The sequence below is a fragment of the Camellia sinensis genome, chromosome 13, assembly GCF_055761805.1.
Source record: "Camellia sinensis isolate YWXY chromosome 13, ASM5576180v1, whole genome shotgun sequence".
Lineage (NCBI taxonomy): Eukaryota > Viridiplantae > Streptophyta > Magnoliopsida > Ericales > Theaceae > Camellia > Camellia sinensis.
In genome coordinates, this window is record NC_138973.1 from 62,324,974 (window position 1) to 62,397,062 (window position 72,089).

Sequence of the window (72,089 nt, forward strand, 5' to 3'; positions counted from 1 at the left end):
TTAGTAGCCAAATGTGTACTTTCAGCGACCAATTATTTAGTAGCTAAAAGTGATACCTTCCCCGACCACAACAAATTAGTAGCTAAATGTGTACTTTCGGCAACCAATTATTTAGTAGCTAAAAGTGATACCTTCCTCGACCACAAGAAGTTAGTAGCCAAATGTATACTTTCAGCGACTAATACTTTAGTGGCGGAAACATACCTTTTGTCGACTAAACTAAGATTAGTAGCCAAATGTGTACACTTTCAGCGACTAAACAAATTTTAGTCGCCAATACTATCGCCGACAGGGTAAAGGCGACGAGTTTAGCGACGAAAAATTTTGGTCGCTAAATCGTTTCGGCGACTAAATAAGTGACTTTTGGCTACTAATATTTTGGTAGTCATTTGTAGTGGTCACTCACAAAAACGCATAATTTGAACATAAATTCGATTAAACTAACTTATAAAAGTTTCCGAAACCAAAAAAGTATCATAAGTTCACCACGAAGTTGCGCAAGTCATCCCACAAAATCATGTATTTGTAATTTTATTTTCTTCAGTAATCATTGAGCCCATTTCTATTTTAGTCCTAGGCTTAAAGCATCACTTTTATATTGGTGTTTCACTATTAACTTAAAATGATAATTACTCACATTTGGTATGTGTAAATATGCCAATGTCCAAGTAATTGCTTGTATGTATCTATTGTAAAACGGTAAACAAAAGAAACTTATGAATCATGTTGTTAATAATACTCATGCATAAAATTGACATTTGGAAGGAAAAGAAAAGAGTAATGCTAGAGACCCCAAATATTCTACCAAAAGTTTTACCAAATGTCTCACATGGGTGTGGGACCCACATGGATCCCACACCCATGTGAGACATTTGGTAAAACTTTTGATAGAATTTTTGAGGCCTCTAGCATTTTTGAAAAGAAAAACTATAATTAAGCTGGAATTTTTTCTTCTTTTACAAACTTCAGAATGTGGTTGGATTGGATCACTTAAAAGGGGAATGATATGGGTATTATAGTTAATTAATGCAGAATGCTACCCTAGTACCCCACTTACCCTTGAAGCAGCTAGGTGGTTGCCTTGATGAGTGGATCATATGAGGATTTCATGATAAGATTTGCATCTTGTGCAAGTTTTTTTTTTTATACATTACAGGCTTAATATTTGAATTCAAGGTATAAGAGACTTAGTCAATCCAATTACTTTGTACAATCATTCAGTATTAGGATAATATAATTAAATTAATACCAAGATCCGTGGTATTGTGGTTCCTAAACCGAGAAATATTGTTAAAGATGGGCTGTTTGGTTTTCAGAAACTATTTTAAATTTTTTTTTTCTAAAAAATTAAATATTAATTTGGTTAAAAAAAATGAAAAAATAAAAACACTAAGATAGTGTTTGGTAACGTTTACTTTTTTGGTCTATGTTTACAAAAATTTTATAAACTAGTTTTTGTTTATTTTTAGAAAAATATAAACTATAAACGCGTTTGGTTTAAACAAAATGTTCGAAAAATTTTAAAAACATAAACTAAAAAATATGTTTGTTTAGGCCTAAAATATTTATATTTATTTTTTATTATTTATGACAATGGGATCATACACATTATAATTGAAAAAAAAATTAATTGGAAAAAATTAATTGAAAAAAAATTGATAATCAAATTTTTAAATTCCTATTTAAAAATCAACGTAAACTCATTTTTTGAGTTCACGTTTTTTTCTCAAATTTACAAGCTGAGACAACCATTTATAAACAAAAAAAATTATCAAATAAGTTTTTATGACAATTTTTAAATTTTTATAAATATAAATTGAAAACGAAATGGTTACCAAACAAGCCTATTTTTATGTAGTTTTATCTTTTTAGGATGACAGAAATAATTTTTAAAATTTCAAAGTATATATTTTTTATGTTTGTTTTTGTCAAGCTAATTTTTATTTTTTCAAAAAAAAAAAAAAAAACAGAAATTAGTTTTAGAAAATCAAACCAAATATGGTCACATGATTTTTAAAGGTGATCTTTCTTTATTTTTGTTATAGGGAGAGGGAGAGGCTATTGTGATGATGGGAATAAGAACTTCAATGACTTGAGTAACGAGTCTTAGACTGAATAACAAGGTAAACATGAGATAGACAAAAAAATTAACTGAGACTTCAATTTATCAAAACCCTGTCATTTTGATATAGAATCAAGCTTAGTCTTGTTATAAGCAAGACTTCTAACAAGACTTCTCTTTTAGAAGCTTAGCAATTGCTACAAGTATTCTTGTCCTTTAGGCATTTTTATCACTTTTTCGGGCATAAATTATTATAATATTTTAATAGTTATTTTAAAGTGTGTGGTAAGTTTGATTCTTAGAAAACTTGTTAAGTATTTCTTGAAAACAATTCCTCTTTTCTTTGTTCACAAGTAAGGAATTATAATAAGAGAACCATGCATAGTTCTCTAATTTGTATATTCTTTTAGATATTTAAAAAAAAAAAACATATTATACATTCTTTTATAATATGTAACTGAACTTATTTTTGCTTGTGAGGTGCTTGAACTTCACTAAATTCAAGCCCGCCTAATTTCTCCTTGACCATCAAGTGTAAAATCTTTACCCGTCTTGTCAAATGTAAGTCCAATGCTATGTCTAGCAGGAACAACTTCCACAAGGACGTTTTGGCTTACATGTCACAAGTAGCCTAAATGTCTGTAAGTGCATCCTGCACGGTTCACATCGCTTGGCACCAAACTTGCCATTGAGCAAGGGGCTCACCCAACCGAGGTCCATGTCAATCAAGGTGTTCCTGTGTCAATGTCATAAGGCCTCATGCGCACGACCATTAGTGGTGCACATAATCTTGACTTGGCGAGTCGGCCAAAGATTGTGTGAATAAATAGTACATAATTATTAATTGGTGAAAAAGTGGGATCTATACTTTTAAGTGGGATCAATATAGTTTTTGAATATGAGGCGTATAGTTTTGGACCAATTAAAATGTGTATGTGTGTGTGTGTGTGTTTTTTTTTTTGGTTGAAGATAGCGATTAACATAAGATAACGTCCCTCTATAGACTTCATGATATTATGCATGGATCAGATATATCATAACGAATTCTTCAGAAAAAAAATGGTATCTTCCATAATGGAATTTGATAAGCGAGATTTCAATTAAGTGTTTATATAATCTTCTTCTGTTGAAGAAATTATTCATCAAAAAAATGAATCACCATCGACACATCTAAGATTGCCAAATTTTCAGGAGTTCCTCTATTCAATCATCTTCCTTCGTCTTGTTGCTCGATGTCTTGCGTGTACACATCTTCTCTTTGTTTCCCAAGCCTCTAGTGAGTTACAAACAGAGTTCGAAAAGGTCAAATCTTTGATGATTTCACTATCTATGAAACTTTTGGATAAGTATCCTACATTTGAACCGAATTCTTTCTAGTTAAAGAATCTCTTTTTAGTTGCTCTAGAACAATTAGGAAATTCTCTAGAAGAAATACGAAGTTCTGCTTCTAACGACAACATGCTATTAAGTGATGATCCCTCTTCTGGGGTCAAATCAATACACTCTCTTTGGCACCTAAATGCCCTCCATGACCCCCCTAAATTCGTTTTCATGAACATGGAATAAGTTTTTTTACAAACAAATAAATTGTTGATTCGAGCATCAAAGTTGATCAGTGGGTCACAAATCTCTTAAAATTATGTCTGTAATCCCTCCATTGACCTAGCTATGGAATTAGTCGGAGAACTATAATTTAATGATTCTTATCCCTTCGATTCCTCACAAGCAAAAAAGTTACTAATTCTTATCCCTAAAGAGACGCTATAGGATTCGATTCCTCACACGCAAAAGTAAAGCAACTCACTATATCCTTTCTACTCTTTAATACTTCATTTTGTGGATTTTATTATGGACTTACCATGATAATTCAAATTATTTGCAGTGAAAATTATGTGTGTAAATTGCAAAATTAATTTCATAAATAGATGAAAAAAATTGCATTTTGTGTTTATAAAATAGACAATTTAAGTTTAAAGTTGCCATTGTTCATATGTCTAATGATATTTGATAAAACTTATTTTTTGCACAACTTATCTTTACTGTATTGGGCTATGAGATGGATTGTTTGAAATATTGTTATAGGCTCAATATGGAGCCAACAAAATAAAATGAGTAATGATACATTCTCTAATTTTGAAGCTCTAATGATGTGGTAGAAAAGAAAAAAAAAAAAAAAGTCAAAACATCATATCAATAGATGGGACTCACCTCCTAAAACTCCTTTAGAGCTCTTATTTTAGAGCTTTCAAATATTTTTAAAATAAAATATGATGGGATATGAATGATAGTGGTATGGAAGAGAGTCATTCCCATTTTGTTAGACTTATCTATGTTAGTTTTTCTTCATAAGTGTAGTACAAACTATACTCAATGGATTTGACAATTGTTTTTTTAAAAGAATTTTTGTTGACTTTCTTTTGTATTTAGTGAATTTTTTACAAAAAAAAAAAAAATTAAAATTAGACATACTTACAAAATAAAAAATAAATATTGAAAAAAAAAGTCTACTAAAGATTTGAAAAGAAAAACCTTTATCATTAGATCTCTTTATTATACAAGTAACAGTTGGACTAGGATACATAGCACACTTCCAAATAATTAGAATACACGGATAACATGCCATATATGTGTAATTTAAATAATTAATAATAAAAATAAATAATAAAGAATTTAATATTATAGTATGTGTATTGTATAAGTGATAAATATCTTTTTAATGAAATTTAAGATTTTTGGTTTAAAATTTACTTATGCTGTGTATAATAATTTTTTTTATTTTAACATATATAAAATTGTCACGTAACATGAGAAGAAGAAAGGTTTACTAAATCAATTTAGGCTTTTATTTAATAATAGTATAAATAAATAGATGGTGTGTATCAAAAAAAATATAAAATTATCACGTGATATAAAGAGAGAAAAATTTTACAAAATTAATTTAAACCTTCACTTAATAATAATATAGATATAGATAGATAGATAACGTGTATCAAAAAAGAATTACTAAAAGGATATTTAAATAAAGCATCTGGAACAAATGTCTTGTAACAATAGTCAATGTTTGACATCACCATCTATGACTGTGGATCAGAGGAGCTCAACTCAAAGCCCACGTGACCTCCCAATCTAAAAATAAAGGACAAATTACATATATCTTGAGATTTGACTAAATTACAAATATTCTCATGAGATTTGAGAAATTATAAATTTTTTTCTGAATGTTATATTTACATAAGAAATTAGGAGGTAATTTATTATGAAATATAAATTTTAGGGGACAAATTGTTATGAAAATACAAACCTCAAGGGACGGGATGTAATTTCAAAAACTTCAGAGAGGTATCTGTAAAGCTAAATTTCAAGAGAGGTATATGTAATTTGCCCAAAAATTAAAAAATAAATAACCTCCCAACTCATTTCAGTTATACATTGGTTTAATCATAGGAAATCTTTTCTCTCCTCGTGGACCAATTTTTTTAGAGTAAATTACATTTTATCTTTTATGTTTGATCACTTTTTTATTTTTAATCTTAAGATTTTTTTTTTTTCCCTAACTTTGCTCTTCATATTTGAAGCTTTTCTCAATTTGTTCCTAAAACTATTTTTTGTTAAAAATTAGACAAAAAATAACACATTTACAGTTACGTAATATAAAAATATTTTATTATATATCATTCACATATCTAACATAAACTTAAATTTTAATATAATAATATATTTTTCATATTATGTGACAATTATTATGACATTTTCTGTATAATTTTAAATAAAAATTAGCTTTAAAAGTAAATTGATAAAAAAACTTAAAACATAAAACGTCAAAGTGAAAAATAAATAAATTTTAAGAGCTAAAATAAGAAAATGATCAACTATAAATAAATAAATAAAACAAAGGATAATTCATCTAATTTTTTATTACCCAATAACATTCTACTCTACATTTATCTCAACATGCTTTTCATCTAATCATTTATTAAATGTTGAATACGATTTTTTTTTTTTTTAACTTGAGTTTAATATTGAATTTGTAAATAAATTGATAAGATCTTAAATTATTAATTTCCAAAAAGTGTCTATATGAAAGGCAAACAGTTCAGATTGCACTTCAACTTGGAATCCAAACTAAAGAGGAGATCGTCCTTTTGTGTTTAATGATTTTTATCAATTGTGATCGATCAACTTTAATTAAAGTAGATTTATTATCCTACTTTTTTTTCCTTTTAGAAAAGGTGAATTCCAACCAATCAAACAAATTTATTTTGCTGAGTTAATCCGCTGTAATTGGTTTGATCATTAATAATATATTTGTACGGGGAGGAAATAATTCTCCTCGTATAATCCTGTTGACCAAGTCCACGCTCCTCCGCACGACGTCGCTTTATCACCTGAAAACACAAACGTGAGCTAGCCGGCGGGTGTGTGCTGGAAACCTCTCCGATGCCTAAGTCAGTAAGCTTGACAAATAGACAAAGTTTTATGTTCTCAGAAAGAATTGTGTTCAATTACCTCCTCCAAGGTGATGCTTGAAAGCTTTTATAGGTTTCGAATGACATAATCCTAGTAGGACTTGTATTTCTCCATGCAGAGTCCTCCTAGATCCATATTCCTAAGGATAATGCTTATCCCTTTACACCCTCCCCACTGCTTAAACCAAGTGGGATGGTTTTTACCATGGCCGAACTACTATATGACCGAAATAATACTGGCTATGCTGAGCCACAGAGTAGGCCGAACTATCCTTAGTTCGGTTTTCTCCCGTTTAACCATGGTATGCTAAGACCAAGCTTCTGAGTAGCAAGCTCCGACCGATCTAACCATAATACTCCGCGACCGGACTAACTTTGGCTATGAACGAACCGTAAGGCCGGACTAACTCCAAGTTACCTCCAGACCGGAGTAGCTTTACACCATCTTGGGCCGAAGCAATTACACCTCTCCTAACCAGAGTAACTATGCTTCTTCTGGGCCGGAATATTATTACGGCCTTTTACTGAGTCCTTCACACTTAGGGCCATAAAGTCCATCTTACAGCTCGGTCCAAATTTTCTCCAAAAATTACCCTCTCAATTGCCCCTTAATTCCATCTGCACAGCGTGATTGGGATTACCAGTCTACCAACCAAGCTGAAGTTTGTTAAGCCTTTCCAGCCGAGCTAAAAACCCTTTAGCCTTTCCAACCGAGCTAATTTTATATCGGGCTTCACTTTGTTCGGTCAAAACGTCTCTTCAATCACAGCGACTGTAACGCTTCCCTTTCCAATGACACGTGGCAGATTCTGATAGGCCGAGGACGGCTGTCACGCCGTCTTTCGTACTTCGTGAATTTTGAACAGTCCCGCCCAAATTTTGGGCTTTCTAAAAACAATCCCTGAGGCCAGGTCCCTTCACTTTTGCCATTTCTTCATCTCCTCTCTCTGTGTTCTTGTTGTTCATTCTATACCGCAACAGTTTTCATCTTCAGTCCCTTCTTCTTTAATCTGGTAAGCAAATCCACTTTCCCTTCATGTTTTTGCTTTTATATTCGTTTTATGCAGCTGTATATCTTTGTTTTGTATGTTTTTTGCAAACACTTTCTTCCATTTGTTGCTTTTGCTTCTGTATTTTTATGAAAAAACCAGTAGAACTTCATGTGTGTATGAACTATTATGTAGAAAAACCAGTCTTAGATTCAAAATCTCATAACAGCCGAACTAGGATACTGTTTGTCCAATATTGGTAGATCACTTCAGTTAATAGCCGAACTACAACTTGTAGAGACTCAAAGAGTCACCAACGCCTGATTCATTCTAGCCGAAATTAGATCACCGGGTTTCGAACATATCAAACTAGGAACCTTGGATTTCAACCGAACTAAATCTTTTGGGGCCAAGCCAGCTTTCTTAGTTTCTAAACCGAACTCAGAAAGCTGCCCCTAGAGGCTCAACCGAAGCAATTTTATTCATACTGCAACCGATTTAGGCCTTGGGGCTAAACCAGCTTTCTTAGTTTTTTAGACCGAACTCAGAAAGCTGCCCCTAGACGTTAAACCGGTCTACCGAGCAACCTGCCCAAACCGAGCTACCAAACCTTTTAATGAACCGAGATAGAACTAGTTTTTTGAGGCCGAAGTAGGGCTCTTATACCTTGCTTTTAAATTGTAGCACGGTCCAACGATCAGTGCTTTAACCCCCTCTGTTTTCTACTTTGCAGACTTAGGTTACCCAGGCACTCCTGCGTGCGCTCAACCGAGCTACTGAGCACGATTTTTGCACTGATATAAATTATAAGTAAATTATACATCAGATGGGTAAGTATAGGTATCTAGTTGAGACCCCTGGTGGTATGGCCGAATTTAGGAAAGATTACCATATTCCTGAAGACGTTCATCTGAGTTTGGCTGAAAAAGATGTTATTCCGTGGGAAAAAGAAGGCTTCGTCCCTTTTACCCTTCAATCCATAATAGAAACCGGACTACGGTTTCCTGTCCAAATATTGATCTGTGAATTTCTTAGGCAGACTAGGTTATGCCCCACCCAACTGTCCACCAATACATACCGCATTATTATGGGAATAGCCGCACTAAACCACCAAACCGGACTAAACCTTGGTCTGGCCGAAATTTTCCACCAATACTCCATCGGCTCAAAAGATGCTGGGTGGGTCTATTACCTTAGGATTCGCCGCCGCCGAGAGAAGATAGTTAAACACACACCGGACAAAGACCTTAATGACGATGATTTTTTCTGGGTCTCTGGGAACTTTGAGGATTTTCAAGCCCAAATTCCTGGTCGGCCTATAAATTGGAAAAAGGGGGAGCCCGGTAATATGACTTCGGTCTTCTTTCTTGTATTTTATTTCGGTTTTTTTAGTCAATTAACCGAACTAACAGTTCTCCTTTTGCAGATTTCGCCCACCTCCATTCCCTATATAGCTATCCCAACCTTGCGATTTTGCGAGCCGCACTACGGTGTCAAGAAAGGAGTTGGGCTAAGCTTCTAAACTTTGAGCCGACCTATCGGTATAGCGGTCGCCGAAAAGCAAGAGTAACCGATTTCCTTCTTGAGGAAGCACCAGAACCGGACCCAACCTTACCCGAAATACGACTTGTCCCATTAACTGCTGAAGAAGAGATGGCAAAGAAAAGTAGAGTTAGGGCCTTTCTGACCGCAACAACCAGGGCTGAAGTACCACCAACTATTGAGGCGCAGCCTGCCGTTGTGGCCCTCCCTTCTCAACGGCCTTTTTCATCTCGCCCTTCCAAACGCGCTCGATCTACATCGATCGAACAGCAACTTGTCGATGAGGTTGAATCCATCCCCCAAAGTCCTCAACCTATCCTCCAACCGGAGCAAACCGACCGAGCTGAATCTTCCCATTGGGCTCCGAAGCTAACCTTCAACGATCGAGACATCAAGGCTTCTGATTCGGTTGTTGCTGAAAAAGATCATCTATTGGCTTTTAATCTGGCCAAGAGTGTGTGCCTCCCAAAAGATATGGAGCACCACTTAAAGCAATTGAACACCGAAATGAAGTCAATTCGGTCTACATCCAAGTCCTTGATTTTGGTAAGTAACTCTGTCCGCTTCTTCTGCCTAAATTTTCCAACTTGTACTTCGGCTCAAAGGAAATCTTTGTTTTGCCAGGCCTTACAAAAGAACAATATTACTTATAAGAAAGTCCAAGAACTAAGAAAAACCACAAGGCAAGCAATGGCGGAAGCCGAGGCAAAGGCGGCCGAACTAGAGGAGGCCGAAAAGAAAATGACCGAGCTACAAGCAGAGAACGGTCGACTTGCCGATCTGGTTAGCTCGGCTGAAGCGGAGAGGCAGAAAGCGGCCATCGCTATGAAAGACAAATATTTGCGCGAGCTGGTAAAGCTTGAAAAGAGAAAAGGTACCGAAATAAGCCAACTAAAAAAGAGCGTGGAGGGAGCCGAAAAGCAGGGTTACAAGAAGGCAGAAGACGCCTATGTCAAACAGTGCGACGCTGCCAAGGAGCTGTTCTTCAAGTGTGGCTGGAGGGCGGCTGTTGAGAAGCTCGGTCATGATCAACAGACCGAGGTCTTCAACCCTCCAGACTACTTTATACCGAAGTCCCTTGCGGAGTATGCCGATACCCTGCAACAAGAGTTTCTGGAAGACTCAGATTCTGATGACTCCTCTGTTTCCGAAGATATTCCGGTTGTTAGTGCAGACCCATCACTTCGGTTGGAGCCCATGGTAGAGGACCCACCTATTGAACAACCATGTGACACCGTAGTTCCAACCGAAACCAACCCGGCGACCGAGCGTGATCTTCCCCTTGAAACCGGTTTTCAAGTTGATGGTGATGCGGCCTTTGACGCCGAAATACAAGAACTCTTTTCTTGACTTTGTACTTTTTCTTTTTCTTATTTCGTCTTTGTAACCGGGCTTTGGTCCTTACTTTGTACTTATTTTGATCTTTAATGAAATAGAAATTTGTTTGAACTCTAACTTCGGTTTTGATATGTATGTCTATACTTTGTAATGCCTTTTATTACTCCAACTTCTATTTCGGTTTTGGCTTTTTAAACTATGCTTACCAGCCAACCACTTCTTAGCCGATATAATCACTTCGGCTGAGGAGTACAGAGTGCTTAATCCAGTCAATCCAATTTCAGCCATACCCTTACTATGGCTAAAGGGTAACAGGTGTTGGTTTATTCCAGCCAACCACTCTTCAGCCTTGCACTGACTTCGGCTGAAGAGTAACAAGTGTTGGTTTATTCCAGCCAACCACTCTTCAGCCATGCACTTACTTCGGCTGAAGAGTAACGAGAGTTGGTTTAGTCCAGCCAACCACTCTTCAGCCTTGCACTTACTTCGGCTGAAGAGTAACCAGAGTTGGTTTATTCCAGCCAACCACTCTTCAGCCTCGCACTTACTTCAGCTGAAGAGTAACAGGTGTTGGTTTATTCCAGCCAACCACTCTTCAGCCTTGCACTTGCTTTGGCTGAAGAGTAACAAGAGTTGGTTTATTCCAGCCAACCACTCTTCAGCCTTGCACTTGCTTCGGCTGAAGAGTAACAGGTGTTGGTTTATTCCAACCAACCTCTCTTCAGCCTTGCACTTACTTCGGCTGAAGAGTAACAAGTGTTGGTTTATTCCAGCCAACCACTCTTCAGCCTTGCACTTACGTTGGCTAAAGAGTAACAAATGTTGGTTTATTCCAGCCAACCATCGAAGTTAGTTTTTCCAGCTAACTTATAGTATTTGGTTATTCCGACCAAATGTCCTGCAGCCTGGATCCTTATCCTGGGTTTAGGAAGGGTGTTGGTTTATTCCAGCCGACCCCTAAGTTAATTTTTCCGGCTAACTTAGAATAAAATGCTTGCAATGCGACTAATCTTTACTAAAGCTAACTTTTACAAGGAACAACTTCTGCTAAAAAGAATTTCTCATTTTATTGAAGGAAGAAAAAATTACATATGTTTGAAAAAGAAAAGCTAAAAGTAAAATAACTTGAGATTGGCCGTATTCCATGGCCTAGGGATTGCCTTGCCATCCTTGTCTTCTAGGTGGTATGCCCCTTTGCCTGCTAACCCAACCACCTTATAAGGACCTTCCCAATTTGGGCCTAACTTGCCATCTCCTGGGATCAAAGTGTTTCCCATTACTTTGCGTAGTACCCAATCCCCAATCTTGAATTGTCTTGGATGCACCTTTTTGCTGTATTTTCTGATTAACTCTCGTTGGTATGAGGCGATGTGGACTAGTGCTCTTTCTCTTCTTTCTTCTGCAAGGTCGAGTTCTAAGGCTATGGCTTCTCCATTTAAGTCTGGATCAAAATTTTCGCTTCGAAATATGGGGAGGCCAACTTCTAGTGGGATCACTGCTTCCATTCCATAGGCTAAGGAGAATGGTGTTTCTCCGGTTGATCGCCGAGGCGTGGTGCGGTAAGCCCATAAGACGTGAGGAAGTTCATCTGCCCACTTGCCTTTTGCTTGCTCTAGCCTTTTCTTTAGTCCATCCAAGACGACTTTATTTGATGCTTCAGCTTGCCCATTTGCTTGAGGATATGCCGGTGTAGAATTGTAAAACTCTATCTTGTACTCTTCACAAAAGCTTCTAAAGATTTTGCCGTCGAACTGAGTTCCATTGTCTGAGATCAATGCTTTTGGTATGCCAAATCGAGTGATGATATTCTGCCAAACAAACTTCTTCACATCTTTTTGTTTGATTGACGCCAATGCTTCTGCTTCTACCCACTTTGTGAAGTAGTCTGTTGCTGCGATAAAGAATTTTCTGCCCCCGGGCGCTGTTGGAAGTGGTCCTACTATGTCCAAGCCCCACATTGCGAAAGGCCATGGGCTAGTTAATGGTAGGAGTTCTCTTGCTGGTTGATGTATTTGGTGCGCGAATTTTTGGCATTTTTCACACTTCTTCACATATTTCTCTGAGTCTGTTTGCATATATGGCCACCAATATCCTTGCGAAATAGCCCTGTAAGCGAGCGACCTTCCCCCTTGATGACTTCCACACACCCCTTCGTGTATTTCGAACAGGAATGCTTCTACTTTGCTGGGATGAACGCACTTGAGGTAAGGCCCAGAGAACGAATTCTTGTATAATGCCAAAGATGGAGATAGCCAAAATCGCTGCGACTTTGCCCTTATTCTGTTGGCTTCTTTTTTCTCTTCTGGTAGGATGCCGTCTTTTAGGAACAGGATGATGGGATCCATCCAAGAAGGGCCTAATTCTGTGCAACATACTTCTTCTGCTTCGGGGTCTTCTATGCTTGGTCTTGGTAAGAAGTCGATGAGTAATGGATGAGGGATTGATGTATCTGCCATTGAGGCAAGGCCTGCTAGTTCGTCCGCTCGGCTGTTTTCCTCCCTGCCAATTTGTTCTATTCTTACTACATCAAATTTCTTGATCTCTGTTCTGACTAACTCTTGGTATTTGGCCATTCTGTCATCCTTTGCTTCGTATTCGCCAGAAATTTGGTTTACCACCAGCAGAGAGTCATTGTATACCATTAGTTCGGTTGCCTTCATGAAGTGTGCTGACTTGAGTCCTGCGAGAAGCGTCTCATACTCCGCTTCATTGTTGGATGCTGGGAAGCCAAGGTTGATTGCTTGCTCTATAACCAGGCCGTCTGGAGAGATGAGGACTATGCCAAGCCCTGCACCATGTCGGTTGGATGCTCCATCCACAAAGAGCTTCCACATCTCTCCAACGAATAGTTTCCAGCAAGTGGAAGGATCAGATGATGTCGTGAGGTCAAGAATGGTGTTTTCTTCAAGGTCCATGTTGGCTGTCTGCCCTTCGTCTTTTGCTTGAACTGCTGGTGAGCCTTTGTTTGTCTCCTTCTTGTTTTCCTTAGTATAGTCTGTCTTGGTGCTTGATTGACTACCTTCTACTAGGGGTTGCGCTATTCCGGCGTCAACTTCCGTCCCTAGTTCGGTTGTGTCAGTTAGGTCGACTGGGCAGATATGATGACTTCCAGGAGTAAACTCTGCGACGAAGTCTGCCAAAGATTGGGCTTTTATTGCGGTCTTGGGTTGGAACTTGATGTCAAATTGTCCTAACTCTACTGCCCACTTCAAAATTCGCCCACTAAAGTTTGCTCTTTCAAACAGAGCTTTTAGTGGAAAGGCTGTGAGGACGACTATGGTGTGGGCATGAAAGTAGTGTGCCAATTTCCTAGAGGTCATCATTAATGCTAATGCTAGTTTCTCCAAGGGCAAGTACCTTGTTTCGGCTCCCAACAATGTCTTGCTGACATAAAAGATGGGCAAGTGTTGTATTCCTTCTGCACGAACCAGCACTGCGCTAACTGCGTGCTGAGAGACTGCCAGGTACAAAAAGAGTTCTTCACCAAGTACTGGAGTAACAAGTAGTGGTGGGGAAGACATGTACTCCTTCAAGCTTTCCAGAGCTCGGTCGCATTCTTCATCCCACTCAAATTTGGCTTTTAAAGCTTGGAAGAACGGTCATAGTCTGTCTGATGACCTGCTTATGAACCAGTTGAGCGCAGCTGCCGTACCAGTGAGATGCTGTACTTCTTTGACTGAGTTTGGTCTCTCCAACTCCTGGATTGCTTTGATATGAGGGGGGGTCTGCTTCTATACCTCAGTTGGTCACCAGGAAGCCCAAGAATTTGCCAGATCTAACTCCGAATGCGCATTTGGACGCATTGAGGCGCAACTTGTGTTTCTTCAGGATCTGGAACATCTCGCCTAGATCTTTAAGATGGTCATTCTCATTCTTGCTTTTGACCACCATGTCGTCGATGTAAGCCTCCATTGTTTTTCCTAACAATGGTTCAAACATCTTGGTGACCATCCGTTGGAATGTCGCCCCTACGTTCTTTAGGCCAAAGGGCATGACCTTGTAGCAATATAATCCCCTTGGTGTTGTGAAGGATGTGACCTCCTGGTCTGGTTCATGCATGGCGATTTGGTGATAGCCTCTGTATGCATCCAGAAAGCTAAGTCGGTTATGCCCTGCCGTTAGATCCACCAGTTGATCAATCCTTGGTAGAGGAAAGCTATCTTTCGGGCAGGCCTTGTTGATAGTTTTGTAGTCAACGCAGACTCGCCATTTACCATTCTTTTTTGGCACTACGACTGTGTTGGAGATCCATCTTGGGTAGTGCACTTCCCTTATTGCTCCTGCCTCCAGCAGGTTGCCTACCTCTTCTGCCACTATTTCGGCGTGGTGGAGTGTCGATCTGCGTGTGCGTTGGATGACTGGTCTGGCGGATGGGTGGACATTGAGTTGGTGACTGATGAAGTTTGGGTCAATACCTGGCATGTCGTAGGGTGTCCAAGCAAACACTTCGATATTAGAGGTCAAGAATTCCAAGACCTCTAATCTCTCAGTGCTGGACAACGATGAGCCAAGTAAGAAAAACTTATCCGGGTTCTTCTCATCTATTTTTACCTCCACCAAGTCCTCCACCGCTTTCTGATCAGCCTCTTTGCCGACGTCCGCGAATAGTTCATTACTCTCTGGTTCTTCCACCGAATGAACGTATCCTTTGGCAGCTCGGCTTCCATTCGCTGTGGCGAAGCATTGTTTTGACATGATCGGATCGCCATAGACTTCTTCAATTATGCCGGTGTCATTGGGGAACCGCATTACCTGATGGTATGATGACGCTACCGAACGCATGGCATGCAGCCATGTTCTGCCCAAGATGATGTTGTATGTGGAGGGGACCTTCAATACCCAGAACTCCACTTGTTTTGTTACACTCCCTGCTCTGACTGGAAGAATTATTTTGCCGACAGGCCACTCTGGCATGGAGTTGAATCCAATCAGGGGAGAAACTGCAGGCGCCAAGTCTTTGTCTTGCAGCTTCAGTTGTTTAAATGTGTCGTAGTACATGATCTCACATGAACTACCCTGGTCAATCAGAATCCGCTTGACGTCAAAATCTTTGACTCGGAGAGTGACAACCAGAGCATCATTGTGAGGACAGTATATTCGATCCAGGTCCTTATCCGAAAAAGACATGACGTTTGTTGCCTCTGTTTTCCCCTTCTTGATGGCAGGTTGGGCACTTAATACTTCCCTAAAGTGCTCAGCCTTCTTGATTGATCCTCTGAGCTCGCATACACGCTCAGGTTCAAAGACTCCATGTATTACATTGATGATGCCTTGTGGTGGGGCGTCAATCGGCATCCCATTGGGATGGTTATTATGATCTTGGAGGGCTGGTTGCGTCCCTCCTTCAATATATTTGTCCAAGTGGCCTGCTGCCACCAACTCTTCCAAGTGTTGTCTTAACGGTGTGCAATTCTCAGTTCGGTGCCCCTTTTCTTTGTGGAAGGTGCAACGTGATCTGTCGTCGTAATCTTTCTGAGCTTCCCCTAGCTTGGCTAGCCACTTGACGAAAGGCTCATCTTTTATTTCGCTCAGAATCCGATATATTGGCTTTTTGAACACCGTTGTTATGGCAGTGCGGATTCTCAACCATCTTTTGTCTGGGTCTTCTCCGTTATCTCGTCTGCCACGCCCGTTTCTATTCTGCCAATCTACTGTATTGACCTTTGCTGAGGTCTTCTTTTCTGGTACTGCGGTTGCGCTAGATTTTGCTTTTGCACGTGCGCGATCCTCTTCTACCCTGATGTGCTGATGCACTCTTTCCATCAGGGCCTCCATGGTGAGGGGTGGCGTCATGGTAATCGAATCCCTTAGTCTGTTCCCTACTGGTAGGCCTCTTTTATATTGCGCAATGGCTAGATTGGTGGGGCAATCTCCAATCTGGTTGAATGTCTCCCAGTAGCGACTGTTGTAAGATCTGAGGGTCTCTTTTTCACCCATGTCGATGGAGAGTAACTGGTCTATCTCCACCGGTGCTTTAGTATTTGTTCGAAACCTCGTTACGAACGCTTCTGCCAATTGGGCCCAGGAGGCTATGCTGCCCTCTGGGAGCTTTTCGAACCAAGTCAAGCCTAGGTCGCCAAGACTTGACGGGAAGAGTATGCACATTAAGGCCTCGTTTCGCCTGTACACAGCCATGACTTGGTGAAAGTGGCTCAGGTGTGAATACGGGTCCGTCTTCCCTTCATATGTATTGAATTTCGGCTGAAGGAAGCCTGATGGTAGAGGCGCGTTTTCGATTGCTGGAACAAACGGCGAAGTCTGTAGTCTTGCCAATGCTTTGTCCGTTGGTTCGTAGGCCGGTCGCGGTATTGACATTCCAACCTCGACGCTTCCATGCGTCCGAGGAGCCAACCGTTGTAAGGCCGAGACTCGGTGTGGGTCCCTTGCCCTGGCATCCTCCTTGCATCGTGCTTTTTCTTCGAGCACGGTTCGTAAGTCGGATGACCTGGGCAGCTCTGTTTGTCTAGATCTGGTTTGGTGTGAATGTGAAGGCCAATACGTGCTTCCTTCAGTGTATGATCTTTCGGATCTCGTCTTCTCAGACCTGGAGTGACGAGTCCTGGAAGATAAGGAATGAGTGTCGCCTGTCCTGAGAGGCTTCTGCTCCTTCCTTGGGAGGGTGTAGTATTCCTACTATGATTATCTTGTGCTTGCGCCCCTCTCCTGTCGCCACATCTTTAGTTTTCATCTGGCGTTTCAAAGCCTCCATGTCCGCCGCCATCTTCCGAATTAGTTCATCTTGCTCCTTTACGCGATCTTCCAAGGCTTGAGGATCAATCCTCCTCATTTGCCTGTCAGGACTTTGAGAGTGACGAGGGCTGGTATTCCGCCTTCCCCTGCCACTCCTCCTGGAGTTATGTTGTTGGTTCTCCAGATCTACCATAGGAGGGACAGAGGGTAATCCTTCTCGCCTTGCGCCCCCGTCTGGAGTTAGCCCGTCGACGGCGGACTGCGGTAGTTCTTCAATGTGTGCCATTGATTGAGAAAAGGAGAAGCTTAGTTAAGAGGTTTTTGTTCTTGTCTGTTTGTTCCCACAGACGGCGCCAATTATACGGGGAGGAAATAATTCTCCTCGTATAATCCTGTTGACCAAGTCCACGCTCCTTCGCACGACGTCGCTTTATCACCTGAAAACACAAACGTGAGCTAGCTGGCGGGTGTGTGCCGGAAACCTCTCCGATGCCTAAGTCAGTAAGCTTGACAAATAGACAAAGTTTTATGTTCTCAGAAAGAATTGTGTTCAATTACCTCCTCCAAGGTGGTGCTTGTGAGCTTTTATAGGTTTCGAATGGCATAATCCTAGTAGGACTTGTATTTCTCCATGCAGAGTCCTCCTAGGATCCATATTCCTAAGGATAATGCTTATCCCTTTACACCCTCCCCCACTGCTTAAACCAAGTGGGATGGTTTTTACCACGGCCGAACTACTATATGACCGAAATAATAGGCTATGCTGAGCCACAGAGTAGGCCGAACTATCCTTAGTTCGGTTTTCTCCCGTTTAACCATGGTATGCTAAGACCAAGCTTCTGAGTAGCAAGCTCCGACCGATCTAACCATAATACTCCGCGACCGGACTAACTTTGGTTATGAACGAACCGTAAGGCCGGACTAACTCCAAGTTACCTCCAGACCGGAGTAGCTTTACACCATCTTGGGCCGAAGCAATTACACCTCTCCTAACCGGAGTAACTATGCTTCTTCTGGGCCGGAATATTATTACGGCCTTTTACTGAGTCCTTCACACTTAGGGTCATAAAGTCCATCTTACAGCTCGGTCCAAATTTTCTCCAAAAATTACCCTCTCAATATTAATCTCAAACTAAAAAATAATAATAATATAAAGGGTACTACTGTTTTGGTCTTGTCTTCGATTCCGAGATATGCCAAACATGGAATAGAGAATTTAAACGGTAATTAAGCAAAGATATCCTCTACTCGAATGAGACCCAACTTCAGATGGAGTTGGAGTCTGCTGTGCTTGCAGCTTGCACAACAATAATTGTTGTGCGATTTATGAAAATTATTTTAGATTTTATTTTCATTATTGAACCGTTAGGTTTTAAAAAATATCGAATAAAATATATTTATAAAAAATTAAATTAATCGGATATCGATACCCTTCATCAACATACATTTGTATTTAGTTTGATATTTATATATTTATTTTTTATATATACGAATTCAAGGGGATGAATGGTCTATTAATATTCAATCAATTTAATTTTTTACAAATATATTCTACTCAATATTTTTTAAAAATTAAATAATTCGAATGATAAAAATAAAATCCAAAATAATTTTTAGATACTGCACAACAATCACTACTGTCTAAGCCGCACAGCAGTCCTGATCCCACTTCGGATCCACGTTTAATGGGGTGGCCCCCAATATGGGTGCACGGTTTGCTGGCAATTATGTGGCGCTTTCAATGGCGTTTGGCTACGTGGATTGAGTGGAGTTGGGATTAAATTAGTTATTATAAAATAAAATAAATTAAAAATTATAAAAAATTATATTTAAATTATAATTATTTTATTTTATTTTTATGAAAATTAAAAAAATCAACTCAAACAAACCTTTTAATCCTAAATTAAAAAAATATCAACTCTAAAAAATTAATTAAATATTTTTTTTTTTTCACCAAATGACAACAAAATGATCCGTGTCCTTTCTTTATACCATCCTAGAATACAAGAACATAGAGTTGGTCTTCCATAAGGTCGGTCTTACAACTCTTCTCATAAGCTCTCCTTCTGATTGGTCCCTTGGTGTTCATAGTTATTTTCTTAGTAAATTTTTTATTATTTTTATTTTTATTTTTAGTGAATTTAAAAAAAAATTAAAAAGCTTTAGCTTCTTATTCTAGTCGACGAGATGATTCAAAAATTTTTTTAAAAAGTTTAGAAAAAACAAAACTAAATAAAATAGTGAATTTTTTTGTGTGCTTATTTTGGCTTATTTACTGTTTTTTGTATTTTTTTTTTTTACTTTTTAAATTTGTCTACATAAAATCGACCGACAAAGTAAATTTTGATGTAATTTAAAAAAAAAATCACTAAATATATATATATATATATATAAAAGATGACTTATTTAAATGTTCTCAAATATTGAAATTCATAAACATTACAGGGTAAAACCTCATGGTCTCCCATGAGCTTACAAATAGGAGTGTTTGGGGGAGATTATTTTAAGTTAAGAGTTGATAACTAGACAACAAAAGCTAAAAGTATTTCTCTCCCAACTTTTAAAAAAATTAATTTTTTTTTAACTTATTTAAGTTATTTCTGCTTAATAAGTTATAAGCAGAGCTGCATCAAACAGTCATGCACAAATTCTCAAATTAAAATAAATTATAACCTAATTGTATAATCTCCACCAAACACATTGTGTCTTTACTAAGAGTATCTTCAATTTAGCACTAGATGCTTATCACATTTGAAATTTGATGAAAAGCACCAAATGAGGCACTCCAATCCTTTCACCAAAATCAGGCAAAACTAAAACTTTCATTAAATGAAGATACCCTTTCTTCCTTCATCAGATTTAAATTTACCGTTGGGCTATACATCTTTCTAGATATTCACCCGGATGTTTATTCGGATGTCTACTAAGAGTAATTTTGACAGCTTTTTTGTTTATGTATGGACGACTTCCAAGACTTCTGCCCGGACATCCTCCCGGACAACTAGGGATATGCAAAAATCTGAATGAAAATTTTAGTTTTAACATTAGAGTGAACGGTATCAAATCAAATTTTTTCTTCAAAATTTTATTCAAATTTGTTGAAATTTTTTATTTACTGTTGGAGATGGTCTAACAGGTGTAGAAAATTTTTTTAAAATAAATAATATAATATATATATTTTATCTATTTTAATATATTTTTTATTGGTTTCAATTTAATTTTTTTATACTTATTTTTTAATATTTTATTATTATTTAAATCTTAATATTAAATAATGTCCTAAAACCTAGTTACTGTTTGTCATTTTTTAATTTTAAATTCGTGCACGTATATATATATATATATAATTTATACCCATGCCACACTTTTTTCATAATTAAATTATTCTACCGTTAATTATTGCAATTAGTACCCAAGAAATGAGTCTATCCGAGTCGATCCAACAGGCAGCTCAAGTAGGAAGCAATTGGGTCAAACTAAAAGCCATTAAAATGAATATAACATTTGACAATGTCATTTGATTTTGGGTAATGATTTTGGAGAAAATATAACAACTTTTATAATTTTAGAATAATTATATTTAAATTTCTTAAAATTTTAATTCACATAAAATATAGTCTTGTTTGAATCAATAATATGTTCGTTAGTCATAAAAAATGAAAAATAATATTATCATAACTTTTACACTGACTATTTTTTCTTCATCATTATATCTTCATACTATTTACATTAGTTTTGGTCTATTTAATTTTTTTTAAAAATATAATTTATATAATTATACTAAAATTATGAGACTACTTGTATTTTCTTTGATCTAACCACATGGAATGTGTTTCAATTGTATTATAGTGATATTTTTTCTAACGCATTTGTTTTATACCTTTTAAAAAGTCTGAAATAAGTTTAAAAACTAAGGGATGATTTGAGATATTCTAAATAAGTGTACTTTTTAACTTTTTATAAAAAAAAATATAAAAAAAGTAGAGAAAGTGGATAAAAAAAATAGAGAGGAAATATTGATTAATGTAATCTAAATAAATATATATATATATATATATATATGCAAAAAATATATACTTTTTTAGTGCATGTCAAAACACGTATTAATTTTCCTTTATACTTGGCATTGACATGCATTTTAAAGCTACAAATAAATTGTCAAACAACCTCCAAAGACTACTCATTACTAAAATAAGAAAGATAATTCAATATTAATTTTTAAACAAAATTCTCAGGAGAACTTAGGCCAAGTTTGACAAGTTAAAAAAATGGAGATTTACCAATAAATCTCAAAATTTGAACTTATGAACCAATTGGTCCCATTTTTATTCTATTAAACCGTTTAGTTCCATTCAAATGTGAGGGACGTAATTACCCTCATCTAACCGTTGCTGATGTAGCTGTCGGGCGAAAATTGGGTGAGGCACGTGTGTCGCTCACGTGCGTGATTAGTGAATGGATGTGTGGTGTGTTGCATGTGATACATTGGTAGGGTGTCACAGAATGGCAAAGCGCTGTAAGGGGTTTTTTATTGGGCTGGGTTGGTGTGTTTGGGGTTTAACACACACTCTGATACACACCAAACCCAGCTTTCTCTTCTCTCTCTAAGACACCCAGCGCATAACACACACACTGATACCCGCACACTACCACGTCCAGCAGTACCTTCCTCGCCAAACCCTTGTGGTTGTTCGCCGCAGAACTCCGCAACACCACCGCCGTTTCCGGCGCCGCCGTCTCCTCTTCCAGCAACTCATTCATTTCCTCTTCCTCTTCCTGCACCTTCACCTCCACCTCATCTTTTTCGGGTAACACCACCAGAGTAGAGTCATGTTCCGGCAAAACCACCACAAAACTATTTTCACTCTCCAGAAAATTAGTCTCTCTCTCCGCCGCCATAGTTTCCAAAACATTGGCCGGTGTTTCGATTCCTCGGCGACCCATTTTCTCTCTCTTCTTACCCTTGGTGTTCTTCTTCGACCGTTCTTCGCTCGCCAAGTGTTCTTCAAAGGCTTCAATGGCTTAGTGAATGAGTTCACGGTTAGGCGAAGAGTTCCACCTGAACCAGAAACTCGTGTAACAGTCGAAACACTCTCTCACATGGAGACCCAGCCACACACACATCTCCTCTCTCTAGCAGACATAAGACACCATGCACACATAACACCATTAACACACACACCCAGCAGCCACACTCATACACACCATACACACAACACACACACACACCAAACCTAGATTTCTCTTCTCTCTCTAAGACACACCCAGCGCATAACACACACACATTGATACACGTACACACACAGAGTGATACACACACACAGCACACACAACGCACACAGTACACACGGCACAGAGTGGGACATCAACACACATGCATCTACTGGCTCTCTCTCTCTCTCTCTCTCTCTGTCGGTGGATTTTGGGAGTGAAAAAGATCAACACAGACCTCTCTCTCTGTAGTTGGAAAACACACAAAATATATATCTCTCTCTCTCGTGAGGGATTAAAAAAAAGAGAGGGGATAGACACACACACAAGAAGGCAGCAGCGGCTCTCTCTCACACACAAACAGCACAGCAGACACCACTGCTGCCATTACCCATCACCACCACCCTCCTTCCGAATCTCTGAGGGTGTGCCATATAGCCGTCGGCAAGGAAGACACATTCAAATTCGAAAACCCTACCTCATATTTGGTGAAACGTATTTGAATGTATCACCAAAATTAGCCAAACCGGAATGAGCAACGTTTCCAAAAAAGGAACTGATCCAGCAAAACAGTACCACATTAAACTAAGGGCACTCTAGTCCACACAGTGAAACAAAAATGGAAAAAAAAACCAAAAAGGACCAAATCAACTCACCAGCAGGACTATTTGGTATAATAGAATAAAAGTGGGACTATTTGGTATAACAGTTTGTGAAGTATGATTTATTGGTAAATAATCCTTAAAAAAAAGTCAAAAAGCCAAAAAATTACTCAAAAAGTTAAAAAGTTATCACTATTCACCAAAAGTAAAAAATTACGACTGCACAACTCCCAATCCTAATTTTTCCCTACACACTAATTTATATAATTTTTTAATACACATTTTTTCATAAAAAAGTCAAAAAGTTAACCCAAACATCCATATATTTTTTCCTTAATTTTTTAGTCAAAAAAGACAAAAAATGCACTTATTTAGGATACCCCAAACAACCCCTTATATTTCCTTTCAGATCACACTATTTTTAATTATTATAATTGTTATTTTGTCCCTCAAATAAATTATTATTAAAGGTACAAACCCTACCTCCAAATCATCGTCGCCCCACTACCATGATCCTCATCTCTAGCCTCCTATCATTGTGATCCCTTAGATCTAGCCTAAAGAAAGATGATGAAAGTTGAGAGAGAGAGCAACAAAAGGGAAGTTGTTGGAGAAGAGGAGATATAAAGGGAGAGGTTAGAGAGGAAGAGACGGAAGATGGGGGACTAGAGAGAAGTGATGTGAAGGATAAGTGGTAGCGAAGGGAAGCAAGCTATGGAGGAGTTTAAGAAGAATGCAACAAGAATTGCGAGAGTGAGGCAAATGGGAAGAAAGAGACAATATGAGAGGGATTTGGGAAGAGGAGATGGAAGAGAAAGGAGTGATGGGAGGAAAAGAGAAAAGGGACTAGGGAAGGGGTGACAAAGGGAGAAGGGTTGGGAATTAACACCATTAGTGGTAGAAGTGGCAACAAACGATGGAGATAATGAGGGTGTTTGGGGTGATGGTTTTTTAGCCAACTTATAAATTTTAATTTTTGGAAAAATTATTTCGAACTGTTTAGTTTAATTTGTTTCAAACTGTTTCTAATTTTAGCAACTTATTTTAACTCAAAAAAATTGATTATGAGAAATTTTCTACCCATCGCTTCTGCCTGTATTAGCTTATTTATGATTATATCCTTAAATTTTTTATTTTTTTAAAATAAAAAAAGACCTAAATGGACTATGGACTAACTTTTTTTATTATTTGTTTTTTATGGGAAATGTGAACTAGTAGTTAATAGCAAAAAATAAAATTTAATTTAATTTACAACTGACAAAGGTTAATTCAATTTACAATTAACAAGGGTAAAAAAGACATTTATATATCAAAAAAACTATTTCATAATTTATTTACTGAACACTACTTAGCAACTTAAATTTACAATCTAATAACTGCATCAAACATATTAACAATTATTGATTAAAGTCATAATATATAATTTATAATTTATTTTAATAGTTACACCAAGTAAGCTCGATTCGAAAGTTGATGGAGGAATTAAGGCAATAAAATGGTGTGAAATGGTCGTACAATAAAAATTTTAAATTGTGCTTATAGTGATTGGAATGAACTTAGAAGCAGTAGAGAAATGTTTTTCTCCCCGAATGAGCCCCTCTCGAATGCCCCGAATCAGAGAGAAAGAGAGAGAGAGGGAGAAAGAGAGAAGAGGGAGAGAGAGAGAGAGAGGGGAAGGAGGATCGTCGCCGATTGTCGCCCGCCTTTCGCCTCGCAGCAGCTCACCTCGCAGCAGCGTCGCCTCGCAGCAGCTCCGCCTCCACCCCCTGCCTCTGCCTCCGCCTCCACCTCCAGCCCTAGTTTGTTGGCCCCCTCCCCTCCCCTTCTCCCCCCGCCTCCGCCTCCCCTCTCTTTCTTCTTCTCTTCTTCTTTCTTTCTGCTTCTTCTGATTTTCTGATTGAAAAAAAAAAAAAATTAAAACGACGAAACGACGTCGTTTCGTCATTTCAGGGCATTCGGGGGAGCTCAATTCGGGCTCTCAATCGGAACTGGAAGCAGTATGGTGTCCAAATAGAATGTCAAGTCTTAGAATGATGGGCACTTTAGATAAACAAGATACCTCCCCAAATGTTCCAACACAACATAATAAATTACACAAGTTTAGGTAATACTCGTTTAAAGTTTTAATTTATATAACACTTATTGTTTTTTTATCAATAATTTATTATTCATATTATCTTATTTATCTTTATATTTTCACAATATTAGTTTTAATTTTGTAATCTTACTAAAAAAGAAATTAATATAATTATGTTAAAACTATGATTGTTTGTTGGATTTTTAACAAAGTTCAAGGAGAATAGCGTAATTTACCATTTTTAAATGAGAATCACATTCACATATCATTTTAAGCAAGTTTTACTTTTTTATGAAGATTCTATCTGCAGCCCATTAAAATAAAAATAAAAATAAAAAAATTCTATCTGCAGATTAATTTTTAATTAATAAACAATACTGGTATTACTACTCTAATCCAACAACAGATTAAAATATCAAAATAAATATTAAAAAAAAATTTTTTTGATTAACAACGGGAGATGCATATTGAGTTGGTGAGCAATTATTTAGTGTAACATGCCATAAAATCATAAAAAACACAACTATCACTTAGGCCTGATTTGGAGTGTTTCAATAAAGTCAAAAAGTCAAAAAATTATAAAAAAAATAAAAAAAATTATCACTATTCACAAATTAAAAATATTAAAAAATTAATATATATAATATTTTAATCAAACAAAATTTACACAATTTTCGGAGTTGAATTGACCCTTTAGTACCGTGAGAGGAAAAAAAAAAGAAGAATTACATATATAAAATCACTAAGTTGGGCTGAAATGTTAGGCCAGTGGAGGCCCACCACGGGTCCCGTTTTGATAATCCGAACCATTTCAATATGTAGAACTCGTCCAGAACTATATGTTTATAAAAAATCACGTTGATCGAAAATCGGTAACTACATGATCAAATCAGTTTTGTATAAAAAATGAATGGTGTTATAGTTAACAGTTGACAAAAAAAAAACTAAAATGATTAGATAACTATTAATATCCAATCAACGTGATTTTTTATAAGCACATAGTACTCGACAAGTTGTACACATTGCACGGTTCTAATTAGCAAAACGGGACCCGCGGTGGCCCCCATGGGCCGAACAGCACCGTCTAATTTATGCCAAAAAGGAGAGAATCAATCTCCTACTCCTACCCTCTAAGCGCTACCCCTTACGCTTCCGACCGTATGGCCTATTCCATCACTAACTTCTCTTATACATTTTTTTATACAATTTTTTAATATACATTTTTTCATAAAAAGTCAAAAAATTAATCCAAATATCCATATTTTTTTTCTAAACTTTTTAATCTAAACAGACAAAAAGTGTAGTTATTTAGAACACCCCAAACAACCCCTTATTCTGCGTAAAAATTATTATTATTAGTTGATCTTGAGCGTCACTTAGTCATGTTCCACACCTAGTACAATTTAGCATGTTTTTTCATATTTTTTTAATTACTTAATACAAATTTGTAAAACCCTACCCCTCCACAAATTGCAACACCATTGGGACATCACGGGATCATGTTTTACACAAGTCATAATTTATTATGTTCTCTCATATTTTTTAATTATCTAACACAAATTCGTGCACTCTATCCCTTAACCAATTATAACACTATTAGACATCACGTGCTGGTATTTCAAAATTAACCAATAATTTCTCTATTTTGTGCCGTACAAATAGGTGTTTTGAAAAGTTAGTAAAAAATTAATTTTTTAACTTTTTTTATATTAAAAAATAGAAATAATATGACACAAAAAAATTAAAAAGTTGACTTTTCACCATGCAGCCAAAACGCCCCAAACCACGCAATAATTTTTGTGGATGGCGCCAAAGCTAACCAATTAAAAGCATGCCGCGCGTGTGTCCAATCTGGCGTTCAGTCTGGCCGTGGCACCCCCTCCTTTTTTTTTTTTTTTTTTTTTTTTTTTTTTTTTTTTTTTTTTTTTTTTCAGTGGTTGGGGCAATTAAGCAGCCCGTGGCGTTTTATATGAGTTGGTTTGGAAAGTGTATTAGTTTTTTAATTTTTTAGTTATTTTAATTTAGATTAAAAAGTCTTGTTTGAAAATGATTTTTAAAATTTTTTATTTGAAAAAAAATATAATGATTATGAATTAAATATGATGTTTTATCTTATTAAGATAAAAGTCTTATTTTTTCTTTTTATGGCTAAAATAATTCTAAACCCAACCGAATCCTTCTTCTTCCCAAACGAAACGTGTGTATTGTAAGTAAAAGAGTAGACCTTAGTTTAAAAGTTAAAAGTCATTAAAAAAAAAAATTATAAAGTCAACAATCTATTATAAAAAATTAAAGATTTTCTTTCTTTTATATTTTTTGCATATTTTTTTTGTAAAATATAAAAAGTCATTCCAAATATATTAAATTTTTTATATCATATTTTAATCAAAAAGTCAAAAAATTAATAAAAAAATCTATTTTCAAACGAGGCGTAAGATTTATAATTTTGTATTAAGTGATAAAAAGTTATATAAGATCATTTTGATATAATTAAAAGTTAATTTTTTGACTTTTTAATTTTTTTAAATTATATCAACTCTTTATTTTTTTTTATATTTTTTTAAAAAAAAATTAAAAATTTAACTTTTAACTAACTTCTTAAAATACTTAAAAAAAAAAAAACATGAAATTTATAATTAATTAAGACGTAGTCGCGTGATGTGTCATAAATTTTTTTTTTTCTCTCTAAAGTTTTCTCTCCCTACAGATTGTCCTATCCATCTGTCTGTAGATTTCTCTCTCCTCTAGAACGGCCTATGCATGCTCCTTCAGTCATATGAAATGATGACTCAAAATAGGCCATGACCGACAAAAAGCCTGAGATTATCCACCCTTTAGCCAACCGTTTATGCCCAAGAAAAACTAAACCCAAAAGTTAAAATACATTACACGTTGAAAAGTATTAAAAATCTCAAAATTTTAAAAAAAATTTTATCAAATATTTTCTCTATTTCTATATGAGTGTGAGGGTAAGTCCCACGTACATCCCACCCCGTTGTAGAAAGTCATCACCCTTACACACTAGCTTTTCTCTCTATCTCTCCATCCTGTGCTGCTTCCATCTCTTCTTCATCTCTCTCTGTCAATGTAAAAGCACCGAAAAGCTCAGAAAAATTGCTTCTTTCTCTTCAAAACATACCCTAAAAAGTCCAATCCATGGCTTCTCATAGTGTTGTCTTGCTCTTCTTTACCTACATTTCTTTGTTCACCAGCCTCTGTTTCGCTGACGATCCGTTTGTTAGCTACGAATTTGAGGTTTCTTACATTACTGCTTCACCTCTAGGTGTGCCGCAACAGGTTCGCTTTCATATCTTTTTCTTTCTCTCTCAACTCTCTCACTGTGCTTGCACTCGGTTACTCTGTAATCTTTCCATCTGGGTTGTCTGAATTTTCACAAACAGTTGATGGGTTAGTTTTATTTTGTCCAAAAATTGAGACTTTAGCCTTAGATCTGCAAAATGTGCTTCAAATTTTGTAATATCAGTAGTGAGCTTTGAGATAATATTGAAGAATTACTAGGGTTTAATGGTTTACCTTGAGCTGCATTGCTTTGAACTGCAGGTTATTGCCATTAATGGTAATTTTCCAGGGCCTACCATTAATGTAACTACTAACAACAATGTTGTCGTCAATGTACGGAACAAATTAGATGAGGACCTTCTCATGACTTGGTAGGATTTTTAGTATTTTTTTTTTTGTTTTTCATATTAAGTTGATTGGGATTATGGTTCTGTGAATGTGATTTAAGATTTACAATCAATGGTTGTAACAGGGCTGGTATTCATCAGAGGCGAAGTTCTTGGCAAGATGGGGTATTGGGCACGAATTGCCCGATTCCTTCCAAGTGGAATTGGACTTACCAATTCCAAGTTAAGGATCAGATTGGGAGTTTCTTTTACTTCCCGTCGACCAATTTTCAAAGGGCCTCTGGTGGTTATGGTGGATTTATCATTAATAATAGGCCTATAATTCCGATTCCTTTTGCGACCCCAGATGGAGATATCACGATTATGATTGGTGATTGGTTCACTCGAAACCACACGGTTAGTGTTTGATGAATTGCCAAAATTGACTATTTTTAGGTGCATATTGAAGATTAGCATGTAATTGTATCCACTCTTTGGTCTTGTTTTGGTATAGGCTTTGAGGAGGGCCCTTAATGGAGGTAAAGATCTTGGGATGCCGGATGGTGTTCTTATTAACGGGAAAGGCCCTTACAAATATAACTCTACACTTGTCCCTGACGGCATTGACTATGAAACAATTGATGTCCACCCAGGTGAGTATTTTTAAAGACATTGTTTGTGAAGAATCTACTAGAAATTATCTGTTTCTCACCATATGCATTAGTCTATTTTTCCAATTTAGAAGTTGGAACGTAGCCTGATGAGCTCACCCTTGACATTCCATTCCTGGAATTATCCATTGATGCATCAAACCTACTTTTGAAGTAACTTTCAACCTTCAAATCTAGGCTTGGGTGTGCCTGGTTGCCTCTTATAATTATTTTAATTATTGCTTTGTTAAGCTAGGGTGTGCCTGGTTGCTTCTTATAATTAATTCAATTATTGCTTTGTTATTTTGGGCTAATTACGATATAGGACAGTGTTAGAGATAGCTAGACTAATGGTGTCTGTTATACCATCATTGGGACGGGCACTATTTAACATAGCATGTTCTTTTGTCATGTGTTACAACTTGGGAATTATATTTCCACCAAATTATTGGCTTCAACAGTCGAATGTACTTGTGTGATTATGTGCATCAGTGTTGATTTTCTTCCTTGATATATTTTCCTTTTTAAAGTTGAGGACAAGCATATTTTAGGAATAAACATTCGCCCTTATACTTTAGTGAGAGCACCTCTTGTGTGCAAAACTTCTAAATGTTTACAAAGGAAATAAAAACTATAAACAACCCTCCTTGATGCCTTTCTAAAAAATTATTATTTATCAAAAGGAAAAAAACTACAAACCTCCCCAAGGGGAACATTTTGGTCTGCTTTGAAAATATGAAACACATCTTTTTCGGGTAGTGATATTGGGGTGAGAATATATATTGTATATATGGCATGCTTGTGTATATTAGGAATTAGGCAATTTTCTTTTCTTCCTTGTGTATATTAGGAATTTGGCAATTTCCTTTTCTTTATATTTCCTTTTTCAGTCATCTGAACTCTTTGTAAATATACACAATTGAATATGCAAAATTATTCAGAAACTTACATGGTTTCAGAGCCACATTCGAAACCCTAGTCCTCATTTGAGTTCGAATCAACCATTTTGGTTCAGTCTCTAGTTCGTGGCCACCAATCGTACCTTCCTTTGACATTTGTATTTGTGGCATTCCAGATTAGGATATTTGTCTGCTGACCGCTTACGATCTGATTTGGGTGGAGAATATTTTAAAAATGAGTTTTGTGAGTATTTGGCCAATTTGGGTACCATTCACCAAACTTCCTATACAGATACACCTGTCCAAAATGGTCGAGCCGAGCATAAACACCGTCATCTCCTTGAGACAGCTAGGTCTCTTGTTCTCTCTGCCTTAGTTCCGGCTCCATTCTGGGGGGAGGCGATTCTTACTGCTACTTTTTTTCTCAACCGCATGCCTACTCCCCTTTTTTCTGGTTAGTCTCCTTATGAGGCTTTGTTCTCCAAAATTCCTAACTACTCATTTCTTTGTGTGTTTGGGTCTACTTGTTTTGTCCTCCTTCCCCGCAAAGATAGGACCAAACTTAATGTCCGGTCTGTCGTCTGTGTCTTTTTGGGTTACAATTTTACTCAGAAAGGCTACCGCTGTTACGATCCTGTCTCTCGTCGCCTTTATATCTCCCGTCATGTTGCCTTTCTCGAACGTCTGTCTTACTTTCAGCTTCCCCCTCTCACTGCTCCAGTTTCCGAAGAGGATTTGGTTCACATTGACCCATTTCCTTCTGAGGTTCCATTTGATGAATACATCTCCACTGTTCCTCTTGAGCCTATTCCTACTTCTTTGTCTGCGTCACTTATGGCCCCTTCTTCTCCTTCGGCTTCTGCTTTCCCTCCATTGTTGGTCTATTCTTGTTGTCAGGCTCCTCTACCATCAATTGTCTCTACTCCTGTTGTTGCTCCTTCTGCTTCTGACGACTCTAATCCTGCTGCACACCGATATCCTACTTGTGAGCGTCGTCCTCCAAACAGGTTGGGTTGGTCTAATATATGTTTTTCTGCTTCCTATCGTATCTTTTTTTCTGTTATTCATTCTTTTTCAGAACCATAGTCTTACACGGAGGCTTGTTAGGATCCTAATTGAGTTCAAGCTATGGAGAATGAGTTGTTTGCCTTACAAAAGACTAACACTTGGGAGTTGGTTCCTTTGCCTGCTGGCAAGAATTTGGTTGGCTGCAAATGGGTCTATAAAGTCAAGACTAATTCTGATGGTTCTCTCGAACGCTACAAAGCTCGCTTGGTTGCCAAGGGTTTCTCACAGAAGTATGGTATTGATTATGAGGAGACATTTGCCCTTGTTGCTAAGATGACTATTGTCCGTACCTTAATTTCTGTTACTGCTGTTCGACATTGGCCTCTCTATCAGATTGACGTTAAGAATGCTTTTCTTAACGGTCATTTTTCTGAGGAGATCTACATGTGTCCTCTCCTTAGTCTTCTCCACTCCTCTGGGCAAGTTTGTCATTTTCGGCGTACTCTGTATGGTTTGTAGCAGTCTCCTTGTGCTTGGTATGATCGCTTTTAGACTGCTATTACCAAGTTTGGATTTCATCCTTTTGCTTCCGACTCTACTTTGTTTCTGAGATATATCTCGGCTGGTTTTGTTGCTCTTCTACTCTATGTGGATGATATGATCATCACTGGCTCTGACTTTTCTGCTATCTCTTCGGTCAAGCAACATCTCTTCCGTACCTTCGAAATGAAATATTTGGGTCCATTGCTGTATTTTTTTGATACTGAGGTTGCCTCTTTTCCAAAGGGCTATTTTTTGTCTCAGGCCAAGTATGCTAATGAGGTTATTCACCGTGCAGGTCTTACTAATACTAAGGTTTCTGATACACCTATTGAGCTTAATGTGAAGCGCAACTCTACTGATGATGTTCATCTGGATGATCTCACGGTCTATCGCGAGCTGATGGGTTGTTTAGTCTATTTGACTGTCACTTGCCCTAATCTTGCTTTTGTTGTTCATGTGGTTAGTCAGTTCGTTTTTGCTTCACGCTCTACCCATTGGGCTACTTTGGTTCGCATTCTTCACTATCTCTGGAGTACCATCTTTCAGGGCTTGCTGTTGTCCTCTACTTCTTCTTTAGACTCGGTGGCCTATACTGATTCTGATTGGGCTGGTGATGTTAATGATCGCAAGTCCACCTCTGGTTTCTGTACGTTTTTTGGCGATTCCTTGATCTCTTGGAAAAGTAAGAAACAAATTGTTGTTGCTCGCTCTACTGCCGAAGCTGAGTACCGTGCTATGGCTCATGCTACTGTTGAGCTTGTTTGGCTTCGTTGTCTTCTCTCTGATTTGGGTGTACCTCAGTCTTCTCCGACCGACCTTGATTGTGATAGTAGTGCTATTCAAATTGCCCACAATACTGTCTTCTATGAACGAACGAAACACATTGAGATTGATTGTCACTTTGTCCGACTGCATTTGCAGTCTGGCTCTATCTCGCTTCCTTTTGTCTCCTCGACTTTGCAACTTGCGGACTTCTTCACCAAGACTCACACTACCACTCGATTTCAGTTTATTCTTAGAGAACTCTCAGTACTTTCTGCTAAAACACCTTGAGTTTGAGCGAGGGTGTGAGAATATATATTGTATATATGGCATGTTTGTGTATATTAGGAATTAGGCAATTTCATTTTCTTCCTTGTGTATATTAGGAATTAGGCAATTTCCTTTTCTTTTATTTCCTTTTTCAGTCATAGGTTTAGGCTATATAAACTGCTGAACTCTTTGTAAATATACCCAATTAAATATATGGAATTATTCAGAAACTTACAATTGGGACATGTCTCAATACTTGTAAACTTAATGATTGTTTTTCTTTCTTCCATTTCCCCTTTTTCTTCTTGACTTCTAATTGGTTATATTACGACGTTGGCCAGGCAAAACGTATCGATTTCGTGTAAGCAATGTTGGAGTGTCAACTAGTTTGAATTTCAGAATCCAGAACCATAACCTGCTTTTAGCAGAAACAGAGGGATCATATACAGTACAGCAGAACTACACTAGCTTAGATATTCATGTTGGACAATCTTATTCTTTCTTGGTAACCATGGATCAGAATGCAAGTACTGATTACTACATCGTAGCAAGTGCCAGGTTTGTGAATGAATCACTCTGGCAAAGAGTTACTGGTGTTGCTATCTTGCACTATTCAAATTCGAAAGGGAAGGCATCTGGTCCTCTTCCGGACCCACCAAATGATCAATATGACAAAACCTTTTCAATGAACCAGGCCAAATCCATCAGGTTTGTTCGCTATGTTTTGGAAGCAATGAAACATTAATTACATGAATGTAATTTATTCTTTTTTTGTTTTTTTGTTTCCCTTAAAACGTCACGTTTTCATTTCAAGCATAATAACAAATTCAGGAAGGATTATTGGCTCTATAAATTGTTCATATTTTTCCATTGCAAGCTTGCTGAACTTCAAATAAACATCATGATCAATTCATGACGAAAACACTATTTGTAAAATTGGATTAATTACCCCAAGACCCTTTCAACTATTTGCGAATATCATCTTATTACAATGTTATTCTCCATCTTCATGGTATTACGGATTTTATTTGTTTATGTATTCGTAGTGGTAAATGTTTGGCATAATTTAACATTTTTATTTCTTCTATATGTTAGGAAATAAATCTCTCTTTCTCCATGTTTTCAGTTCTAAAGAACTTGTTATTAACGTTGTGTCACTGATTAGTGTTGTGGTTAACATTGTGCAGGTGGAATGTATCCGCCAGTGGTGCTCGTCCCAACCCACAAGGCTCCTTTAGATATGGCTCAATCAACGTGACTGATATTTATGTGTTGAAAAACAAGCCACCTGTGACAATCAACGGGAAAAGGCGGACAACACTTAGTGGGATCTCATTTGTCAATCCCGCCACACCAATTAGGCTTGCTGACCAATTCAAATTGAAGGGAGTGTACAAGCTTGATTTCCCTCATAGGCCAATCACAGGACCTCCTAAGATGGAATCATCAATAATCAATGGTACATATAGAGGATTTATGGAAATTATATTGCAAAACAATGACACCAAGATGCAAAGCTATCACCTGGACGGATATGGCTTTTTTGTGGTTGGGTAAGAATTGGCTTCGTTCTCTAAACTTCATCGCATCTACTTCTCCATATGAATACTCTCTCTCTCTCTCTCTGCACATTGTTGAAAGAACCCATACTTTGTTTAATTGATTGCAGGATGGATTATGGTGAGTGGACAGAGAATAGCAGGGGCACATACAACAAGTGGGATGGTGTTGCTCGAACCACAACACAGGTATATATATATATATATATATTTTTGACAAGATTTTGATTCCGTCCTAAAGCTATGTTGTTTGTCTTATTAGCTTCTCATTTTCTTCTTCACTGGAGAATTTTCAGTATGTATATCAGTTACAAGTTTATTTATTTATTTTTGGGTAAATTACACATTTGGTCCACAATTTATGTATTTTCTTACACTTTAGTCTCCAATCTTTTAATTGGTCCAATTTGGTTCCCAAAGTATGCAATTTGTTACACTTTAATCCCTAGCACTTGTACCATTCAAAATCAATAACGGGAGAAGGAATATTTTCAAAATTTTACAAAAATATGCAACAAAATTAAAAGATTAGGGACAAAAAATTGCAAGAAAGTGCATACTTTGGAGACTAAAATGAATTGAAACGCAATGCATCCTTTAAGAACCAAAATGCACACTTTTAGACCATGTGTGTATTTCGCCATTTTGATTTTGTTGAGGCTTCATGTAAAATTTTAAAAATACCTCTCCTCTGTTACTGATTTGGAATGGCGCTAACATCAAAGACTAAACTGTAACAGATTGCATACTTTGGGGGACCAAAGTGGAATGATTAAAAGATTAGCAACTAAAGTGTAACATAACATATACTATGGGGACCATTAGCGTAATTAACCCTTTATTTATTTATTTTTGAAAATATGGCAGATTTTATTAACATATCATAATGAACATAGGCTCCAGAGTGCTATATTTCGTCAATTTTTTAGATCTATACCTCTCTGTAGGGTATCTGGATGTGTCCTTTAATGAACAAATAGCTACTTTTTGGCTCCTTGATATACTTCATCTACATGGAAGGATTTATTCTTTTGAGCAAATGAACTAAAAATAATTTGGTATTATGTATATATATATTTTTATAACAATAGGTAGGTGGGGAATAGGGGAAGGAGAAGCTGCATCATGTATTGGTGAGACTCGAAACTGGGTGTTACACTCTGTAAGAGAGCACCTCATCCACCTGGCGAATCTTTAGTCTCTCATTTTAGATACAAGATGTTCATAAACTGGCCAATTGAGCTAGGCAAATGAATTCTTCATTGCATGTTATTCAACGCACACTGTATTCAAATGACATTTGTTTTGTTGAATGAGGTCACTTCTTGCTTGCAATGCTTTTGAAGAAAAAAGCTTGATAGGACTGGCTGTTATTCAGATCTGACTGTGATGCATGCTAGCTAAAATGTTAAGTGCATTTGAAAGGATATTAAGAACTTTTGGGAAGACTCATTTTGCTTTGCTTTTTTCTTGTATAATATTTTTTAAACTACAAGTTTTGATGTTAGATTATTTATGTTCTCTTTTCTCTAACAATTCTATAACCGTTTTTTGTGTAACCTTCATTCAGCTAATGCTGGCACTATAGAAATTCATTTCAAGCACTATCGCTTCTCTATCCGGAAAGCTTAGAGTGTGTGATACATTCCTTTTCAATTGTTCTGAACCTTTTAGTTTCATTATTTCTGTTCTTTACAGGTTTTCCCTGGGGCATGGACAGCAATCTTAATCTTCCTTGACAATGTTGGAGTTTGGAATTTGAGAACAGAAAACCTTGACACATGGTATCTTGGGCAGGAAACGTATATCAAGATTGTCAATCCAGAGGCCAGTAACAAAACTGAGTATCCCATGCCAGATAATGCGCTTTTTTGTGGTGCCCTCAGCAAAATGCAAAAGTATGTACTGGAGCCATCTGTGTCAAATCAAATATTATATACTTTGAATCTTTTTCGATTACCTATGCTTACTATATATCTCCTTTCCATTTTCAGGCCTCAAGACATCTCTTCGGCAACATCCATCATGGGTAATCAATCAAAACTGTTCTCGAGTCTGGTAATGATGATATGTGCTGTAATTTCCATTTTTCACTGAACATTGTCCATCGGGATGTCTCCTTCGTGTTTCTTGTCGGAGCCTGGCTTGCTTAGTGAGGTTTGTGGTTGTGAGTGTTTAGGTGTGTAATTCTAGTTTTGTTGATATGAATCTTTAGTAGTTTTGAGGGACAATTTTTTCATTCCTGATGTAGTACATGCTCCAGGGATCCTAGTTTAATTTATTGGGATTTATCATTCTTTTATAACCTATAAATTTCATCTAATAATGATAATTCATCTATTTTCACATACAATTTGACTATATTCTAGCGTTACCTCTCTAACTGATGATATTATGTTTATGTTTCCTTTTTTGCATGACCAAACTTGTAATGCGCACGAGCGTTCTTACAGGAACATGTGTTGTTGAATTAGGTGTTCTTGATATTCTAAGATTGGTTAAGCTTCTTGTTGCTTTCAAACTTGCCTCATATGTTAATGATTTTTCTGGTGGGATTTAACAGTAATGGTAAGTGATGAAGTTTGGAACTGATTTGTTTATGGCATTTCCCAGTCCATCTCTCTGTCTCTCCCTCTCTCTCATAATTATTTTGTGCTTAGAGTGGCCGGATTTCAGTTTCCAAGGAAACTGTCAACTGTGAAGACTGATCTGTTCCTCACTTTCAAATTGAAAATTCGTTCCTAAAGTTAATACTGCTGTTGCTTTTCTACGTCGCACATTAACAGCACCAACCTGCAGAACTGAAAAAATCGCTGGCCATATATGTCTTCTACAAATCATTGGACTCTTTTTTTATAAACCACATGCCTTTTTATAGACTAGTTTGCATGTGGTTTGTGCAAAAGCTTCTGGCTTTTAGGGGGTCAAATGGAGTGACTAACTTCACAGGGAATCATCTTTAACAGAGATTCATCAGTAGTTACACTGATGAGGAGACTTTCTTTGAAGCATTTATTGATAACTACAGTACAGTGGCAAGAGAATGAAAAAGTAAAGCATTTTGGTAATTGTGGCATCTTATGCATATGCATACTTTTCACTTTACATGTCACCTTTGGCCTCTACTTTTGGTAATGGCTATGCAAGCTTTGCCCCCTATTTTGGTCCATTGTTATCCCTTTTTCCTTGATGGTTCACTGATAGCTGCACATTGAATGCAATATGGGCACCATATCTTTTGTCTCCAAAATCTGTCTTACAGTCCAAATGTACTCTTTGCTCCATGATTGTATCTCATGATTCTCATATTTCAAGATTTCCACAACATCTATTTGGGAGTCGCATTTGGTCATTCGGGCTGGAAGCAGCCGCCATCAACATGTTGGGATCACATTTGGAAAACATTTCCAGACAAAGAAGGAGAAATATTGTGAGCAAACTGGGTTTACTAAAAAGATCATTTTTTTTGCATTGGCAACATGCTGTTGCAAATAATATTGAAAATCACTCCCAATTGGTTGAGAGTAGGGCTTTTCTATTCGGTAAAGATCGGGTATTTCCCCAGCGGGAGAAAAAGTGACTCCCCGGTGACGCTCCCAAACTGATCGCTATTGTTTTCTTGTTGTCTTGAATTGTTATAGACCGGCTTTATATTAGGTATAGTTGGTAGACCACCGGTAGGTGATTCTAGGTCAAGTGCCACCGATTTGGTCATAATAAATATTAAATATTTTTATTAAAAAATAGTCATTTGCAATATTCAAATTACCATCACAGATAATTAATTTTTTTTAAAATATACACAATTAATTTTCTAATATTTTGCTACAGAAAAATATCCACATCTAAATTCATTTGCATCCGTCAAAATATTATGAAAAAATGTTTCTTCAATGCAAACAAGCCAATTGTTTCCCCGTTAGCGATGCAATTTAACCAACTTCTCAAATAATCCAAAGATGAGATAAAGATCATCAAAATAAAATGTTTTCCAAAATTTCAAAATTATTTTTGCCTTAAAATTGAGAAAAATCATAGAAATATAATAAACGCTTTTAATTTTTCCATATCAGAACTAGTGTTTGAAATTTTTTCATAAAATAAATTCTGAAATTGTAACCAATTTTAGACTTTGATCTCTAGCCTTAAGTTTCCTAGACAGATGCAATAGTTCTTATTAGGGTAAAATACACTGCTCTCTCTTATAGTTTGGAATTAGTACGGCATGTCTTATAATTTCACATAATTACATTAAATTTTTTTAATATTTTAATTTAGATGCCACTTAATTCTTTTTTCATTGATAATTTATCAGGCACATATTTGAAAAGTGATGTTTTCATCTATTTTATATTAAAATATATGTTTTTCGTGATTTAACTTATATTTTCACATCATCTTCTGATATTTTTAAAATCTTATTAAAAAGAGATCAATTGAATTATGGAAAAATTATGAAACCTATATTTTTTTTTTCAAACCTCAGCATGTGAGTGTAACTAGTCCTCATTATTAGACAAATGCTAGCAAATGTCTCCAATATATTATTTAATGTTGGGAAGTGTGTATAAAATATCTTAAAAATATCTAAAATTATTAAAAAAATGTATTGAATTTAGGCTCCGTTTATTTTGACATAAGATATTTTTATCAAAAATATTTTACTCATTTTTCGTGATTTGGTTGAATAAAAAGCAAGTAAAATATTTTTTAATCATTTTTAAAAATAAAAATACTAACTTATTTTTAAAAATTTTGAAAGTTAATTTTTACAAAGTTGACTCTTACTCATTAAATTTTTAACACATTTAGTTTTTTCAAATAAATATCTTAACTCGCTAAAAAATTATAAATGTCACTTTGTTGAATTAAAATTTCCCTTCGAGGTTATAAAATATTTTTGTTTCAAGTGTCAACTAAACGCCAAAAAACAAAAAACTTTTTCTGTGTAAAATCAATTTATAAGAAAAATATTTTTTTGTGTAAAATATTTTATGTTGAAAAAACGGAGCCTTAGGCCTCGTTTGGCAAGAGGCTATTTTAGCCAATTAGCTAAAAAGTTACTAAATTAGTCAAAAAGCCAACAACCCATACTAAAAAGTCAAAGATTCTCTTTTCTCTCTACTTTTTGCATATCTTTTCGTAATTAGCCAAAAAGTCATCCCAAACATACAAATTTTTTTTACCTACCTTTTTAGCCAAATAGCCAAAAAGTTACTAAATTAGCCTATTCCCAAACGAGGCCTTAGTAAAAAATATCTTGTGTTCTTCAAAGTTTTTGTCTTTTACTTGTATCCTAGAAGCACTTATTAGCAAGACCCTTATTATTATGATTATTATTATTATTATTATTGGAAAGACAATAGAACACACCCCTCAAAGGGTGTGTACAATATGCACCTTATAACTACAAAAAGAGAGAGAGTACATAACTCAATACTTTCTTAGTCATAAGACCATCTCCAATGATTCATCAATTCTTTCATCAAATTTAAATTTGATGAAAAAATAATCTTTTTTTTACTCCAATGGTTTCATCAAATTAGTATTAAATCGAGAATATTAACAATATTTCACCAACTTGAAGACTCCTGTGAGCTTCATTAAATCATTATTCATAACCGTTGGATTTTCATCACTGGATGTCCCCCGAATGACCACCTCTAGGTAAAAATTTGTAAAAACAAAACACACACTAGCTAGTCAATCGGCCGGACATCTAGCCAGTCGACCGGTGCTTTGATAAAAGGTTAAACTCTTCCGTTCGAACATTTGATATCAAATGAAGTTTTTTATTCAAATTTAATAATAATAGAAAATGAACTATTGGAGATGTCCTAGCTAAAAAAAGAAGAAGGTCATAATTAAATATTTCAAAATAATGTCATAACTAAAGAAGAAAATTAATTATAATTAAAGAAGAAAATAGCGTAATTGTGCATTCTATTTTAGTATAGTATATGTTATTTTAGCACAGTGTATGTTATTTTAGCACATTATTATATTTGAGTTATAATTATCTTATTCAGATCATATCACCGCTTTATGACATCACTTCAAATTCAATTTATATTTTATATTTTTTATAAAAGTTAAAAAAACATATTTATTTAGTTTATTTCGAATACCCTATAATATGATGGGTATATAATAGAATTTTCCATATTCTTATTCAGCATAATCAAAGGAAATCCAAGTGGCATCCGAAAAGCCAAAAACATAAGAACACACGTGTGCACATCCATTACCAATCCTGATCAACAAGATAATTTACTGTGGTTGCGAGACTCATCTCCCTAGACTCTCTCTGTTTCTGTATATCTCTAAACAGAGGCAAAGAGACCCCTCATCATCTCAATAATGGCACTCACTTCAATCTCTCTACTACCCATGAAATCCATAAGCATCTCATCCTCATCACCAACTTCTTCTACTTTTTCTAATAGGCTTATCATCAATCCTCCTCTCAAGCCTTCCTCTAAACCATTCCTAGTCTGCTGTCAAGTAGAGTCAGATTATGAAGATCATATTCACAGTAAGTTCTTCACATGTTCTCTACTCTTTTTACTAGTCCCAAACTAACTGAATTATCCATAAAAAAAATTCTAGCACTAATTCCATTTGCAGAAGAATCAAAGAAGTGGAGAAGATTAGTTTCAACAGCATTGGCAGCTGCAGTGTTAACATTCGGCACCAACATGTCTGCCCTTGCCGATCTCAATAAGTTCGAAGCTGAGACTCGAGGCGAATTTGGGATTGGATCGGCCGCTCAATTTGGTTCTGCAGATCTAAGGTCCATTTCTCACACAAAAATGTCTATATATTTCTTTTAAAGTTGTGTTTAATTTGTACAAGTCAAGAAAATAACTAAATTTTGCTCATGCCTTATTATATATATATATATATTCTTTTCATTTTCCTTTCCCTCCATAAAGGGTCATGCTATAATAGACATAGGACATACTATATATGCAAGTTATGGTTCAAATTGGTGTTGGTTATATTGTTGTGTTTTGTTGCTTGCCATTGTGGTGGTGGAGTGGAGTTGATAAATTGTCAAATTAAAATTGGTTATGACTCGTTGTGGTAGTTTTGGCTATGACCAAAGAGATTTCGATTATGCCCCGAAGTAGTATTGCTTTCGATTTAACGTGGTTTTGATCAATGGCTCATATTTATTTTTTATACCCAATGACTAAAACTAGAGGTGCATATGGTATGCACATTTTAAAGGAGTGTGCCTGTTAGAATATATATATATATATATATTTTCCCCCGTAAATCCTTCCACAAATCAATTATTCAAAAACATCCTTAAGATAAGGGCTACAGTAGACACCTTTTTTGGAATAATTTTGAGTCGTAAACATGACTATTACATTAAATTGAAAATGATATTTATCAAAATTGGGCTATTTTGAATCATCTCTTAGGCTAAACCACTTTGATTTGACACCGCTTCAAGTTATAACTAACATCATTTAAGACAAATTTGCATTTAATATAGACCTATTAAAATTGGGCTTCTTTTAAATACTAAAATGTTTCTTGTCATGCAGGAAAGCAGTTCATGTGAATGAAAATTTCAGGCGAGTGTCTTCATCTGTTGCCCATTGATGAAATATAATGCCTTTGCATTGATGTTGCCTAACACTTTATCTATGTTTGACAGCAAATTGAAGTAGGGGAGGACAAAATAAGTTCAAAATAATTGAAATCAAATAATGGCGTCATGTTGTGAACTATTGTGTTCATTGTTGAATTGCCATTTTGCTTAAAAATGTTGGGTGGTATGAGCTAGATGAAGCCGCAACATGTAGCAGTGAAAATTGAATTGTAACTTTGTATGAGTTAGCCTAATTTGTGTTGGAAGTGTTGGCTAAATAATAGTAGCTGAAATTCAATACTGCGACTTTTCAGTGGAATCATGTGTTTTAATCAACCTAAATGGCTGATACAGAAGAGCCAATTTCACGTCTGCCGATATGAGGGAATCTGATTTCAGTGGGTCAACATTCAATGGTGCATACCTAGAGAAAGCTGTTGCATACAAGGCAAATTTTACAGGTAAATAGATGCTCTTCATTTCCACAATAACCATGTAAAAATTGTAGATCAATGTTTCAGATGGAGTCCACAACACGATGTTGAATGGCATGTTTTCTTAGACCAATATCATCTAGGCTATGTTTGGATCATGAATTTGTGGAGAAAAAGGAAAATGTAAGGGAAAAAAATTCCCTCCACAAATCCATGATCCGAAATATCTATTGTTGTATTTTCCTAAGAATATCCACAATTTCATTTATTTTCTTCTTCTTCTTCTCTCTGGTCTTAAATTCTGTTGTCAATTCTACAGGCGCTGATTTGAGTGATACATTGATGGATCGTATGGTAAGGCGACTGAAACATTGATCAATATTCATTTGTAAAGGTTTTTTTTTATTACAAATCACAAAGGAATTGCTAATTATAATCAATGAGAATTCTTGTAAGGAGGTCTTAACCTTTTTTAGTGTTATACACGGTAACAATTATCTAAAATTACTCTTAGCTGAAACTCTTTGCTTCATAGCAATTGACTAATGCAATATACATTGTTTGCTGTCCCAATAGGTTTTGAATGAAGCCAATCTTACAAATGCTGTCCTTGTTAGAACGGTTCTCACCCGTAGTGATCTTGGAGGTGCTGTTATTGAAGGTGCTGACTTCAGTGATGCTGTTTTGGATCTTCCCCAGAAACTGGTACAATTTCGCTACAGTTAATTTATTGGATCCAATACTGATTTGCTTAATCATCAACCTTGGAAAATTTCTTGACCGTGCATTAACATCTATTTAACATGTAAGTTGTTGCATTCAAGTTGACCAGAAGAAACAGTCATGTATTTGCCAGCATCGTCCAAAGACTGCATCGGAAGAAACTGTCACTTCCATCTTGTAGAATAAATAAGTCTTGAAGTTAGAATACAATGTAGTTTTTGTACAATCATGCCTATGGAATCTCTTAATTCTACCCATAAACAGTAATAAGCTCCATCACTGGAAACAACTTGAGGAGTTCTATCGATGGAAAATCTTAAAAAAATTAATAAATAAAGCATATAGCATCCTAAAACAATGGCACATGCAGAAATTAGGCACCAATTAGAAAGCCCAAACCATCTCTTTGAGCCTATTTCAACCAAAGCCTGTGGGTGTTTGACAGTTTGACAAGATCAATGACTTTGCACACAAACAGGCAATTAATGAGGTAAATTGTTGTCACAAGTTGCCCTAGATGAGCATCCATCCAGACCACAGATACACGTTTAAAATTCTCGGAAGCAACTGACCTCACATTCTGCAAGTTTTTCAATGCATGGATCAAAGATCTATCCATCCATGTAGGACCATAAATAAGTGGCCTTTTTTAGAAGCATTATAACCTTGTATTTGTTAATATTTTGTAATATTGATTAATGTATTGGTTATCTGAGTAAACAAACTGTTCATTGATGAGAAACTCAAATGACCACTGAGCGTGTTCTCAAGGTCTTGTCCTCTGCTACTTGCATAAGCTATTTGTTTGTTGACAACTAGCCTGGTTGAAGATGCTCAATTTTGAGTACCCAAAGTTTTCTCATCAACTGAATTGGATATTTACCGAGCCAATTTAGTTAATTGGATCAAATTGGTTAATCAAATAAAAGATTGGGGTGAGAATCAACATTGAATTGTGCCTATCTGAAGATCAAAATGTGTTATAAACATAAATTATGCTTAGCATAATGGATTGGTACAATTGATCTATGTAGATGATAGCCCTAGTGATGGTCACAAAAAAATGAATGGATAATTGGCATTCTACTCAAAAAGTGGCACGACATGGGAAGTAATGTAGATAAGTAAGTGTTATCTTCCTTTGTTTTTATTTTTTGATATTTTTATTCTTGTAATAACTCACCTCGTAGCTGTAATATGTGGAAATGGTTACTAGTGTCATCCATACCGGTTCAATATGAGAGATATTTTTGATCCACACGTAGAAAGTGTCATGCCCATGCTGTCTGTTTTCTAAGCAAAGACTAAAACACTTCAAAAGTAGCCTTTCCTTAGCCAAGTAGGGCCTTCTTCTTGGTAGATGTTTCAAGATAATCCTCTAGAATGATGAAAAAAAGAAAAAATAATAATAAAAAGAAAAAAGAGAAGTTGTTGGAGTCATTTTTGGCTTAAATTTTCCTGCATCATATTCTTCTTTGATTATTTTCTCAGTTTAGCTTACATATGCCATCATCTTTCTTCCTGTAATATTCTTGCAATGTGCTAAAATTCACATCATTTACACGTTTCGCATTTGGGTTTATTTATACAGGCTCTTTGCAAATATGCAAGTGGCACAAACCCTGTGACCGGGATAAGTACCAGACTGAGCCTGGGTTGTGGAAACAGTCGACGCAATGCCTATGGTACTCCTTCCTCCCCTCTGTTAAGTGCTCCGCCGCAGAAACTGCTTGATAGGGATGGGTTCTGCGATGAAGCCACCGGTCTTTGTGAGGCAAAATAGATGACACTTATCTAGTAAATACATGTGGGAAAGAACAGATTGCACAATGAATATGCCCTTTTGACCCCAAACTTGTGGAGATAATTCAACTTTGAGAATATGGAGCATTGTCCATTACCATCATGTTTTCAAGACTTAAATAGAAAACAAAGATTTAAATGAACCATTCTTGCAATGATGAAGTGTTCTCATGCTGGTCCAAATGAGTAATGAAGCAGGGGAGAGGTCCCAAACAAGTCTTATCGAGTACTTTGCTCTGTTTTCTATGCTGTTTTGATATTTGGTCATTATGGTAAATTGAGGTTAAGTCCTCAGTTAGTGTCCTGAGGTTGGAGAAATGACAAACATTCCTTTTGATGACACTATATTTTGGAGCATGAAATTGAATTAGAAAAACCAAACACTTGTTTCCAGCATTGGATAGGAAATTATGCCTTGTCTTCAACGATGCACTTCAGAGTATTAGTTCTTTAGAGTTCTGTTTGGCGTAACCTTTTACAAGTTGGAAGCTGATCATTAAAAAATAAAGTTAAAATCATTTGTCGCCAAGGTTTTCAATAATAATTTTTTTTAGTTTATTTAAGTTATTTTTTTTTTATTTTTTATAAACTTAAATAAAAATTGCACAAAATATTTAGCTCTTTGAAGTTATGTTTGGCATAACTATTTTTTTCCCCTGAAAATACTATTTTTATAGATTTTTAATACAAACTTGTACAAGAATGATATAATGGTACATTCCTATAATTATATGTCATCTTAATATCATTTATGCAAAGAATATTTAAAAGAAAAAAAAGGAAAGAGCAGTGCCATAGACAAGAGGGTCATTCACTTAGAGACTGAATTATAAAAAATTAAAATGAAATTTGTTTTATAATAAAATTCTACAAAAAAATAAAAAATATATATATATATTGTTAGGTTTTATTTCTTGGCAATCCCGTTTGACAAAACTCCTTTCAGTTGTATTTATTTTCGCAACTTTTTATTTCAGTGAGACTATGAGTGTTTAGATGCGAATCCAACCCGAATTGTGCTTTTCAGAGAAGTTTGTGATGATAAAGCTTTCAAGATTGCCACTTTGCTGATTATGACGGGGATCGAGCTGCCCGGTCAGCTCGCGGGAGTCCAGGGGGCAGCGCCCCTTGGCGGGTCCGGGGCAGCGCCACGGCGGGGTCGAGGGGCAGCGCCCCCGAAGCAAAATGCAAAAATGCATTCAAAGTTGCCTGTCCGAGCATGTTATATTTTTCCAGTTTTTCCAGTTTTGGTCTTCCCACTCGAGCGGGGAAAGGGACGCTCGAGCGGGGATTGGAAGCTCTCAGCATCTCTGCAGTCGCCTGTAAAAATACTGGAAGGTGTGATTTTACGCTCGAGCGGATTCTCCTACGCTCGAGCGCATCTCAGTTTATTCGCACGCAGTTTTTGGTCCGTCCGCTCGAGCGGGCTGTGTTGAGCTCGAGCGGAGATCGCGGGACAGATTCTATAAATTCGCGTATTGGGTCAGATTTTTAGGATGACTTCTCCAGATCTTCTTTTTGGTTTATAGGGTTTATATCTGGGGATACTTTGGGAGTTTTCTTTGATGTTTTTATTGAGTATTCAACTCATGATCTAAAGAGAGTACATCAAAGGTTTGTTTGTTATACACAAAAGAGAGAGTTATTCTTCAGTTGTGGATTCTGAAGAATTCGAGCCTGAAGCTTTGGTGGAATCCGGAGTGGCTCATCAGAAAGACAATTCCGTGGTGAAGATGGGGTTGGAAGAGGCACATAGAGGTTGGTTCAATTAGGCGTTGTGGATTCGCTAGGTAATTGAGAGTATACCTGTGTAATTCCTTTAATTCTTCTTAGTGGATTGTTCTTGTGGCTGTTGCCCGTGGTTTTTTGATCACAGTTGGAGGTGTCCAATTGTGGTTTTTTCCACGTTAAATCGCTGTGTCTCTTTGTCTTGATTGTTTGATTGTTTGATTGGGATTGTTATATTCTGCTTAAAATTGGTACATAATCACAAATCAACATCTAGGGGATTTCTAGATTTAGATTTTTCATATATATTTTTATCGAACGATTGTACTGCACAATTCTACTTTATTACAGGCTTTCATACATCAATTCTCCACCTATTGAAGAAAGCAATCAATGAAATTGCTTGAGCTTTACTTATCCAATTTTTTCAAGTGGACCAACAAATATTTAACCAAACAAAGTGTGCTACAACAATCAATGACTAAGAAAATTGCTGTCCCCTTTTTGGTTGGCCTTCGAGCATTTCCTATCAGGGGCATGTGCCCTCTCAGCCTGTCAGCATTTTTTCCTTTTTTCATATCCAATATATCTCATGATAACATGAATTCTTTTTTTCTCTCTCTGAAACTTGAGTTTACAATACAACTCATGCACCTGCTAAAAAATAATAAAAAATAAAAAATACAACTCATGCATATCTGCTCGTTAGACTTTGTGTCGGAATTTTAAGTTTTACTTAAAAAAATTAAAAAATTATTATAAATTGTCAATTTTTTTTTCTATTTTATTTTGTAAAAAATTATTAAAAAAAATTAATTTCCAAACACCCCTTAACAGTAGTATCATATGACATATACATCGTACATGATTATCTGTTTTGACTCTCTCTCTCCCTCATTTCTTTTCTTTTTCTCTTCTATTCTCTTCACACAATTTATACAATTTCCATATTAAGAATTTACATATATATATATACATATATTTGTGTGTTTTGAACATAATTTATAATTAGAGAGAGGTGTAGAAATTGTAATTAGAATTTACTATATTACTTTTTCTTCTCTTTTAACTAACAAATCAATTCTTTCGTGTCATGATCATTATGTAATATGTTTAGAAACGATTTTTTTATTAATTTTTTTCTTGTTTTTCTTTTATCCCTTTTTTTAAAAAAAAAAATTCAGAAAGTTTGACACTTTTAGGCTCTATTTGATTAGAGAGACTAAAAAAATAAAAAATAAATTTAAATTTTGAAAAAAAATGTCCATTAAAAAAAGAAAAAAAAAAGCCTAAAAAGTTGGTTATTTTGTCTTAGTATTATTTAAATCACATGACATTTTACATCCTTCTACACGAGACAAAACAGAAAAGTAAATTTTTTTAACACATTTAGAAAAAAAAAATCATAATTTTTTTTTATTATAAAAAATATAACTTTTTTAGGTGCATATGCCAAACCCTTTACCTAGGAGATTGTTCCCAATCATAATGAAAACCAAAGGAGTTATGGAGAAATTCTATCGATCATGATTTTTGCTTGAAAAATTATCCGAAAAATGCACCTCACTTTTCATATAATTTTTCAAGTAAAATGTAGGTAGATCTAGAACGATTGTTGTTGTGGATGCTGATTTCTGACCTTATTGCCAAACAGGTACCCAGCTGGAGAGTATCGGCAGAATAGATCTTGCTCGAACAACCTGTCACAGAAAGATAAGATTTCGGCAGTGATTTGTTCACTTGGGGGCACTCCGACGATCAAATCAGTACTCAGTTATCTCTCAAAGATAATTAACAGTACTTAACTCACTAGCCAGAATACAAAAACTAACGTACCTTAGACCCACGAGGGTGCCTTACTTTTATAGCCAGCACTAACCTGATCTCTATAGAAACCTAGCTTCAATGGACTTTGGCTTGATACTCATCATAAACTCTTAAATAGATAAAGATAATCTCCCTAAGAGTTTTATCCTTATCCAGATTGAGATCCTCTCCCATCCTAGAACTCTTGACCCTTATCCGTTCATCTCGGATTCCGGTATCTTCGCAGATAATCTCGGCACCATGACCAGGACACGTGGCACTTCGGCCAACACTTCGGTGCCACCTTGGCCACGTGTTGTTATTCACAAAAATTTGCCCCCACAACTATCCTCTAGGTTCTATTACCTCGGCATCCTGAGGTGATGGAACTTATATCATTTGTCCACATAGCACGTCGGCTAAAAACTTATTCTGTCATTCGTTACCGAGGTCATCACACATCGGCTCCATATGACCAAGACTGCAGTCTGCTTTACCAATGCCTAAAAACCAAGAACTAAGTTTTCAAGTTCTTTAACCGAGATCGCCCCCCTAGCCGAGGTTCCCGCTCCATTAAATCAAGAACCCCAAGAGTTCTATCTGTGCATGAGCTGTCACACGCGGTTTCTCAACCGTTTTCGCTACGCGTCTTTTTCTCATTGATCCGTACCTGACACGCGCCATTAGGTCGTGTCGCTTCTGCTCGCTCTGCCTGACAAGCACGTCATCCAAGGCACATTCATTGTGATTTTGCCGCCTTTTCGTGTTTTAATAAAAACACTCTCTCTTTCCGTCTTTTCACTTTTGCAGCCTTCGTTTTCCAATCAAAACTTCTCTCTCTAACACTTTTTCCCCAAATCCTCTATTTTTGTGTTTTGAAGCTTCTATAACGTGCTCTATTCGTCCCCTCCGGCGAAGCAAACACCGTTCTGCTCCATTCACTGCCATCGTCTGACTTTGGTGACCTCATACCAGCGTTATCTTCTTCGGTGAGTCGTTGTTCTTCCCCCTTTTCAGTCTTCAATTTTCTTCAAAATTTTATTGCATCAATTGTTGCCATTGCGAACTTGTTCATGTTCTTGAATCTTTGCTTGTGTTTTGAATTTCATCATTTGTGTGTTGAGCACGTTTGTTTTGCGATTCTGTGTTTGTCCAATCTGTCTCTTGGGTTTGCACATGCACACAAGAACTGCTCATACACTTGTTGTTCTTGCAACTTGCCACTGTCTTTGACTTGTGCACATCTACACACACTTTATTCAGTGTTCTTTGAATTTCTGTTTACTTGAGCCTTGACTGTTGTTTTGTCTCTGAGTCCTTCTTGGTGCTGAATCATGTTCATCTTTCTATTTTTCCTTGCTTATTTCTAGATTCTTACCATTGATTCGTGTTTCCAAATAGATTTAGGCTTGGGTTTTGATAGAGAAATCACATACTTGGGAAAACTTTAACAAACTCCCCTTGATCTTGAAAAACCCTTGCCCTAATTTCTATTTAGGGTTTAGCCGAGGTCCCTCAAACCCACACAAACCACTTACTTTTGAAATCTCTCACCTTCTCCCTCTAGCCAACGTCATGGGGATGTTTAGATGGAGAGTGGACACCCCAAAAAAGCTTGAGTACTTTAGAAAAGAGTTCTCCATCCCTGTCGATGTCCATCTTAGGTTGGCTGGAGAGGAGGACTCCATCATGCCCAACGACAACTTCATGCCCTTCCCAATAGTTGCTTTTATAGAGTATGGACTTAGGTTCCCTCTAAACATTCTTTTCCGAGAAGTCCTTCATTACTATAAGCTCAACCCGATGCAATTGGCCATTAACTCTTATAGAGTCATTAATGGCATTATTGCTTTAGCTAGCCAAGAAAACGCTAGGATAACACTAGCCGACATTCAATACTATTATACCATGTGTGGCCTAAAATCAGAAAAAGGCTACATCTATTATCTCAAGGCGAGATCCACTGAGTACAAACTTATTGCCGACCTCCCAAACTCTAACAAAGGTGTTGGAGATTATTGTTTCATCGTCTCGGGCAACTGGGAGTTCCCACCAGATGATGACCTCCACCTCTACCTTTTGAGTCGAACAGTCTTTAAAGAGGGTAATGGTAAGAGCCACGTATCACTTTACTTGTTTTCAAGTCTTTATTCCTTTGTTCCTTTTATATGTTCTAATGTTTGTTTTTTTTACTTGTAACTCTTTCTCAGCCACCAAAAGACTTTCGCAAAACCTTCTACCCCAGCAAAGATTTCAAGAAACTACTGGGCTTGCCAGTCAACCAGCGCAAGGCCCCTCTGCTGCTCAACTACATCCCAACCTACAAATCCACCTTGCCCGATGTCCTGAAGAAGAGCAAGTCTCCACCTTCAGCAATAACTCCTCCTACCACTTCATCATTACAGCCTGACCAAGCCTCAACCTTTAACCTAGCAAGGCAACCATCAACATCTGCTTCCCAACTGATTCCTTCAGCGCAGCGTCAACGCCATTGCCAAGTTCCCACCAACATTCCTACTGGTAGAACTTGTAGCCGAAAATGCCAAAGTGTTGAGGCGTCGACTTTCGATCTAACCAACCCACTCACTGCACTGCCAGTAATTCACTTCGGCACCAAAGTCACTGTTGTCATCACCGCCGACGAGATGGGGCGCAAACCTGCAGTTGTTGATGACCTGCTTGCTAACATCCCTAGTGTCGTCACAATCCAATCCTCATATTCTCCTCCTCAACCAACCTCAAAGCCAAAACGAATGAAAAAAGCCAAGGCAAAGGCCACAGTGACTCAGATCAATTCTGAGGACACTGTGCTCATCTCGAAGCTCGTTGAGGCCGAGAAGAGCGCCCCTTTCGCCGAAAAGCGTCCCGCCGAGGACCCAACATTTGAGGCTCCACTGGCCAAAAAGCCGAGGTCCGACCACCAAGAGGGTAGTAGCTACTCCCGAGGCATGGTCTAGACACCCGAGATCATGCTTGACGACATACCTCTTATCATCGGTGATGGTGCTGCGAACCTTGAGGTCGGCACGACCCTGTCTATGACAATTTTTCTGCCTGAAGACATAAACTGTATGACTGAGTTACACGCGTATGAAGATTTCATTTTTATGATGCAGCACTTGGTATTGGTAAACCTTTTTTCTACTCTTTTGGTAGTCTTTCCATACTTAGTGAGATTCCACTAATTTGTGTTACTTCTTGCAGGCCATCTAACATGCTCACTCCTATGCCATGAAGACCGAGATGATGAGGAAGGATTTGGCGAAAAAGACCAAAGATGCAGCCAAACTCCTATCCTTGCTCAACAAAATCGAGGCCAGCAATCGCGCTCTCATGGACCAGGCCAAGGACACCAAAACTGCTCAAAGTCTGGTCGAGGAAAAGGCCAAGACAACAAAAAATGAAGCCGAGGCAGCAAGAGCCGACCTCAAAGCTACCAATGCCAAAGTGGCTGACATAGAGGCCAAGCTTTAGGAGGCTCTCGTCAATAAAGAGGCCGAGGTAAAGGCGGCCAACGAAAAAGCCTTTAAAGAGGGGTAAGCCACCGTCTGTGACCAATACAAATAGGAAGTCAACTTGGCTTGTAACTGAGGTTACTACCTCGGTTGGACGGCGGCCCTTAATAAATTGGCTGTTTCCATGGACTCCAACCTCCAAGACATCAACCAGCTTGAGGTGCTTTTCCCACCAGAGCCCGAGGATGACGCTGAGGAAGATAAAGCCGACGAAGTGGAGGAAGAGGCTGCCACTGATGCCAAGTCTCCCACCCTTAATGAGTAAATTGATCTAACTCAGGATGGAGAGGATGACATGGCTTCCAAGGGCGTCTCCCCCAAACCAACCATCTCTGAAGTCGAGGTCTAGTGCACTGAAAAGAGTTTGGATAAGACTTTACAAGAAATAGATGCTGAAATAGAAGCCGACAAGACTACAACACTACCATCCGATCAAGCCAATCCTAGCACTTAGGATATTTCATTTTTTCCTTTCCTTTGTTTGTTCTTTGTTTTGTCTGAACAATGCTTTAGTTTTTAGGGTAAATTACACTAATAGTCCCTATAGTTTGGGACTTCTGTCACTTTGGTCCCTGACTTTTCAATTGTGACATATTTGATCATGAATTTTGAATCTTGTTCCAAATAAGGACAATTGAAGATATCATTAGATTTTTCAAGGGTAAAATCATCAATTTGATAAAATATAAACTAATTTGACAAAAATAAATATCAAACAAATATTTTTGAATTTTTAAAAATTATTTCTACCCACTAAAAATAAAATTATGTAAAATTGATAAATTTTTTAGACATTTATGTATTTTTACCAAATTAATTTTTATTATGTATTTGGATAATAATCGTGTAAAATTAATTTTTAAAAATTAATCATGTAATTTTTATCAATTTTACATAATTTTTTCATTGGTGGATAAAAATAATTTTTAAAAAATTAAAAATAATTTTTTGACATTTATTTTTGTCAAATTAGTTTATATTTTATTAAATTGATGATTTTGCCCTTGAAATAAAATAATGTTATCTTCAATTGTCCTTATTTGGAACAAGATTCAAAATTCAGGGTCAAATGTGTCTAAATTGAAAAGTCAGGGACCAAAGTGACACGAGTTTCAAACTATAGGGACTGTTAGTGTAATTTTCCCTAGTTTTTATATTTGGCCAACGTGCCGCTTTTGTAATATGAACAAGTAACCTTCTATGAATGCGAGCTATCTCGTGTCTTCTAAGTGTTTGAATGTCTTCTTTTCTTTTATGTGTGTTCTATAACTTTCATACTTAGAATAATTTGGCATGTCTTCAATTTATACCTTTAGCTGTATAGTCTCCTCGGAGTAAAATATCTCGGACATAACTACTGATTATTTATCTCAGCCTTCGCTTAACACTTAAAAATATATTGAAATATTTTTACAAGTGTTGTTTCTTTGAGCCTTCTACTCAACACTCACTTAACTGTCTTCTATCTTTCCCAAGTTTGACAACTTGGTCACATCAGCGAGTACGTATGTTGGGTACATCTTTCAATATCACCTCGGCTGAACTTTAACTTATAAAATTTTCTAAAAATTTTTAACAAGTGTTAAACCGACTTTAACTTGTAAATTCTTCTATAAAATTTCAGCTCCTAATCAACCTCCAGCTCTCTGCCTCCTAATGTGAACTTAAGTTTCACTTATGCTCACATTAAGCATGTGCCTACGATTTTTTTGCCGAAGTTTGATTCAAACAAAGATTAGCCGATGTTCTCAACCTTGGTTTCTCTGCTAATCTTACTGAAATGCACTTAATTCCAATCTAAGTTTGATTCTCCTGACATGGCAAGTCTAGGTCAATCCAACTTAATTCAACTCCATTATATGCAAGTATAATTTCAACTCAGCCATATAATGCGTCTAAGTTATTCATCATGTTTCAATCAGAAACATCGCCAACTTAGTTCAACTCTATTATATATGCAAGTGTAATTCAATTCTGCCATATAATAAGTCTAAGTTATTCGTCATGTTTCAATCAGAAATATCGCAAACTTAGTTCAACTTTATTATATGCAAGTGTAATTCAACTTTCCATATAATAAGTCTAAGTTATTCGTCATGTTTCAATTAGAAATATCGCCATAGGACTATTCAGTTCAATCACCGACAATTTCAATTTCACCAAACTAAAACTTTATTAATACCTTGGCTAATAAAATTATAACATAAACAAAAAATCTAATGATAGAAAAACTTCAAATTACAAGTGTTCCAAGATCTTGTCAACTCTTTGCCCTCAATGTCTTCAAGCTGATATGCTTCATTGTTGGCGATAGAGATGATTCTGTAAGGTCCCTCCCAATTTGGGCCTAGTTTGCCCTCCCTAGGATCCTCCATTTTCCTCAGCACGAGGTCCCCAACTTTGAATTCTCTTGGGTTAACCTTTTTATTATAAGCCCTAGCAAGTTGCTGCTGGTATGCCCTTAGCCAAATTGCTGCTCTCTCCCTGCTTTCTTCTAACAGGTCTAGATCTCGGGCCAAGAATGCCTCATTAGTCCCATTCTCTACTCCCTGGGTTCTGATCCCTGGGATGCTGATTTCTAATGGGATTACTGCTTTTGTGCCATAAGCCATAGCAAATGGGGATTCCCCAATTGATATTCTCAGCGTAGTCCGATATGTCCAAAGTACATTAGGCAACTTTTCTACCCACTTTCCCTTTGCTGCTTCCAGCCTCTTCTTGATCTCATCCAAGATAGTTTTGTTGGACGCTTCTACCTGGCCATTGCTTTGAGGGAAGCTTGGAGTGGAGTAGTAGTTCTTGATTTTGTACTTGGCACAGAAGCTCTTGATTATCTTACTGTCAAACTGTGTGCCACACTAGGTTTAAATCTGCTGCCGGTTGATGTATCAAAGGTGCAAACCTTTGACATTTCTCACACTTTCTAACATAAGTTTCAGCATCTTTTTGCATATAGGGCCACCAACACCCCTGAGTAATGGCCCTATGAGAAAGTGACCTGCCCCCAGCGTGGCTTCCACATACTCCTTCGTGTATTTCACACAGGAAGTCTTTAACTTGTGAATGATGCACACATCTCAAAAGAGGACCAGTAAATGACTTTCTGTAGAAATGTCCTTCTACTATCAGACTGAACCTTGCCGACTTCAGTCCGGTCTTATATGCTTCTTTGTGATCATCTGGCAGTTTCCCATCTCTAAGGAATACTACTATCGCATCCATGCAAGTTGGTCCCATCTCCGCACACATTGCTTCATACTCTGTGTTCAGTGATTCTATACTTGGGCTTGACAAATAGTCAATCATTATTGTCCTTGCCCTTCCTGATTTTATTATACTAGCCAGGTTAGCCAAGGCATCAACATGGTTGTTGTCATCTCAGCTAACTTGCTGTAGTCAACAATTCTGAAATAAGGCTACTAGTCTGACAACCTCCTTTACATAGGCCATAATTCTTTCATCTCGGGTTGCGTATTCGCGTGTTGTCTGGTTGACGATAAGTTGGGAGTTACAGAAGACCACCACCTTGTTGGCTTCTATTGCTGCTGCCAACTTCAATCCTGCAATCAGTACTTCATATTCTACTTCGTTGTTTGAGGCCTTAAACCCCAAACGAATAGATTGTTCCAGCATCCTCCCATCTGGCGATACTAGCACTACTCTTGCCCCTGTTTCCTGACGATTTGAACTCCTATTAACAAATAGACGGAAGGAGGCGGCGATGTAAATATTGCAGGGCCTGAGTTTCTTCTTTTTCTTCTGTCCTGCTATCCCTAGTTGGGTTTCTGCTTGTTCATTTGAACATCCTAAACAGCGACTCAATGGAGCCCGATGTGGGATGGCGCCAGGTTTGAACTCGGCCACCAACTGGCCTTTGATTGCTGTTATGGGTCTGAATTCCAGGGCGTATTGGCCCAATACCACTGCCCATCTGGCTATCCTGCTTGTCAGATCTCCTTGCTGCAACAGGGACGCCAAAGGATGTTTAGTTAATACCACAATCTTGTGGGCTTGAAAGTAATGATTCAGCTTCTTGGAAGCCATTACTAAGGCCAGTGTCAGTTTCTCTAAGGGTAAGTATCTGGTCTCTACATTTGTTAGGGTTTTACTCACGTAGTAGACTACCTTTTGTTCTCCCTTCTCTTCTCTGATTATTACTGCACTTACTACATGCTCCGAAACCGCCAAGTACAAGAACAGTTCCTCTCTAGGTATTGGATTTGAGAGCACTAGAGCTGTGGTCAAATATTTTTTCAAGTCGGCCAAAGTGACTTCACACTCCTCTGTCCACCAAAAATCTGTGGCCTTCTTCACCAATTTGAAAAATGGTTTACACTTATCAGAACTTCTACTTATGAACCTATTCAGGGCCGCAGCCCTTCCAGTTAACATCTGTACTTGTTTTGCCGATGTTGGGCTCTTCAAGTCCAGGATGGCCTTGATCTAATCTGGGCTTGCCTCAATGTCCCTTCTGGTAACCAAGTATCCCAGGAACTTTCCTGACCCAACTCCAAATGCGCACTTCGAGGCATTGAGTCGGAGCCGAAATGTCCTCAGGATATCAAAAGGTCAACCAGATGTTCCTCAGGCTCTTTGGTCTTCATGACCATGTCATTAATGTATACCTCCACTATTTTGCCTATTAGATGTCTGAACATCTTAGTCATCAATATCTGGTAAGTTGCCCCTGCATTTTTCAACCCGAAAGGCATCACTCTGTAGCAATACAGCCATTTTGGGGTGATAAATGCAGTCTTCTCCTCATCGGGGGGTACATGGCTATCTGATGGTTCCCATTGTAAGCGTCTAGGAAGCTCATCCTTCTATGCCCTGAAGTGGTATCCACCAATTGGTCAATCTTGGGGAGTAGGAAACTGTCTTTAGGACAAGCCTTATTCAGGCTGGTGAAGTCTACGCAGACCCTCCACTTCCCATTCTTCTTTTTCACAACAACTGTGTTTGATAACCATGTTGGGTAGTTTACCTCTCGAATGGCTCTGGCCTCCAGCAGTTTATCCACTCCTTCTTCTACTGCCTCAACATGTATCAACGTAGGCCTCCTTGCTCGCTGGATGACAGGTTTGGCCGACCTATCCATATTCGATCTATGGCAAGTGACCTCGGGGTCAATAGGCATCTTGTATGGTGTCCAGGCAAACACCTCAATGTTTGCTCGTCAGAACGCCTATAATGCCTTTTCCTCTTCCTCGGCCAAGCTTGAGCCGAGAAGGAAGAAGCGCTTTTCATCCCCTTGCTAGACCAAGATCTTTTTCAGGGCTTTCCCGCTTTTGTCGGTTAGTTCCTTGCCAATATCATCCAGGGCCTCCATGTCCTCGTCCTCAATTTCTGCTGATTCTGCTTCTCGCATGCTGCAGGTGGATTTTATTACTGCCATGGAGCAATTCTTTGCCTACACCTGATCCCCTCTGACCTCCTCAACTCCATGCTCTGTTAAGAACCGCAACAGTTGGTGCAGTGTAGAGGGGACAACCCTCATTGTGTGCAACCATGGCTTTTTCAGGATAATATTGTAAGGGAAGGAGGTGTCAATCACTGTAAACTCTGTACTTACCTTCCTGGTACCTGCCTCCACCTCCAAATTTATTGCCTCAAAGGGCCATGTCGGCATTCCGTTGAACTCGACCGTTGGACTACTGGACTGCTCAAGGTCATCTTTGTAACGCCCTCAAAATAATACATAATCCCAACACCCAACAGTTCTATATACATGATGGATAGATCATATCTCCATACATACATCAGAGTTAATATTATAAAAGAGTATTTCATATAAGTTACAAATGTTTACAAAAAATAAGTTACTTGGTTACACAAAAGAAGAGTTCTAACTCTTTTACAGGTAAAGCCCTCGGCTTGCATTCACATAAAATCAATAAAACAAATAACAAAACCGAGTCTTCAATTCCGAAAACCTCCTAAGCAAAGATCTTGACTTTGGCACGTCTCTGGTACTTGAACATGGTGTCCCAAGTAGGGTGAGCCAAAGCCCAGTAGAGATATATTAAACCCAATATGAGAAATAACTAAAACATTATCATTTGACAAGTGATTAACACGTGTAAACTAATTCACACCCTCTCATAGCCCAACAATAATTACATCTATGTTTCCATCCACCTCCCTTATTTATCCAATTTAATTCCTAGATATGGTTCATTATCTAACCCAAACAATTTAAGTAAGACTGCAACTCGACTTATGAACACCTCCGTTTCCCACAATTTAAAATGAGACTACATCTCACATAGTTACTACTTCAATTGACAACTTCATTCCTGCACTTCAATTATAAGGTTTCGGGACTTTTACCCCAGACACTTCGGCTAGCTTACTTATCTATGGAGTACATCCTCTATCTCCTCCCAAATAAATATACATATACAATGTATTGAAACATATAATCACCTATGGAGTACATCCCCCATCTCCTCCCAAACAAAGATACATAAACAATGTGTTAAAGTATATAAACACATATGGAGTACATCCCCTATCTCCTCCCAAACAAAGATATATAAACAATGTGTTAAAGTATATGAACACATATGTGTGTGAAGTACATCCCTTATCTCCTCCCACACACTAGAGTACATCCCCTGTCTCCTCCCTAACAAATATACATATATAATGTATTTAAGCATTTCATCACATACAATGATCAATCAATACACATATTTGCTGTATTATTTCAACCGTCATATTCAATGACACAACACGTTTGATTAGTTTCAGTTTTCCCTAATCAACATACAGTGTCTACAACAATCAAGACTATCCTCCACCGATAGCCCAAAGCAGTTATCTCTAAACGACAATAAATTTATCAACAAATAAAATATTGACATTTTCAAAGGTGAGTGATTAAATCATCTAACTACACCATTTACTTCCACAATTTTCCAATTTCATTATCCTCAACCCAATTTCACATTTCCTCAAATTAATTATTCAATGTAATTAGGGCATTTTTCCCTTATTCACAAGATTGCCCCCAAACCTCATATTTCACTCATAATTCATAAACAACTCCCAATTTCAAGTATTTAATACATGTTTGACTCACACATGAAGAACCCCTCTTTTATAAATTACAAATCAAACCCTAACTTTTTCAAAATTACCAAACAACACCAACTAATCAAAAAGACTAAAATTTATGTCAAGACTCATAGATTAGAGTAGGTTATCCCTACCTCAAATGGAGAGACCGAATGGAGAAGATAGGTGAAACTCAAGATGCTCCAAATCCACAAATTTTCAGATTAAAGTGAAGCCCACGCCACCATCTATCTTTCTTACAAAGAGACTAAGGTAGAAACACACTAGAAATAGATGAAACCCTAGAGAGAAGATGTATAGAGAGAGAGAGAGAGAGGTCGGATCTAGGGTTTGAGGGAGAAAAGGAAATCAAAAAGTGATGAAGGGGATTGCTGCTGCGTACTGATATAACAGAGGCTCGCTCGAGCGAAGGATTGGTCGCTCGAGCGACCAGACACAAAGATAACTCGCTCGAGCGTAGAAAGCCTCGCTCGAGCCAACAATTCGAAGCTTCAAGTCTGTAACCAGAAGCACGCTCGAGCGAAGAATAGCTCGCTCGAGCGGAGAAACCCAAAACATATAGCTTGTTCGCTCGAGCGAAGGAACCCTGGCTCGAGCGAAGGATCTAAAACACCAAGCTCGCTCAAGTGACAAAAGCCTCGCTCGAGCGAAGGAACAAGATTCTGGGCATCAACTATAGGTTCAAACTCACTACCAACTTGTAACAAACCTGACCAACACATCCCAAAACTCGAATACAAGGAATTAAATGATAAACACCAGATATATGCAACAACCAACACCACGGAACCTAAGTCCAGAATACAACAACCAAATGGGGAAAACCGGGATGGCTATAACCTCCCCCCCCCCCTTAAAGAATTTCGTCCCCGAAATTAGATATAAGTTTCAAAATTGTGATCTTTCAATTTTCAACAATACTATAATTCAATATTCAACAACCTGACCCATTACTAGTCACCCCATCTCTATTTAAGAGGCAATTTACAATACAATTCAAGGTGCATTAACAATATGCTTTTCTTTGAAATCCAACAAATTCCAATACCATATTCTACCATTTCATAACATATTCAATGTTAAAGATATATTTTCATTGTTACAGTACATTCAACATATACAATGCTAAATTAACTTTCATTTTCAAGGCATAACCCAAAATACTTCCATAAACCGAAACATATACAATATTTTGTAATTTAAGACATATTCAATGTTTTTAAAGTTTATCAATACAACCAAATATTCAACATATACTCAAATACCTACCAATAGATCCGGGTACTTCTCTCGGACCTCTAATTCACTCTCCCAAGTGACTTCCTCAACCCCGTTATGATTCCACAACACCTTAATTAAAGGAAAAGTCCGGCGTCGCAAGACTCGATAACAATAATAACAGTATGACACACTCAATCGCTACGGTGTTCTGAGACATCCGCCACGTCTCGACTACTGACAATACTCAAACCAGTATTCAGTACTTAATTCCCCAACATAGGAAACACGAAAACATTCGTACACAAGGCTTTTGGTTAACTTTCACAAAACGAGAACGCAAGATGAAGCACGGGTAAAGAACAATATTATGGCACATTAGTGCCCCAAAATTTCGAGTTCTTGCCAAAGACACACAACATGTAACCAGCAACTCAGGCTGGGTCAAATCTAACTTCTCATAAGATATTCCATTCAGGTTAAAGAAATTGCTTTATTTGCTCCATTTGTTTCAAAGCATTCGGTTTTTCCCAAAAGTATTCAGACTTGTACCGCCACCATTTAAACACGTCATTTATAACTGGCCACAGCCGAACTCAAAGGTTTTTCTCAAGTTATTTTCTCGAAAATAAGGATCGCAATTTCCCATTTCGATTCGAAATTATTTTAGCTTATGAAGAGTACCCAATGTCACTCCAGTGAATCACAACACAACCATCCCACAAAACCCGTCATACTCACGGTGATGACAAATACTCAAAAACAAAACTTTCATGATAGGGACTCCTGAAAATTTGAAATTCCTAACAACGCAACGACACAAAGGAAAACATTGCACACCCCCGTGCCTTACACCACCCAAACAAGGACCGAACAAGTCGCAACGACTTTAATAGAGTGCCTCACTCACTTTACACAATTTTACTACCTCACTTGTGTCACCATCATCCAAATTGGACGACAGACACTTATACCAAAGTGACCCAGCTTTACCAAACATCAAACCACTCGATTCCATTAGTAACCACACTATTGCCTTACCAAGGCATTCTCTTGGGATTCCCTAAGACTGATCTCCTTCTACACATCATCTAATAACAACATACGGACCACACACTATTACGCACCGTACTAAGCAAAACCTCCTTATTTAATGCAAGCTATCTTACGTCCATACTGAATGCCTTATTCAGAGCTTTCACTCACCACCACGACTGAACTCGTAATAACAAAATTTGCATACTCAGTCCCTCGTACCGAATTAGCTAACAAGGATTTACCACGCCACGACATTTATCACTACTATGTAACTGTTCGTACCGAACACAAGCAAACATAGCACCTTCCTCCCTTAATGACCTATAGGGTCCACTCTTTATTCCACTTTCTACTTGTCACTCGTCCCGAGAGTACAGTCAAGACACTAAGCCTCCATGCCAAACCACTAGCCATTGCTACTGCTGAACAACCACTTTAAACCAAACTCCGGCACAATCGCATGTCGCCGACAAGGCTTTTAAAGACTCACCATCCTAACTTTCCAGAGGAGTAAAAGTCCTCACCCTCTTCACTATTATCCCAAACCTTCACCCGCAAACACCATTCCACTGTGACTCTACTCACGGATCACACCCTAACCACGGGTTATACACCCAACCAATCCTACCGATAGCATCTCCTAACCTAACCGATATTAAGATACAAACCTATCGCATTCGACCATAATAAAAGAGTCCGGAAACTTAGGAAACACCCATTATCCTACTGCCCGAGATATAACACCAGCTACTCACAATACACCACTCCCCGATGCCAACAACCACAATCTTATATAGGGACTAACATTCCCTCAATTAAAACAACCAATCGGTACATATGCACTTTGGCAATGTTACCTACCATGAAGGTATAAGTCTATTCCTAACGAAATTATAAGCTATGCCTCCGTAAAATATCATGTTAAATATATAAAACCCAGTGTTAATCGCGCACGTTGCATCCTCTCGAGGAGTTCTCACGACAAAAGACCAAAATCTCTACCACTTACATAAGATCAAATAGATAACACCTATGAAATTCCGTACATCCGGCAGGTATAACTATTCTCGCCCCATAGTAGTCCTGACCAAGATATGCATCCCTCAATAATTCTTCCAGATTTGAAATCATGGCTCATCAGCCCTCGTTTCTCTAAACCAAATCACACGCATATAAATGCATTAACACAAAAATTTTACGGTTTCACAATAACTTATCACATTAATAAAACTTTAGAGCCATAACATGTTTCAATCCGCCCAATCCATGGAAATTAACAAGCAAAGGCATATATATATAAACAAGTAGTTTTGATGTTTCAACATTCCCAAAACACATTGATTACACAACAGAGCCCAATGATTACAAAACGATAATTCACCGATTACAAAACGGATTAGTCAAAACGAAACCATCCTATCGGTATCACCACCGTTACTGACCTTGCTGGACCGCTAAAGTTGGTCATTCTTAAACCCAAGACATCCTACGAGCTTACAAGCCACGGACAAGAACTACAGGTATGCCCCAACTGGTCACACCTGGAACAACTGCATACTTTCCCAAATGGGGCTTGGGAACTCGACTCTCCCGAGGCCCTCGAAGTCTGGCCTGTTTGTTTCTCATAACGGTATTGCCCCTGCCTAGTCGAATAAAGCTGAACCTGACTAGGTTGCAAAACTCCCAAAGAAGCCCCTGGCTGGGTACAGAAACATTTGATATGACCTGGCTCAATGTTTTTTAAGGCAAAAAGTGAACCGAGGCGACAAGGTCTCCTAACACCTAAGCGCGAGGCGAGGCGAGGGCGTCATCGAATCGAGGCGACCAGAAATGATATTTTTTTAAAATAAATGGTATAGACAAAAATATAAATATTTTCAAGAACCATCATGGAGTTATCATTCTAAATACTAAATAACCATAAACAAAAGAAAATATCCAACAAAGACAAATACAATCCACCAATCCAAAAGTTCTAAAAATCATCTTCAACATCAAGCAAATGAACTTCTTCTTCATTATCATTGGCTTTAGCATATCCCTCTGCATCTTCTTCCTCTCCTCCATCTGAATTAATTGAATTAAAATAAACAAATTAATTGAATTAAACAAATTAATTGAAATAAAATAAACAAATTAATTGAATTAAACAAATTAATTGAATTAAAATAATTAATTGAATAACCAGGAAATTAAAATAACCAAGAAATTAATTGAATTAAAATAATTAATTGAATAACTAGTAAATTAAAATAACTAGGAAATTAATTGAATTAAAATAATTAATTGAATAACTAGTAAATTAAAATAACTAGGAAATTAATTGAATTAATTGAAATGTTAACACAGAAAAAAATAATTGAATTAATTGTAAAAATTAATTTTTGTGAATTAAAAATTAATTTTTTAAAAAAAATTGAATTAATTTTAGCATTGGGTTCAACAGTGAACCCAGGTGAAGTCGAAGGGAAGAAGAAAAAAATGAACAAAGGAAGAATAGGGGGGAAGAAGGGGGGGTCCGACAGTGAACCCAGGTGAAGTCGAAGGGAAGAAGAAGAAGAAAGGAAGAAGAAGACGAAGGAACTCACCTGTAACGACGTTCGAAGAAGGAAGAAGAAGACCCAGGAGGTGAAGTCGACTTCGGTATGCCTTTCAATGTCGACCCAGGAGGTGAACTCAACTGTAACCACTGCGATCTAGGGTTTGGACTTCTCATTTAGTAGAAAGCAACTATAAAACTAATTAACTTTGTTGATGAAGGGCACAGATGAGTCGAACGAAGGGCCCAGATGACTCAAACTGAAATCAGGCAAAAAACAGGTAAAGCGTCGCTTCGTTTCGCCTCACGCTTCATCGCCTAAGCCTCGCTTCAGGCGCTTCTTCATCACCTCACCATTTCGCCTCGCCTCAGGGTGCGTGAGGCGCTAAAGCCTCGCCTCGCTTAGCGCTTAGGCTTGCCTCTGATAACACTGGCTGATCACACACCTAACAAGTAAGCGGTTTCCAAGTACGTGATTGGTTCAAAGTCTGAACTGATGGGGACCCCAACGACTACTTCCCCAATGAGCATTCAATCGATCCAAAACCTGGTTGGCTAGATGATTCTGGTGGTGCAGCTACTGGTCGAACTGCCAACCCTGCCATCTTCCTCTGTGGGCAAGCCGAAGACTTGTGACCCACTTGACCACATTTGAAACAAGTGACATTCCTCTGTTTACTCTTTCCCGAACCCAAATCCGACACTGGAAAGGTAGCACTAGACTGACCTCCTTGAAATTGTTGCGGGTTAAAACCCATCTGCCTCTTAAAAGGCCTATCAACACCCCTAGTTACGGGAGTTGCCGAAATGGCTTCCTCCCCACTCTGCCCCATGACTAGCATTGCTGCCTCTACATGAGCCGCCGCCTTAACAAGCCCACTATAGCTCCTATGCCAAGACCCAACAATCCTTTCTCGGATGCCGTCACACAGCCTACTTTCGCACTCTGAACAACGCAGTTCCTCAGTCTCCACCATCTCTGGAGCAAATCTCGACAGGTTAGCAAACCATGCTTCAAACTGCACCAAAGGTGTATTACCTTGGTGTAACTCCACAAACTATTTTTGCAACTCTTCCCGTGTGGAAGGAGGGAAATCAAAACTTCCTCGTCTAGGCATCCTAGTAAAAGTAACAAAGGTATTAGTACATTTTCAAATGCACCGAAGCTATTTCACTCGAGTCCTAATGCAATGGGCAACAGTAATTCATTCCACGTAAACACATAATCACATAAGCATTTATGAATTTCATTTCCGGATAATAACTGCCCTGTGGCGTTACTAGAGTTCCAGTTAGAAACGACATTGATCAAGTGCCCTTTCAACAGGACTCCCAGAAACCCAAGGATCCAATCAACATCCTAGAAACTAAATTCCATACCCAAATAGTCATAGAAACATGTTATCACATAAGCATATAACATCAAACATAAGTCTCTAACAAGCGAGACAAACCCACTGTGGTACTAACCACTTCGCACGTACCCAAAGTATTCAAACCCGGTACGCTTTAATACCAAGTTGTAATGCCCTCAAAATAATACATAATCCCAACACCCAATAGTTCTATATACATGATGGATAGATCATATCTCCTTACATATATCAGAGTTAATATTATAAAAGAGTATTTCATATAAGTTACAAATGTTTAAAAAAATAATGGAATGCCCTACGGGCTTACATCTTTCCAAGTTGTTACTTGGTTATACAAAAGAAGAGTTCTAACTTTTTTACAGGTAAAGCCCTCGGCTTGCATTTACATAAAATCAATAAAACAAATAACAAAACCGAGTCTTCAATTCTGAAAACCTCCTAAGCAAAGATCTTGAATTTGGCACGTCTCCGGTACCTGAAAATGGTGTCCCAAAGTAGGGTGAGTCAAAGCCAGTAAAGATATACTAAACCCAATATGAGAAATAAATAAAACATTATCATTTGACAAGTGATTAACACCTGTAAACCAATTCACACCCTTCTCATAGCCCAACAACAATTACATCTATGTTTCCATCCACCTCTCTTATTTATCCAATTCAATTCCTAGATATGGTTCATTATCTAACCCAAACAATTTAAGTAAGACTACAACTCTACTTATGAACACCTCTGTTTCCTACAATTTAAAATGAGACTACATCTCACGCAGTTACTACTTCAATTGACAACTTCATTCCTGCACTTCAATTATAAAGTTTTGGGACTTTTACCTCGGACACTCCGGCCAGCTTACTTGTCTATGGAGTACATCCCCCATCTCCTCTCAAATAAATATACATATACAATGTATTTAAACATATAATCACCTATGGAGTACATCCCCCATCTCCTCCCAAACAAAGAAACATAAACAATGTGTTAAAGTATATAAACGCATATGGAGTACATCCCCTATCTCCTCCCAAACAAAGATACATAAACAATGTGTTAAAGTATATAAACACATATGGAGTACATCCCCTATCTCCTCCCAAACAAAGATACATAAACAATGTGTTAAAGTATATGAACACATATGTGTGTGGAGTAAATCCCCTATCTCATCCCTAACAAATATACATATATAATGTATTTAAGCACTTCATCACATACAATGATCAATCAATACACATATTTGCTGTATTATTTCAACCGTCATATTCAATGACACAACACGTTCGATTAGTTTCAATTTTTCCTAATCAACATATAATGTTTACAACAATCAAGACTATCCTCCACCGTTAGCCCAAAGCAGTTATCTCTAAACAGACAATAAATTTATCAATAGATAAAATATTGACATTTTCATAGGTGAGTAATTAAATTATCTAACTACACCATTTACTTCCATAATTTCCCAATTTCATTATCCTCAACCCAATTTCACATTTCCCCAAATTAATTATTCAATGTAATTAGGGCATTTTTCCCTTATTCACAAGATTGCCCCCAAGCCTCATATTTCACTCATAATTCATCAACAACTCTCAATTTCAAGTATTTAACACATGTTTGACTCACACATGAAGAACCCCACTTTTATAAATTACAAATCAAACCCTAACTTTTTCAAAATTACCAAACAACACCAACTAATCAAAATGACTAAAATTTATGTCAAGACTCATAGATTAGAGTAAGTTATCCCTACTTCAAATGGAGAGATTGAATGGAGAACAGAGGTGAAACTCAAAGTGCTCCAAATCCACAAATTTTCAGATTAAAGTGAAGCCCACGCCACCCTCTATCTTTCTTACAAAGAGACTAGGATAGAAACACTCTAGGAATAAATGAAACCCTAGAGAGAAGATGTATAGAGAGAGAGAGAGAGAGAGAGAGAGAGAGAGAGGTCGGATCTAGGGTTTGAGGGAGAAAAGGAAATCAAAAAGTGATGAAGGGGATTGCTGCTGCATACTGATATAACAGAGGTTCGCTCAAGCGAAGGATTGATCGCTCGAGCAACTAGACACAAAGATAACTCGCTTGAGCGTAGAAAGCCTCGCTCGAGCCAACAATTCGAAACTTCAGGTCTACAACCAAAAGCACGCTCGAGCGAAGAATAGCTCGCTTGAGCGAAGAAACCCAAAACGTACAGCTCGCTCGTTCGAGCGAAGGAACCCTGGCTCGAGCGAAGGATCTAAAACACCAAGCTCGCTCGAGCGACAAAAGCCTCGCTTGAGCGAAGGAACAAGATTTTGGGCATCAACTATAAGTTCAAACTCACCACCAACCTGTAACAAACCTGACCAACACATCCCAAAACTCGAATACAAGGAATTAAATGATGAACACCAGATATATACAACAACCAACACCACGGAATCTAAGTCCAGAATACAACAACCAAATGGGAAAAATCGGGATCGCTATAATCTTGGTGAAGGCCAAGCTCCGTGTAACATCTGACATACATGATGTCACAAGAGCTGCCTTGGTCAATCAGAATGCGCCTTACTTGGCATTCTTCAATTTTGAGGGATATCACCAGAAAATCGTCTTGTGGATGATGTACCATGTCTAGGTCGGCTTTAGTAAAAGACACCATGGGTCCCTGGCATACGTCTGTCCTAGGCCTCGTTTGATGGGCCTAACATACATGCTGTAGGTGTTTTACCTTCTGTGTCTCTCCTCGTATATCATTCTCGTTAACCTTCGAGTGGATTACATTGATCACTCGAGGTCCGTCTGCTTGTAGCTACAGTGCGGATGAAGGCAGTGCTGCTGGTGCCTGGGGTAGCCTTGCTTGTTCTACTCTTGTTCTGACTTTATCCACGAGATCCCTTAAGTGACCTTGTTTTACCAGATCTTCTAAATGTGCCTTTAGGGCTTTGCATCCCTGAGTTAGATGTCCATTTTCATTGTGGTAAGTACACAGTGCTTGCCAAGATTTCTTCCCATGAATTTGCCAGGAACCCTTTCTCGTGCTCTATAATACGGCTGGTTCCTGATCCTTTTTAGCACTTTGTAAACCGGAATCCAGAATACGGTAGTGACTGCCTGTGCAGCCCTCAGTCCTGTACCTTGCCTACTATATCCAGTATTTCCTCGGCCTCACTTCGGCGAGTCGTTTCTCTGCTCTTGCTTTGACGCCTTTGTTCCTAACGTGTCTTCTTTGGCTCTTGCATACTTCTCGATCCTGGCAATGAGTTCCTCCATATTTTTGGGCAGCGTCTTTGCCAGTGACTTTCCAAGCAGGCAAACATCGTTTAAGCCATTCTTAAGAGAAATGACCGCCAATTCTTGATTGCATCATGGTATTCGGTTAAACACCTCATAATACCTTTTGGCATAAGACCTGAGGCTTTCATCCTCACCAATTCTCAGAGCCATCAAGGAGTCTACCCTCAATGGTTGTAGTTTGTTTGTCATAAACCTGGACATAAACATCTCGGCCAGGCCTTCCCAACTCTTCACAGTTCCTTTCGGCAACTTATGAAACCAGTTTAATGCGATTTCCCCAAAGGACAAGGGGAATACTTTACACAGCAACGGTTCGTTCCCGGTGTACAGTGCCATTGAGTACAGGTACAAGCCGACGTGAAAGTTAGGATCAGACTTGCCGTCGTATATCTGGAATCTCGGCATATGGAATCTTTTTGGGGCCTCAAACTTGTCCAGCTCTACTGAAAACGGTGTTTTCGGCTTAACCGGTGATGTGACCTCGGCATCTTGTCGCTTCCTCTGTAGGTAGTCTCTCAAATCCTCCTTAGTCCGTCTAGGAGCTCGGCTGTCAACGAACTTCAGCCTTTTAGGTGCGCTGCTCCCGGTGTCATTGTGAGTCCTCTTAGACCTCCCTCCATTAGTCGTGTCAAAACAAAGCTCCTTCCCTTGAACATGCCGATGTTCTTTGGTGTAGGCTTCTTTGGCACGTTGCGCCTTTTGAGACTTTCCTTTCATCGACTCTCCTCGTCCGACCTCCCTTGAAGACCGGTGAGAATGTTCCTTTGTCTTGTTATGCTGAGGGACTATAGGAACTGTTTTCTGCCCCCCTTTCTGGTCATCATTCCTAGCCACTGGAATCGACATGTCTTGTAACGGAAACGGTGGCTGCAAGACGTTGTTCTGCATCATGAAATTGACGACCGATTGTAGGTCTGCCAATTTGTTTGCCATTTCCTTCATTTCGCCGTCCCTTCGCAGGCATTTATCTTTCCATACCTAGAGGTCATCCTCGTTATAATACTCGCCTCGGTCTGCCTTCTTTGGTACGTCTCCCTCTTGGCCGACGTCTTTCTCTCCGAGATTATTATCCCGAGATTCTTCGTTGTAGTTGTCCTCCTCTACGTTAGGGTCAATGTGTTTACCACTTTCAGTAGGGATGTCGTCCCCAATCTTTTCTTTCTGTTCGTCGTTGGTTATTTATTCTCCTTTCTTTCCTACAGACGGCGCCAAATTATGGGTGCTGATTTCTGACTTCACTTCCAAACAGGTACCCAGCTAGAGAGTACTGGCAGAATAGATCTCGCCCGAACAACCTATCATAGAAAGATAAAACTCCGGCGTGGTTCATCCACCCGGGGACACTCCAACGATCAAGTCAGTACTCAGTTATCTCTCAAAGATAATTAACAATGCTTAACTCACTAGCTAGAATACAAAAAACAGTGTGCCTTAGACCCACGATGGTGCCTTACTTTTACAGCCAACACTAACCTGATCCCTGTAAAAACCTAATTTCAATGGACTCTGGCTCGATATTCATCCTGAACTCTCAAATAGATAAAGATAAACTCCCTAAGAGCTTTATTCTTATCCAGACTGAGATCTTCCCCCATCCTTTGACTCTTGACCCTTATCCGTTCATCTCAGATTCCGATATCTTCACAGATAACCTTAGCTTAGCCGAGATCACCTCGGCGCCATGACCAGGACACGTGGCACCTCGACTACATTTCGGTGCCACCTTGGCCACGTGTTGTCATTCACAAAAATATGCCTCCATAGTTGTCTATACATATTTTTTGGGAGTGATTTTTTTAAAAATGATTATGAAAAAGTCTAGGTGCAATAGAACACACAATGCACAGATGTGAGATAAAAATATTCGCATTTGTAATTGCAAACATTTGTCTCACATCTGTGTTTAGTGTTTGAATTTTTCTGTACACCTAACACAATTGTATTATGTGAAGCTAGAGAGAGGGTTGACTCGGATTTTATATTCTGCCATTGTTTAATCCCACAACATATGTGTCCATGACCCCTTTGATGCTTATCAATAAATATTTCTTTTGTTGATAATAGAAAAAAAAAAAAAAAACCATGTGTCAGTGACCTCATATGAAAGTATGATAAATATCCCGTGAAATGCTGAGAAATCGGAAGTCCGAGGACTCTGGAGGTCTGGGATCTGCGAAGTGAAGAAAACATACAATACAAATGATGGAGTGTCACATGGACTTGTAACATATGGTCAATCATATCATTATTCGTTTTACTTATCCTGCAAAACAACAGAAATTAAGAAACCCTAATAATGCGAATGGTCTGTTTGTTTATTGAATTTGCAGTGGCACTGGCACACAATGAGTCCACACATTCACACTCTCTTATGCGTGAAAAATGAAAAAAAAGTCAGTTTCTTTCATCATGAGTGATTGTAGAAAAGGCTGAGGAAGAATGTGAACTGACAAACAAAGTTCACTATGTAATTGTATTTTTGTTTTCTTTTTACTGATCAAAAAACAAACAAACCCTAATGCCAATGAGTAAGACTTCACATCTCAAACTTGGTCAGAAAGCACTCACTCACTTGCCAAGATTATAGAATTCTCTCTCTCTCTCTCTCTCTCAAGTTTGTGTGTATGCTTGTGGGTGGGGGAGTTGGGAGAGAGGGATGGTGAATAATGAGTTTGATGAGAGCACGCCCAATTATTGTGTCCCCTATAGGATTGACATTGTTTGATTTCAGTTCAACCCAAGTAAACTCATGCCTCAGCTCAGGTCAACAACATTCTAAGAACAACATGATTTCTAGCTCCTTAGTTCTACTATCAGTAATAACGACAGTGAAACTTTGAATCTCTTTTATTGGGTGTTTAAAAGCCATTCGAATTTTCCAAACATACTTCACTGTCTTTTAGAGAGTTCTGGTTCATTGTGCTTCTCAGCCCTGGCTTTCCAGTTTCAGGTTTCGTACCAGGCTAAAAAAAATTGGAGATGCACAGCCAACTTATTAAACTTATGGGAGAAATAGGCACGCACTCGTGCGCGCAAACACACACACACACACTACTGAAGAAGCTTCTGGCAGTCTGGTTCCACATCTTAAATTCATTTTCTTATGCAGGTATGTGTTGAAAAAAACAATTTAAAAATAGGGTCATTTGACACTGAATTTCTTGGTTCATATACAACATCTTTGCATGTATAGTTTCTTTGTGGAAATGGTATTGGCATTGTTTGTTTATTTGTTTGTTTATTTATTTTTTATCAGTAGGAAATTTTTTACAAATACTATTGCATAGTGGCCTAAAAATGTCCCTCGTTCACCAACCTAATTCATTTTCTTTCTTCAGTTACTAATGGCTTCACCTCTGTAACTTTTTACCTAAATGATTTGTTTGGCCATGTTCATCCATATACTTCTCTGTTGCATAGCTGATGCCAAAATAAATATTTGATATTAATTTTGTTGACTTACAATAATCACTAAACAATGTCATAAAAATAAGACTAAGGAGAAACATTCTAGGAAATTGTATCTCTGATGGAAAATATTTGAGACTCCTTTTGGGATGACTCCCACATCCTAAAGTGATCTTAATTCTTCATATATATGTAAGATTTATATCATAAATAGTCTAAATTTATAAAAATCTTAT

The 72,089-nt window shown here is 37.6% G+C and overlaps 2 protein-coding genes across 6 annotated transcripts; both read left to right on the plus strand.

Moving 5' to 3' along the window:
- The first annotated feature begins 27,961 nt into the window (after positions 1-27,961).
- LOC114271946 (monocopper oxidase-like protein SKU5) lies at positions 27,962-36,655 on the plus strand. The gene is made up of 9 exons (XM_028213607.2): positions 27,962-28,274; positions 28,539-28,648; positions 28,750-29,020; positions 29,118-29,256; positions 33,077-33,443; positions 33,923-34,288; positions 34,405-34,483; positions 35,993-36,192; positions 36,289-36,655. Exons 1-9 carry the CDS (start codon positions 28,134-28,136, stop codon positions 36,389-36,391), a joined length of 1,776 nt encoding a protein of 591 aa, XP_028069408.1. The 5' UTR covers positions 27,962-28,133; the 3' UTR covers positions 36,392-36,655.
- A 3,813-nt stretch (positions 36,656-40,468) lies between these two features.
- LOC114271947 (Pentapeptide repeat-containing protein) lies at positions 40,469-45,015 on the plus strand. 5 transcript variants are annotated; one of them, XR_014348910.1, is made up of 8 exons: positions 40,545-40,829; positions 40,904-41,087; positions 41,854-41,883; positions 42,255-42,361; positions 42,654-42,688; positions 42,911-43,039; positions 44,092-44,181; positions 44,649-44,872. XR_014348910.1 is itself a non-coding variant. In XM_028213610.2 (7 exons), exons 1-7 carry the CDS (start codon positions 40,655-40,657, stop codon positions 44,838-44,840), a joined length of 834 nt encoding a protein of 277 aa, XP_028069411.2. In that variant the 5' UTR covers positions 40,469-40,654; the 3' UTR covers positions 44,841-45,015. The 5 variants fall into 5 exon arrangements, 4 of the variants coding, with proteins under 4 accessions (XP_028069411.2, XP_028069412.2, XP_028069409.2 ...); XM_028213610.2 differs by lacking the exon at positions 44,092-44,181 and having other exon boundaries at positions 40,469-40,829; positions 40,922-41,087; positions 44,649-45,015; XM_028213608.2 differs by lacking the exon at positions 44,092-44,181 and having other exon boundaries at positions 40,549-40,829; positions 44,649-45,015.
- Positions 45,016-72,089: the final 27,074 nt, after the last annotated feature.

Coding starts and splice junctions, on each gene's coding strand:
- LOC114271947 (XM_028213608.2), top strand. CDS start 40,655: ATGGCACTCACTTCAATCTCTCTACTACCCATGAAATCCATAAGCATC. Junction 42,362..42,653: donor ATACAAGGCAAATTTTACAG/GTAAATAGATGC, acceptor TCAATTCTACAG/GCGCTGATTTGAGTGATACA. Junction 42,689..42,910: donor ATACATTGATGGATCGTATG/GTAAGGCGACTG, acceptor CTGTCCCAATAG/GTTTTGAATGAAGCCAATCT.
- LOC114271946 (XM_028213607.2), top strand. CDS start 28,134: ATGGCTTCTCATAGTGTTGTCTTGCTCTTCTTTACCTACATTTCTTTG. Junction 28,649..28,749: donor GAGGACCTTCTCATGACTTG/GTAGGATTTTTA, acceptor TGGTTGTAACAG/GGCTGGTATTCATCAGAGGC. Junction 29,021..29,117: donor GGTTCACTCGAAACCACACG/GTTAGTGTTTGA, acceptor GTTTTGGTATAG/GCTTTGAGGAGGGCCCTTAA.